The 72,089-nt window shown below is 36.2% G+C and overlaps 5 protein-coding genes and 1 pseudogene across 6 annotated transcripts; 1 reads left to right on the top strand and 5 right to left on the bottom strand.

The window, feature by feature from the left end:
• The first annotated feature begins 18,246 nt into the window (after positions 1-18,246).
• LOC145598024 (IRK-interacting protein-like) lies at positions 18,247-20,275 on the top strand. The gene is made up of 2 exons (XM_081654310.1): positions 18,247-18,522; positions 18,718-20,275. The coding sequence occupies exons 1-2, from the start codon at positions 18,457-18,459 to the stop codon at positions 20,188-20,190; spliced, it is 1,539 nt and encodes a 512-aa protein (XP_081510436.1). The 5' UTR covers positions 18,247-18,456; the 3' UTR covers positions 20,191-20,275.
• Positions 20,276-23,447: 3,172 nt separating this feature from the next.
• Positions 23,448-24,735, bottom strand: LOC145596756 (F-box/LRR-repeat protein At3g26922-like). The gene is made up of 2 exons (XM_081652959.1): positions 24,201-24,735; positions 23,448-24,091 (listed from the first exon to the last, which is right to left on the bottom strand). The coding sequence occupies exons 1-2, from the start codon at positions 24,733-24,735 to the stop codon at positions 23,448-23,450; spliced, it is 1,179 nt and encodes a 392-aa protein (XP_081509085.1).
• A 1,162-nt stretch (positions 24,736-25,897) lies between these two features.
• LOC145598017 (deoxyribodipyrimidine photo-lyase-like) lies at positions 25,898-30,036 on the bottom strand. The gene is made up of 9 exons (XM_081654304.1): positions 29,573-30,036; positions 28,632-28,972; positions 28,122-28,362; positions 27,782-27,939; positions 27,659-27,695; positions 27,442-27,500; positions 26,587-26,668; positions 26,424-26,495; positions 25,898-26,311 (listed from the first exon to the last, which is right to left on the bottom strand). The coding sequence occupies exons 1-9, from the start codon at positions 29,879-29,881 to the stop codon at positions 26,135-26,137; spliced, it is 1,476 nt and encodes a 491-aa protein (XP_081510430.1). The 5' UTR covers positions 29,882-30,036; the 3' UTR covers positions 25,898-26,134.
• Positions 30,037-37,214: 7,178 nt separating this feature from the next.
• Positions 37,215-38,916, bottom strand: LOC145596755 (protein FAR-RED IMPAIRED RESPONSE 1-like). The gene is made up of 2 exons (XM_081652958.1): positions 38,127-38,916; positions 37,215-37,999 (listed from the first exon to the last, which is right to left on the bottom strand). Exons 1-2 carry the CDS (start codon positions 38,914-38,916, stop codon positions 37,215-37,217), a joined length of 1,575 nt encoding a protein of 524 aa, XP_081509084.1.
• A 5,446-nt stretch (positions 38,917-44,362) lies between these two features.
• Positions 44,363-47,259, bottom strand: LOC145599289 (uncharacterized protein At4g22758-like). The gene is made up of 3 exons (XM_081655687.1): positions 46,818-47,259; positions 45,563-45,767; positions 44,363-45,247 (listed from the first exon to the last, which is right to left on the bottom strand). Exons 1-3 carry the CDS (start codon positions 47,154-47,156, stop codon positions 44,991-44,993), a joined length of 801 nt encoding a protein of 266 aa, XP_081511813.1. The 5' UTR covers positions 47,157-47,259; the 3' UTR covers positions 44,363-44,990.
• A 3,647-nt stretch (positions 47,260-50,906) lies between these two features.
• LOC145599288 (pentatricopeptide repeat-containing protein At4g22760-like) lies at positions 50,907-53,951 on the bottom strand (annotated as a pseudogene). Its single transcript, XR_014103722.1, has 2 exons — positions 53,905-53,951; positions 50,907-53,135 (listed from the first exon to the last, which is right to left on the bottom strand). The product of XR_014103722.1 is annotated as a pentatricopeptide repeat-containing protein At4g22760-like (transcript).
• Positions 53,952-72,089: the final 18,138 nt, after the last annotated feature.

Below are 72,089 nucleotides of genomic sequence, written 5' to 3'. Positions count from 1 at the left end.
AAGTTGCTTTCTGTTATCATATTTTGTTTCCCGTCTGAACCCAGACGGGTCACCTGTTTGTTTTTCTGAGTTTGACACTTGAAAATTGAATTAACGTCTGATTGACGAAGAGGCCAATGGCCAGATAAGTAAGCTAAGCATAGAAACGCTTAGTGGCTATACAGCCGGTCTATAACAAGACCAGAGGCCAATGACCGGATGGCTACTTCGACCTAAATTCGCCTGTCCCAACATGGACAAAGGCGTCCGGCGACACCCCTCCGGGTGCAATCGTCGCAGAGAGAAGCCAACCTGCTTACTCTACGTACCTATGCAGGCGGCCACAATTGGATGGCTGAATCAGCCATCCATAGCCGTCTGACCAGAGCAATCTAAGGAACGATCAAGTTTCGACAACCAGATGTCCAATGGACATCAGCCGGTGACCGACTGAGGTTCCTACTTAGATTACTTTCGAAAATTATACAAGTCCTCCCAATGGGGCAAAAGGACATTGAATGTATAATTGGATTGCAAACATCCCAGGCGGACATTTGCTTTCCTGCTCCATGAAGGGCCAGGCGGGCATTTGCCTTCCTGCTCCATGAAGGGCCAGGCGGCCATTTGCCTTCCTGCTCCATGAAGGGCCAGGCGGGCATTTGCCCTCCTGCTCCATGAAGGGCAGGCGGCATTTGCCTTCCTGCCCCATGAAGGGCCAGGCGGGCATTTGCCTTCCTGCTCCATGAAGGGCCAGGCGGCCATTTGCCTTCCTGCTCCATGAAGGGCCAGGCGGGCATTTGCCCTCCTGCTCCATGAAGGGCAGGCGGCATTTGCCTTCCTGCCCCATGAAGGACAGGCGGCATTTGCCTTCCTGCTCCATGAAGGGCAGGCGGCATTTGCCTTCCTGCCCCATGAAGGGTCAGGCGGCCTTTATGCCTCCTGGCCCCAGGTGGCTTTTGCCTTCCTGCTCTATCAATGCAGATGGCCACAATTGGACGGCTGAATCAGCCATCCATAGCCGTCTGACCTGAACTGTCTATGGAAAGAGCAAGTTCCGGAACCCGGATGTCTAAGGACATCAGACGGGGACCGGCTGCATTTCTTACTTAGCGTTTTTATTTTTAAATTGTACACATCCTCATTTGGGGCAAAAGAGTTGTGCAACGGCTATTTAAATTCTGCTCAGACGGGCAACACCGTCTAGCTAGAAGCTGAAACGCCTGTTAATGTACGGCTGTGTACTTGGTTTGGGGCAATCACTACTGTGATTGATTGACTTACAAACGTATCATGCTCTTTGCAGCATCAGACGTTCCCAAGACAATCAACCAGCTTCACTTGAAACCAACCACACAGCCGTCCAGGGGCAAGACCAGCCGCATACTTTTGATAAGTTAGGCGGAGAAAATTGCAGCCGCATACTTTTGATAAGTTAGGCGGAGAAATTTGAAATGCAAAAATTTGAAAGCTCAAACACAAGCGTAAAGTAATAAAACCGACTCAGTCGGTGCATTCATAAAAGATTTCCGTCCAACCAAACGGCTGGATGGATCAATTGTTATCAAATATTGTTTGCAAGACCCGGCTCCTCAGCCGGTAAAAATACAAATATACTCGGCACGCAGGCCGGAAAAACAAAGTGTTTGGCATACTGCCGCGGAAAAACTAAGGCTTGGCGCACAGCCGCTGAAGCTACTGCCCTGCAGGCGGCCCTTCCTGGTTCCTCTCGCCCTCCTCAAGGATTTCAACGTCTGGAGCTTCTGGAGTTTCAGGCTCCGGTTGTTCCGTCTCAGCCCAGGCGAGGAAGGACTCAGGCTCTGGCTCACCTCTCTCTCGCAAGTAGACGACTTCGTCAGCATACTTGTGAGCCAGGGCCCAGACGCCGTAATCCTTTCCAGGATTCAAGGCATCCCAGGCGATCTTCATCATGGCCTCATTATCGGCGGCCATCTCAGCAACCAGACGGTCTTGCTCCGCCTGGAGGGTTGCTCGGAAGTTCTCCTGAGCTTTAGCTGCCGCCTCCTCCATCTGGGATATCTTCCTCTTCAGATCAGCATTCTCTGAAGAAGCTCCTTGAAGAGCCTGGAGGTTCTCTTGGGCCTTCTGGAGGTCCTCCTTCAGCTTAGGGAGATCCACCTCCGCCTGCTTCTGGGCCGCCTCTGCAGCCTCGGCCCTCTGGTTGGCCGTCTGCAGTGCCGCCTCCAGCTCTTGAATTTTGGCCGCCTGCGTCATTTCGGTTGCTTTAGTTTCAAGGTCGTTAATTATGGTTGAATGGAAAGCAACATCATTGGCAATGGAGGCGGACTCCTTGGCCCGTCTTACCTCATCCCGTTTGCGGGTGTAAGGGCGCTTGAGACCGTCTACCCGCAGCAAGGCCTACAAAAAATAAAGGTTAAGGATGCAGACGGGAAAGAGTGTAGAAATAGCCATTGAAAAAATTGGTTGTGTACTACCTCAGCCAGAAGGGTGACGATGCGTTCAAGATTGAACGTCTCAATCCCTGGGATAGCATCCTTATCCCGTTTGCCTACAGCGCCCAGCATGGCCCTGGCATGCTTCTGGACGTCTGGCCAGCGAGGCGATTGATCTGCATCACAATCAGCATCAGATTGGGTTACTAAAGCAGCGCCTATCTGGTTCCGACCGTCTGAGGATGACGTTTGCTGGGAGTGTGATTTCACTCGCAGCGGCCATCCCAGCTCAGACGGGGATTCAAAGGGATTCTTACCTGCAGAGCCGGCCAGGCGGGAGCCGCTAGCAGCCGTTGAAAGCCCCCCGGTTGCAGGAAGAGGACGGGCCAAGTCTAGGCCAAGAGAGCCTGACACCTGCTCATTTCTCCCTCCTATTCTCATTTGCCTCCCAGGCGGGGCAGTAGGAGTAGCAGAGGAGGCGGCCTTTTTAGAGGACTTGCTTGGGTTAGAGACGGGGGTCTCCTCCCTAGCCCGTTTGAGATTCCTCTCAAACGTCTTGTCCACCTTGCCTCCCTGAAAATACAACAACTTAATGTCAGCAGACGACGTGAGGAAACTTTGAAAGTTAACTCAAAAAGCAGGTCAGGCGTTTACCTTGGCCCTGAGCTCACGCGCCTGGGCTTCCGCCAAATCTCGGCGGATCTGGGCAGAGGACCGTCTGGGTGTCTTCTCTTCGGGCAACATGTTTAATGCTTCTCCTGCAAGGTCAGACGGAAAACAGTTAGAACATTAACAAGAAATTCATTTCCGACACAAAAGTACCCCAGACGGAAATGATTCAGGCGCATACTTCTATCAAACATGTGCCCTAGCCCGCAGGCGGCTAGGAAGCACTCGTCCCTGAACCAGGCACTCTTTGGGATCCAGTTCTTTGGAACCTTTATTACTTCCCCGGTTGACAGGGTTGCGTCTGTGAGGCCGAAGAGATCAGCCTCGATTATTTTGTCGAAGTCCTCATCCGGAATTCGAGGAAGACAGCACTTCCGACCCATAAGGTCAGGCTTCTTATTGTACAGACGGAGCTCGTAGTTCTCCCGTCTGGTGGGAGCCGTGCACAGGTAGAACCTGTGTTTCCAGCCGTCGAATTTGGAAACCTTATCCAAGGTCATCATGTATTGGGGGAGTGTGGACAGAGTATACCACGCTCTGAACCCGCCTGGGTTGCGGCTGAGATAGTGCATCTTGGCAAACGCTTCCCAGCCGGGGTGAACCCCTTGGAATTCACAGGCGGCAACGTACCCCAGAATGTTTGCCCAAGAATTGGGGGAAAGTTGCCAGACTCCGAGGCCGTAGCCTCTCAAAATTGCCTTCACCGCCTGGTGAAGGGGGAAGCGAAGACCTGCCCTGAACGCCGCCTCGTAACAGCCGAAGTAGCCGTTTGCGTTGCGTTCAGTGTCCTCCCAAGAAATGGTGCCGTCTGGGGGAGGCACCCTTATACTCCACCCGTCTCCCATTGGGTGGGCTTTTAGGAAATTTGGAAGATTTTTCTCCATCAGGTCAATGTCTTTTGAGGAGACGTGGATTTTGAAGGGATCATCTTTCTCCTTCCACGTCTTCCTCTCTTCTTCTTCACTATCCTCAAGCGGGGGAAGATCGTCACTGCTTTCAGAGGAAGAGACGTCAACAACCCTTCTCGTCTCCTCCCCTGATAAAGAAAGGGAAACTGAGGCGGCCTCTTCCCCGCCTTGGTCATTGTCCTCTTCCCCGCTTTGGTCGCATTCCTCCAAAAAGGAATCAGGAGGAGTTGGGGGGCCACGCGGAGGGGACCTTTCTGGAGCCGTCTGGTGTCCAGAGCCAGACGCCTCCCCCTCAGACGCTTGTGCGCCTGAGTCGTCGCTCCTATAATTTGGATCTCGTGCCGTCTGCATAGTCCGAGCCATTGTGTCCTGCACAGACGCGCAGATGGTCGGAATCCAAGCATGAGGGTGGTCCCAACACCCTGAGACGGCACTACCAGTCCTAGACTCAGCCGTCCCTGGTGAACGGCTGGATCCTACCCTAGGTTGTGCCGTGTGTGTTGGTGATGAATCCATCTATTGAAAGGAATATATACAAACGGAAAAATGAAAAAAGAGCTGAAAGAGTCAGAGACGGTACCTTTAGATTTGATATCTGAAGGTAGACGGTTCCGCCTGTGTTGGTGCGTCTGGGTTTCTTCAAATATGCGCCTGACTCAGACGGATGACTTCTGTTCTCTCTTTCAAGATTCTAAGTTTACTCTGAAATTTTTGTGAAGTGTGGCAAGATTCTGAGGGTAAACGGCTATATATAGAGGGTGAAAGGAGGGGCAACTCCGTAATTTACCCAGAAGTTAAACAGTAATTTTTTGGCGGTAAATTTACCATCGTTCAGCGAGTGACATGTGTCACAGATGCCACGCGGATTGCCACGTCACATCTGTGAGGGGCAAATGTTTAGGGTATTTTTACCCCGCCATGTGGCCTAATCGGAGGGCGACACGTGTCAGCCCAAGGATAGTCCAAAGTGGACCATTCCCCGCTTGACACGTGTCATCCCAGATATTTGGGAAAATGTCGGCCTTCAGGCCCAAATCCCGAGAAAGCCGTAGATCGGCGCAGCCCACCAATGATTAGGGTTTGATACCCTAATCAGGGGCACAATTCCCAATGACCCTATAAATAGGGAGATTCCCCTCTCTTGGAGGGCAGGTTCACATTTTTGAAGGTATTCATTGAAAACCGTCCCTTTGATAGAGACAACTGAGCTTGGAATCCAAGCAGATCCCCACCTTAATTTCCGCACCTTTTACTCTACTTCAAGTTACTAACTTGAGCGTTGGAGGCGGAGCACCATCCAACCGGTGTCTCCGTTAATTTTGCAGGTACAGAGCCGGCAGGATCAGTCTTCGAGTTGTAACTCTCCCGAGGGACAAAAAACCCCAAAACACTAGGTACATATATAGTTATTGTATCTTGAAGAGAATATATAAGTTACTTCATGACTTAGCATACATGAATAACAGTGATCATGACTTGCAACCCAACCAATCGCGCGATTTATCTGCCACGATAGATTGATGTGGAGAATTTGGCAAGAATTATATACTTGACAAGCATTTATACCTTCTAAAGCTGAGTTCGGTGAAGGAAGTAGGATCTAATCAGTAAAATCAAATTATAGAATTATAAGATACTACAAAATTGATAAAAGGGGCAATTAAATGTTGCTACATAGCTAAAAATGTTGTTACATATCTAAATAACCCATCTATCAAGCAATAAAAAATGCCAAAATGTATCGTTTAAGTTGTTGGGTAGTCATTTTCTAGGCTTTGCTTTAGGCTCATTTTAATAAGTAAATAGTAGAATCATCTAATCCTAAATGATCCTACTCGATCTTGTACGATTCTGACCGATCCTACATGATCCTTTACGCTCCAACAATAATCCTAATGAAACAGTAGGATTGTTCAATCCTGTTATCTAGACCATGCAATCTTGTAGCATTTACCTGATTTACGATCATGCCCAATCTTGGCCTGATGCGATCTTACTGCCTCTATGATTCTGATTTTGAACCAGATTGTTAGACTGAATCAAATTTTTGTGACAACACAAGTGTCCATACTAGTCAAAATCTGAGTGAAATTTTGCCTGGGTCGGTTTTGGGTCAAGTTAGTTGAGTCGGTTTTTGACACCTCTATCCAAGTGGAAGCTCCATGGTTAAAGCAACATCAACCAATTATTTCATCTATTGACTAATGATGGAAGACTTGTTATATTGCAAGGATTTACATGAACCAAGTGAACTTGTTACAAAAAAAAATGACTATGTTTCTAAACGGCAAAACCTAGAAAATGGAAGAAGGAGCTGAGATTGGGTAAAGTTGTAGTGAAGATCAAACTCTTAGGAGTTGGCCTGAAATATTAGACAAAATTGATATTAACATTTTTTATTATGTGTCTCAAGAATCTAGCCATATGATTTGTGGAATAAATTGGAAGATCTTTTCGAAAGAAAAGCTGCACATAACAAATTGAAACTTCCATTAATCAAGAGAGTTAATAATTTGAAATTGAAATGCGAAAAGTTAGTGAATGAGCATCTTAGTGACTAATTAACAAGTTCACTAGTATGAAATTGCAAACTTTGTTCTTGTTGATTTCTTTTCCATGAAGTTGGAAAACATTAGTTGCAAATTTGCAATAATTAGTAACTTTGTTTCGAATGGAGTGGTTTCTTTGGATGTGACCAAAGATAGCCTGATCATTAAAGAGTTAAAAAGCTATGAGATGGGAGTTGACAATTCACAAGTTCTTATCATCGAGAATAAAGAAAAAGTAAGAGTAAGGGTCCCTAAGGTTGTGGACTTGTGGTAACTCAAAGGTGAGGAGTCTAAAGAAAGGTTTTAGACATAATTCTGCATGCAACAAGCCAAGCCACATCAAAAAAATTCACTATTGTTGGAAGAAATTAAAGAACAAGGTAAGAAGACACAGAAAAAGGGAAATGACAAAATACTAATTAGAATATGAAGTTAGTTGTATATTATTGTACACTTCTTGTATTTAACTAAATCAAACATGTTATTAGGATTATTCTTATTCACTAATGACGCCGCATTTTACCTATTTTCCCAAAAGATCTTCATAGTTATTTATTGTTTGCATTTAAATTGATTTTGTTGGAGAGAGTGTTGATGGGATGCGTGAGTAGGGAAAAAAATTGGGTAAAGTAAGTGGGACGATTTCTTACAATATTGTAGGAACAAAAATAGAGTACCCTCTTGTGCATTGATTTTAAAAATGATTCCTAAAATATTGTCCACATAGGATCGATATTGTGATATTTAAATATATTTTATATCTTCTTTGCTTTTTGTATAAAAAAATTTTGTCGTTTACTTAAAGAAGAAAAAGATTGGACATTACTAAAGTTCGGGCTCTTTGACTGTTTTGGCAATTCTAAGCTCATTTGAAGCAACCCTTCTTGCAAAAAACTTAATTACTTTGCAGTAGGAATGTCGTGTAAATTGTTTAGCAACTCATAACTCATAATAAATCATGCTGAATTAATCAAAATTCAAAACAAAAAATAATTTCAATCAGTAATTTCAATATTGTAAGTATTTTTCGAGTCTATAAGCATCCTCTTATTTGAACGTGTTTATAGCATAAATAGTTAAATATTAATATTTCGGTCCAAATTTGTGTCCATGCCCAAAACTAAGGGTCTGTTCATATTTACTTAATTTCAGTTCAGTTAAGTTCAGTTCAGCTCCAATCAGTTCAGTTCTGTTCTGTTCAGTTCAGCTCCAATCAGTTCAGTTTAGTTCAGCTCCTAATTTCCCTGTCTCATAAAATATTCATTTCAGTTTAGTTCAGTTCAGTTCAGCTCCAATCAGTTCAGTTCAGTTCAGCTCCAATCAGTTCAGTTCAGTTCAGCTCAGCTTAGTTCAATAAATATGAACAGACCCTAACACTATCATAAAATTTGTGAATTATAATTTGACTAAATGAATAATTGTTGTGTAATTGGGTAGTTGCTCAATGCTCACTCGGTGGATCTAATCGTTTATCCTTGAAAGGAGGCAAATTTTGGTGTCGAAATGACGCTTGTCCAGCATTACACAATTGCATTACCGTCCAGACCCCAATTTGTAGCCCACGTTATAAGACTTCAATGTTTAAAGCCTTATTTTTTGGTTTGGGCCACTTTTTTTATGTCTTGGTCTTCTCATGAAGTCATGACTTTGTTGTTGTTGATGACGATTTTATTTCCCTTAATTTGGCCTTGTTTTTTATTGCTTGACTGCTCATGTAGGTCAAGTCAGTGCATGCAAGTTGCAAAATGTTTCATTCCTTATTTGTTTTATTTTTGGTAACTGAAAGGTGAATGATATTACCGTTTTATAATTAGGGATGTCAAATAGCATGGTTGATAAGAGGAAGTACATAGCTTTTCATTTCCCGTTCTATAATTAGGGATGTCAAACATCCAAGTCGATCTGAGTATTAACATGTCCTAGCCATGATTGACAAGAGATGCATAGCTCTCCATTTCCTATTTGTGTATTATCCGTTTAGGTCTTTTTGTTGTTCGAGCTTAAGTTAGCTCATTCAAATTTGAGCTCAACTCAAGTTAAGCTAGATCAGAAAATAAATGAGCACTTAATTAGCTAGCCTTGATTAACGAGTTTGTGTAGAAATTCTATCTGTAATCTCATAAAATAACTTTAAAGAATGTAACTTAGGATTTTCAAAAAAGTAATGAAAAGTACGAGTAGTAAACATAAACTTTCATCGATATTTTTAACCTTAAATTTTTTTTTTTTTTTTTAGGCTGAGGTTTTAGGGATAGGAAGTATAGAGTCACCCATATCTTCTACAATGGACTGCAAGATTATGGGCCTCTTGTACTAATCCTCTATCCACTTTCACACAGCTAACAAAATCCCTCTTAGTAGCTACCTGGAGTATGTCTTTAATAACATACTTTTGCTCTTCTTCTTTAATAACATACTTTTACATTTAACCTTAAATTTAAAATGTGCTATATGCATCATGTACTCCATTCGTATATCCTTGTGATATTTATCATAAACAAAAATATTGTTCACTAGTCTTTCGACTCATTGACATTGACATTCCTAATATATTAATTAAAGAACTGATTTTGGTTATACGTGTGTATAGTACAATTGATTGTGCTATAGAAATTATCAACAGTGACGAATTTATATGCAAGCTAAATTTAAATGATCCAAATGAAATTCATTTTAAAGTTTGCGATATATAATACAAAGTATGTTTAACACAACCTTTGATTGGGAGCCAGTGTAACCTTCTAAGGTGTAATTAACAAGTGCTCGTGATCATACATGGGCGCTTGTTAGAAAATCCCTTACCACAATGCCACTAATTATTTTCCACTCTTTACCTGTCTTTTTTATTTATGTAAAAAGGAAAAATAAAGAATTGTCAAAGTACATACAAACAAAGAAAGAAAATACAAGTAGTAGAAGGGTCATTGACTTGAACGGAACAGAAAGTCAACTCTTCAAGTTGTCTAAGAATGATATCACAAATTTAAGTGAGTGAAGTTAAGGACAAAATAGAAAGACTTTAGTTTTGTCCATAAATGTTCTTCGTTGTCTTGATAACAAAGAAATTGACGAGAAATAAAGATTACAGAGCCAAATTGTTCTGTATTCGGTTTCACAAGATGTTAAAATTAGTGTATGGTCTTCTTTAAACTTTCCTACTCTTCAGAACTCTGCAGCCCTGCATTAATAAATGCATTTAAAAATAATAATAAATTAGTAATTTTTCATGATTGTATTTAAGAGCAAATCTAAGTTTGTTTAAAAATTAACAAGACCATCTTTCAAAAAAAATCAACAAGATCAATTTAAATAAGAGATCATTTATAAATATTGTAAAAGTTAAACTAATAAAATAAATTTATATGGCTATTAAGTGTAATTCATCACTTACGAGTTACGAATGAAACAGTTTTAAAAAAAAAATGATTTGTATACGTATTAAATAATGAATTGAGGTTTTGAAAATGACTTGTCATCAAATTTGTATTTTTAGGTGTCAAGAATGTGAATCCTTAGTTTGTGTATTACGTATTAGGGTATATTTATACAACCTAAGATCGGGCTAAAACATAAGCCCAATAGAAGCTAAAATACATAAGCCATAAGCCTAGCTCAACATTAGGCAATGATCAAGTTTGTCATAATTGTGGTTTTTGTTATATTCAGCTTATAAGAATGGATCTTGCTAACGAGCGCCCGGGGCATTAGATATAAAATAATTATATTGGTTGAAAGAGTATTAAGTTAAGAATGCATGACAAAATAACGCGTTGTTCGGTGTAATTAATGTTAGTTTTACTCTAATATTTCCACTTTTAATTCTCTTATCTAACGTTCCGGAGGCGCTCATTAGCTTTTGCCTATAAAAATTAGCGAAACAGTTCCTTTCAAAAAAAAAAAAAAAAAGAGAATTAGCGAAACAGTGAAAATAAATTTCATTGAGAACGAAGAAAAAATAATTAGAGATGGTACGAGCAATCAAAATCAATTTTGGTTAGTAAATGCATATTCTGATCAATCATCAATGATATAAAGGGAACAAAACTTCTAAAATACTCCATAACTTATTAACTTCTAGGACTACTTCTTAGCTACAAATTGCTTGAAGCTAAGTGTTAAAGGACCATCCCGTTGTCACGTTAGCTCCGATACCATGTTAAAAGACCATCTCAACCAAAATCTTGAATACCATCTCAAAGCTTAATTAAGTTGATGATTGAGGCTCATGAATATGTTTTATACTCTATCACTAAGCATTCTCCCAAATGACAACATGATTTTCGAATAATCAGTTGAAGAATAACAACCATAGTCATATACATTATTAGTAAAAGAACACTAACCACATGATTTTATGATTTTCAAATAATTAGTTAAAGTAAACAAGACCTAAAAATAAATCACGAGTTTCTAGCAATAAATCTTAGTTTAACACAAGTTGGAATCACATGAATCATTTTCACACGATAATAAGTGTACACAAGAATAGCTCCTATAAATACACATATGCATCATACTCGTGTAAGGCATAACTTCATTGAAGTTATTATATCAATTTTATGTAGTTAGCTAATTGACCAAACGAGAGAAGTTTCAAGTTTAAAGTATTGAACTATTAATACACCATATTATTATACCATTGCGTGGGGAGACTTAAAAGTGACACCTAAACAATGAAGATGATTTATCAAAAAAAGATGGAAAGTGATACGTGCAATTTCAAGTGCTGCATGCATATAAGAAATTTAAATAGGCAATATTAAGTTAGAGTTACACTGCAACTAATCTATATCTATCTATACTTCTATACTTAGTATTTAAAAACACAAATCATAATTTTTCATATGACACATGTGATCACAAGTCACTCAATACCACATATGACACATGTCACCCCATTTAATCTTTTTGTTTAAGTCTTAATGTATTCCATAACTTGCAAATTCAATTAAGAAAATGAAGTGTTTCATTTCCATCATAATAAAATAAAGTTGAACCAATTAATATACATCACATAAACATATGAATTGAATTATATAAAAATTGTCTTTTTAATTCCTAGACTTAAAACATAACTTAAACTAATATGTCATTTCATATCCTACAATCTTCATGTACATATACGTAACTAAATTTCATTATCTTTTTCCATTGTTCTACCCTCATTCTTTTTTTCCCTTTAAGTTTTAGCAATGAAACAATTACTTCGTATTTCATATCAAAAGTTTCTAACTATTGAAAAACATACCTACATATGAAATAACTTAGGTAAGAACACGTGCATCGAACGGGCCAAAAGTCTAATTAAGCATTGCAATGATATATATCACCAATCCACACGTAATTTTGTTTTAAATTCTCAAATTTATACATACAAATTGGATTGTATGGGTGTCAATTGAGCGATTCGATCAAAAGTAGAGAGTTGCTCGACTCGTGCTTGTTAGATTTCGAGTCGATCACACACAAGCGGCTAGTTTAAAGGTTTAGGTCTCTAGTGTATTAATGTAAATTAATTGTATCAAGGTAAAAGGTAGAAGAATAGAAAAACATTGAAGTTCTTGTACAGCTATACACTGATTTGAGCAAGCAAGAGCCAACTCAAGTCGAGTTTTGATGGAGTTGAGTTCGACTGTTCGAGCTACTCGATTCAGTTAGCACCCCTAGATTAGAGTAACATTATTTCAGAAGTGCATTATTCAAATCAATACTTGTACGCGGAGTGTAGCACTAAGGGCTTGTTCAATTTACCTTATTTTCACTTATTTTATGTCTGATAAATTCACATATGTTCACTTAAGTTAAGATAAGTTAAGATATGTTCACTTCATGAAAAATACGTTCAGTCTAGGAAAAAATAAGTTCTAATAAAAGTTACCTAAGTTCAAATTAAAACTAAGGGCTTGTTTGGCATCATTTTTAGTTTTCAGTTTTCTTTTTTTTTGAAAACTAAAAACCAAAAACAGGAAACAAGAAAAAGGTGTTTCCACTTTTCTGTTGTCAGTTTTAAAAATTATCATGATTTTAATAAGTCTAAATAATTTTTGATTCGTTATGTGACATATATAATATACTTTTAAAAACCAAAAAACAGAAAACCACAGCGATGCCAAACGAACCCTAAAATAAGTTTTAATAAGTTCATATAAATGAAAATAAGTGAAAATCAGATGAATATAAAACACACCCTAAGGAATGTATATAATATATATGTACTTCGTATATCATAATCGAAAAAACGATAGGTCTAGATGATGGCAATAAATGTGAACCCAACCTAGATGGCTTTCACATCATTTTCTCATTAATTGTATTCACATGTTTCTTTCATACACTATACCACTCAGACTCTCTTTCCTCCTACTCTTGGGCATGTATATATGTATGGTAGTTTTGAATGGTTTGGTATGGATGATAGGATTATTTAATATGAGGTAGTTGAGAATTTCAGAATAAGTTAATGAGGATAATATACTACACCATTAATGTTTATGACCTATTACTGCGTGCTATGACCCCCCCTTCCCCATCTTTGTGAGAGTGTACTCATTTAATGCCTTTGATTGTGATTCCAAATTTCTTTCACACTTCTTTTTTACTCTTATTTATTACATGTACTGAATTACTGAATTTACTACTTGAAAGCACCACATTCCTGATAATATTGTCTTACGTGTGTTAGCTTGCTAGTGGTGAAGTATGTTGTTGCAGTGAGTCAGTTCTACAAATATCTGGATTCAGTTGTCATGTATGTATGTACTTATATTAATTATGGATGAAGGGATAGATTAATTAGGGTTTGTTGATCGTAATTGTTAATTAGTGATTTAACAATAATACGGCCGGAGTACATACGTTTTAATTTTTTTAATTATATTGTTTTTTTGTACAATTTAACCTAATGTACATATTTGTATCTTTTAAAAAAAAAAAAAGCCTTAGACAATTAGACACATAGCAAAGAGACAATATAATGGCATTGAAAGGGAGAAGTTCCTTTGGTCCTAATTGATACTTTGGTAGTTAATGAAGAAAATCATGTATTAAGAGCATGCTCTGATTTACTGAATTGAGCTGAACTGAACTAAGGGTCAGTTCTCTTACGTTGAAATTCAGTTCAGTTCAGTTCAGCTTAGTTCAATTCAGTTCAGTTCAGCTCAGCTCAGTTCAGTTCAGTTCAGCTCCTAATTTCCTTCTCTTATAAAATATTCATTTCAGTTCAGTTTAGTTCAGTGCACTTCAGTTCAGTTAAGTTCAGCTCAGCTTAGCTTAGCTCAGTTCAGTTTTGTTAAGTTCAGTTCGGTTGAGTTCAGTCAATGATAACAGACCCTAAATTGATTGGAGCTGAATTGAACTGAACTGAATAGAGCTAAAATGAATTGTTTATGAGAAAAGGAAATTAAGAATTAAACTGAACATAACTGATTGAAGCTGAACTAAACTGAACTGAACTAAAATTAAAATGAAGAGAACAGGTCTTAATTTTGTAGTATTGTGAAGTCATGATCGGATGAAGAAAACTAGGCCTTCACACAATGTTACGGGGTACTAATTTAATAATAACCTTAAATGTTAAAAGTGGGACAAAAATTTACAATAATTTATCTTAAGAAGATATGCAATACAATTTTAAGAAAATGCGGAATAATAAGGATCAAAGTAACCCTATACAAAGTACAATATAAGAGAATTAAATATATTGATGCAAATTTGCAATCTAACAATACGAGTATCAAAGATTTTGCCAAAAACGTAGTTCTCCGACAAGTTCAACGAGTGTGTAAAGATCCTCCAAACACATTTGCAAAAGGTAAGAAATGTGTTCTTTTTCAGGGTAGAAAAAAGAAGCTGTCTAAATGATACAGTAGAATAGTTATGCAATTTTCTTTTATCTCCAAATTATCAAATTTCTTAATTATATATACTACCAAAAAGTTCTTTGAAGAGCTAGTTTAAACTAGTTTGAATTATTATTAAAGAAAATAATGGAGTACGAGTACTTTCTAAACCATTTAATAATAAGAGTACTTCGTAGAAGTATTTGTGTTGTATAGTAATTGCAAAAGATACTTCTCGATTAAAAAGGCAGACATCAGAAATGTACCCTTTGTCAACATGTGAATTGTCAATTTGTGTTTATGTACAAATAAATTTTGTTAGCAATTTTTAAATAATTGCTAGTTACATGCTAGCCATTGTGGAGGTACAACTTTTTGTAGCTTTACTCTATCTTATGCTACGGAGTATTATATTTATTGTTTAATATATTTTATGTCATCATGTGGGACATACTACCTCCGTTACACATTATTTGCAACGATTTGAGAAATTTTTTTTAATCATTGCAATTTATATGTAATGGAGGTAGTAATAAAACTACAAAGAAGTAGCTTGTCATTGTAGATGTTGTAGCTTAAATCATATATAACTTGAGGAATAATGATGTGGTAACCCTTAGCTACATGTACATGTAGGTAGTCACTGTGAATGCTCTAATACTCTACAATACTTCGTTACATTCCCAAAGTTTTATCTGATAATCAAAGTTTGTACGGAATTAAAAGAACCTACAATTGTTAGCAATTCTATAAAACGGAGTGCAAATTAGGCAATTTATTAATTAAAAGAACATCAAAAACGAAGATAATGAATCCAAGTCACGGAGTAATAAATTCATACTAAAATAATGGAGCCATGCATGCATGCATGCCTTCGCATAGAAATAAAGCCAATGACCAAATTTCTCTTTCATTAGTCATTACTTTACTTAAAGTCCATTTCTCTAGATTTTTCACTTGCCTTTCTAGGAAAGATTCGCCTAATCCTAATGTATATACGGAAAATGTTTGATTAATGTTGGATTGCAACAAATATTCAAGATACCGAGCAAGACTTGATCTAGTGAAAAAGTTTCAATTATATATTCAAGTTGGAGTGATCTTTGTATCTTACAATCATAATTAATGAGCTATTAATTACGATCAAATTCCACTACGGACAATTTGAGGCAAAGACTACTTTATCCTTTTCTCCCACTCTCAGAAAGATTAGCCCAATAAGTCCGACTAGGTTGATTTGTGAAAGTTTCCGACTTTATATATTTATATATTTATATCAAATGAATATACTATGTAGTCCCTATTACTCCGTACGAAAAAGGCTCGTATATAGGGAGTATATGTGTATTTCCGTTGGTTAAGTTGGTTGATGTAGGCATGTAGCTATTGGAATCCGGGACCAGCTAATTGTAAAATTCAGAGACTTTATTTGGATTTAGAACCTTAGGTACCGGTATTAATATTGGTCATTGGACCAATTCAAGTACGTTTCCATGCATTGGCAATCATCTGTAAATCATTTACAGTAAGATTTACGGAGTAATTCAGTAGTTTACGCAATTTTCAGGCAATAACTACTGCATACTAATAAGTTAATTACAATTATTGGATCTCATTCATGGTCTTAAATCAACATCAGTGTTTTTGCAATAATAGGGCAAATGAGTAATGGGCCAATACAGTACTATTGCTCCCTCAACTTTCTAAGGTGCATGATTTGCATTATACTCCCTCCGTTTTTAAATACTTGCTCAATTTCTCATATGCGTGGGGTTTTAGGAAAAATTGGAGAAAGTATTAAAATAGGGAGATAGTGGGGTTGGTGAAAGGTAAATTAAATGAGAGAGAATCTAAAAGTAATAAAATTGGGTCACTAGTTGAGAAAAATGATTTAAATATTATAAAAGCTTTCCAAATAAGAAAACGGAGCAAGTATTTACAAACGGCCGCAAAAGGAAAGTGGAGCAAGTATTTAAAAACAGAGGGAGTACTATATTTGAAAATTTGGATTAGCTATTTAAGCGAGGAACTCTTTGATTCAGAAATATGTAACAACTTAAAAAGATGAAAAAAAAGAACCACAAATTTATTTTTGCTTGTTTAATGAGTAAAACTATTGAATGAAAAATAAAAATATAGAAAAATCCTAATAAAATATTGTTACTCCATAGAATGTTAAGGCACAAGTCAAACCAGTCAAATAAAAGTGTGATCGGAGTAGTTAATACAAAAAATAGTTAATACAGAGTAGGATATTAGATGAGTTAAGGTCAAATACAATCCCTAAACTAACGTATTTGTAATATTTTAATTAGTCCCTAAACTGTTGAGTGAGGCAATTTGGTCCCTTAGTCATCACAGAGTACTATTTCCAGCTAAATAATTTAGGGTCCTTGCCTAGTCATCCATAGTTTAGGGACCTACAAATCTACAATGCATAATTAGGAATAATTTAGGGTCTTTGTTTGCTTAGTCATCAATAGTTTAGGGACTTCCAAAAAAAATGCTTATGAAGACATGAAAAAAAAAAATCCTGACAAACTAAATCAGTTAATAATCTAGGGACTTTGCATTTAATGTATCAACATATTTGTACATCAAATTATCCAAAATTCGTCTAATAAAAATTAAAATAATTGTTACACATTGAAATTGGCAATATATGGCAATATGTTCTTCATACTGTTGTTGATCATCCAAAAATATCATGTGCTAAAAAAATTATTATGGCCTTATGGGTGCATTAGGAATTCAAATATTAGGTACCTACACATATAACTATCTCAATTAGGGACTTTAATAGAACAAACTATTTTTGCAATTGTGACTGTTTAATTTGTTTTGTATTTTATTAAAAAGCATGAAAAGTAGTTGCATTTGCGGGTCAAATAATTTATCAACAATAAAACATTTTACATCAAAGTTCTAAAATATTCAAACCATACCTCACAAAAGTTCATATAATTGTCAAGAACATCATAGATAAGCATAATTTAAGTAAATCGACTATAAAATTTCACATCAAAACTCCTAAAAAATTCAAACCCTGACTCATTTTTTATAAATAAAAAAAGGACATAAACTGATAAAGATAAAGAAAAATAGGATCAGATGATTCACCAAATTCCCTCCCAAACATAACAGTACAAGGGAGCTCGTGTTTTTTTTTTTTTCTTTGAGTTTGAAGATTAACCGTTTTTGTAGTCCCTTAACTATTCTCTTTAATATATAAATTATTAATTTGACAAGTCCTTAAACTATTGTAATAAAATAATAATTAAAGTTTGCCATATAATTTTTAATGGTCCCTAAACTATTGATGACAAGACAAGGTCTGTAAACTATTTGGCCGGAAATAATACTCTTTGGTGGCTGAGAGACCAATTCGCCTTACTCAATATTTGAGATACTATAATGCTACAAATTCAATAGTTTAGAGACCATATTTGACCTTAACTTGAAATTAGACAAATGATACTCTAAAGTACATTGTTATTACGTTGGTAGCCAGTAAAGTATAAATTAAGGACATGTTCTCTTCAGCTTATTTTCAGTTCAGTTCAGCTCTAATCAGTTCAGTTCAATTCTTAATTTCGTTCTCTCATAAAATATTCAGTCTAATCAATTTAATGTAGTTCAGTTCAATTCAGTAAATAAGAATAAGCCCTAACATATGAATTAATATAGACAAATCACAAGTGCAAATAATGTGCAATAGTAATGGATTGATCCAATAATAAATATGTGAATCCTGTGAGCACTGCAGCAGTACTAAAAAGCGAAAACAACGCCATGTATAATTGCACAACCTCTCGTGCAACTATCCACAATATAAACCACACTCATAATTGATAATTCATACAGTAAAAACAAACCTTGTTTTAAATTTTTATCTCCACCATCATTACTTCCTGACAATAACTTTTACAGTAGTGCTTCCTCTTCTCCCTTCACAAAACAAATTTATTATTTTCATTTTTTAATTTTTGATTTTGGACCCTCCTTTCTTCCAAACCGTACTTAAACATATAAGAGAGAGGAAAAAAAAAATACATAAAAACAAATCTACCGTTCTTCTAGTCGAATACTCTGTACAACAATTATGGCTCCTCCTTCTTCTTCCTCTGTCAGCCCTTCTCTTCCTTCTCGCTCACACCTCTTCACTCCTGTAATTTTCCCATCTACTTTTCTTTCTTTTTTGTTGGTTTCAATAAATTTATCATGTTACGAATACTCGAGATACATTTTTGGTTCATGTACCCGACCCCATTTGATACAATAACCCTTTTACATTATTGTTATCATTAACATTTTTGAATTCAATTCTAATTTTTAAATTTTTTTGTTTTGGTTGGATTTGCAGATACAAGAAGGAAATGAGAGTGAAGAAACAGAAGAACGACACCGTTTTGGATCAGTTACAACACCGAGTAATAACAGTACAATCGCCACCTCATCAGCCGGAACAGACACCGTGTACCACCACAACCCGACCCCACTTCACGAACCCGGGAAAAAACCCGCCGGAAAAACCCGTAAAACATCGGGAAACTCAACTTCCTCCACTTATTCCGACCGTGCTGTATCCTGTAACAACTGCCGTCCGACAACCCGCGAGAAAACCTCCGTTGTTGTCGTCCCTGTCGACAACCACCTCAACAAACACCAACACTCTCTCTCCTCATCATCTGCAACGCCGAGTCCTAATGGTTTATTCAAGTCTCTCATCGCCGGAATCTCTCGCCGGAGTCCAAAACCGTCACCGTCGCCGGCGCCGGAATCTTCGTCGGCGGCGGAGAGGGAGGAGCACTGGAGGATTGCGGTTGCGGAACTCTCGCATAAACTCGTACAAGCTACTAGAAGACGAGACGAAGCGATTCTAGAAGCTTCGAAGCTTAAATATTCCATGGCTGAACTTGAGAAGAAGCTTAATCGGTTGGAAATCTACTGTCATAATCTTAAATCTGGGCTCGAGATTTGTAACCAAACCCAGGCCCATGTTCAGGCCCAAAGCCCGGCCCGGTTTCCAAGCACAAGCCCGGGTGGTTCTTGGAACTTCCCTAGCAATCATAACAACCATGATCTCATCGTCAAGAATTTCCTCGTTGCGGTTTCCGATGCGCGATCCTCGATCCGTTTTCTCAGTAAATCGCTCTCTTCTCAGCTGAAATTAATGGGGGTTAAGGTGTTCGAGAGGTTAAGTACAATCTTACGATCCTATGATTTCAAGCTATCGTCATCGTCTTCATCGAACTCGAATAGCAATCAGTATAAGAGTCTCCAGTTTTACCTGGAGGCTTTACTGAGTGCTTCTTTCTACGAGGATTTCGAGTGTTCCGGGTTCGGTAAGAGCTCCACGGATCGGATCCTGAACCCGATTGACCGTTGTGAGGCTAACTACTCGGCGTATAATGCGTTGAAGGGATTGGCGTGGGAGGAGGTTTTAAACAAAGGGACTAAGCATTTTAGTGAGGAGTTTAGTAGATTTTGTGATAGGAAAATGAGTGAGATTGTAAGTATGTTGGGGTGGAATAGGGCTTGGCCGGAACCGCTCTTGCAAGCGTTTTTCGGGGCGTCTAAGAGTGTTTGGCTGGTCCATTTGTTGGCGAATTCGGTTCACCCTACGTTAACGATATTCCGGGTCGAAAAGGGGGCTCGATTCGACCCGGTCTATATGGAGGATATGGGTGGTGATAAGGCTAAGAAGTTGATACCTACAATGGTTAGGATAATGGTTGCACCAGGGTTCTATGTTAATGATAATGTGGTCAAGTGCAAGGTGATTAGCAGGTATTATAATAGTAATTATAGTGTTTTTAATGGTAATGGTATGTGATTAGTTTATTATCTATGTATTGATTACCAAGAAAAATATTGAAAAAATTAAAAAGGTAGTGTAATAAAGTTTGGTTTTGTTGGTACGTTAGTATTTTATTTGGTTTAGGTAAAAGGGTATATTCTAATTGACCAAAGGTTTTGAAATAAAAAAAGGGAGTCAAAATGGATGATCCAATATTTTGCTGTTTAGCTTTTGGGTTTTAGTGGGGAGTCAAAGTAAGAATTTGGAGTCATTTTGTTGGGATTTTATAAAAATCTTTTGTGATGAAAAATGAAAATGAATTGTCCTTTTCAATATTTCACCCCTTTCTATGGTTAAGAAATTGAAGATGACTGTTCATACTTGTATAATTTTGAGGATCCTTTTGATAGAATAATTAGTTTCACCACATTGGTTTATCTTATCTACGTAGTATTTTAAAAGTTCTTGTGTCATTTTGTTAGGATATGGAATGAATTGCCTCTTATAAATATATAAATTGTTACAAAAATAAAGTTTCGACTTTTTCGGCTAGATATTATACCCTTCTCCACTACAAAAGCTTCAAGTTTTGAAATTAAAATATTTTGTGTAATTGTATTTTGAAATTTTAAAATTGTTTGAGTAGTTTCTATGTTTTATAGTATATTGATAAAACTATATTAGTATGTTGTGTTGTGAGATGCAATGCTTTGATGTTGTTCTCTCTTGAGTCTTGAGGTGTAGTCTTGAATTTAAGGCACACCTACTTCACCGTTTTGAAATAGAAAGTTGTTATGAAGAGGGCACTAAAGCAATTGAAATCAAACAAAAGATGATATAATTACACTGAACACACCCAACTATTTTTGTTGGTTGGCATTAATTGGGATCTTCCTCTGTTGCTCCTCCTTCCTTGATCCACATCATCTCAATTAGGTAATGCCCTTATTAGAATCTACAAGTACTCCTTATTAAATAAGATTTACCGAAAGTGAAATCAATTCGTGTCAAAATTAATAAAATCATATCAATAACGTTACATCGTGTTATTTTTTTTTATCTCCCAATTACTTCGGCTTGTTTGACAATAGTAGAAGTTATAATCGCTGTTAGCTAAGTGAGTAGATATTAGATGTAATGTTAGATGTCAACTAATAATCATTTTGTTAAATTAGCAAGTAACATGGTATATAATAGCTTGTAGAAAACTATTGGTATATCAAAAGTTAAATTGATAAAAGTACATCTACTAAGTCCACATGTCAAACATTTTTTTTTTCAAATTGAGTATTGTAAAATTGGCCATAACAGTATAGATTAAATTACTCTAAAAATTAATATATAAGCCCTAATAGAGATCACATATTCACATTCACTCTTTTCTTACCTGTTACAAAACATTGAATATTACTAGACTACTAGTAGATGCCAAGGTGATGCTACACATACAACACAATGGGAAAGTGGGCCCTAAAATACAAACTAATTAAATGCTGCCAATAATGGGTGTATGTCGGCCACCACATACAACCATTGTATATTTGTATGTGTAGCCGCCTTTTCCTAGATGCCAATATTAAAGTTCCATCATAGTTTGAATACAATGTTAAAACAAAGGAAATAATATAAATCGTAGAATTAAAAGTAAATTTTCTGTATTAAAACAACAAAAATAATAAATTATACGGAGTACTCCATAGTAGACTTCGACTAAGGTCTCAAACATCAAACGACCTGTAATAATCACCAAGAAAGTCATCGATTTGCCCCTTGGTAGAAGTAAACCAATTGAGACGATTAACAATTATATAAACCCATCATGCTATCGCATTATTTTGTTGGCTAGTATAAGTGATGACGAGAAATAGATATCGCCATATCGTAGGGAAGCATCCTTCGCAGTAAACCGTTAATAAACAATTGCTATCAAAGACACGTAACATTGATATAGATTGGTAATATCAGAAATTATAATTAATGGGTCCATTCACATAAAATTAGCTGGCTTATCAGTTATCAATTATCAATTTATCAATTTATCATACATACTTGGTCAACAGATTTGTCATTTGCGTAAATTTGAAAGCAAACAACAATTTTTACTTTAAATAGTCAAACTACATTATGATAATGTAACACCATAAACAAATGGACTCACGTGTATACTTTACTGTTGTATAAAGCCCAGTTTCTTTTAGTAGTGGGGCAAAATCATATCCAATTTATTAGAATGCCCCATCAACTTTCCTTATCCTTCCCTCTACTAAGTGTCTGATATGTAAATATTATACCAAAAAAATTGTAAGGGTTGAGGTTCGGTTTCTTCAGCTGCTAAATAAAGGCTACAAGTTTTGGCATAATGCCCAAAACAAACACAATTCTTGCATCGATTCTTCCTCTTTTTATTTCTTTCCCTCAGAATCCCTTTTCAAGCTTTCTCTTCTTTAATTTGGGTTTTCCTGGTTGCGCTTTACACTCTAAAGGCTGGTGGCATAAGCTCTTTAAGTTTATTCGAGTTTCTTTTATTTGACATCATACTTGACATATCCATGTTTGCATATTAGTGATTATATGATATGATGTTAATAGTACTTTTGAGCCCAGATGATACGTCGAGTTATTATTAAATATAAGGATAAGCTTTTTGACTAGTTATTAAAGTTCAACACATACCATTGATAATATAATCACTTTTGATGTGATATTTAAATAGGAACAATATTAGTGTTAGGTTAGAAATAGTAGAGACGAGGGTATGTAGAAAATAAAAGAGAATAATTTATCCAAACAAGAGAGAGTGGATCTCTCAACTTCTTCCAATCCACCCTTTTCTCTCCAAAATTAAACATTAGAAGACACCATAAGTATATAGGTTAAGTAGATATATACAAGATGTCGATTGTTTCATATACGAAATTGGTAGAAATAATGATGTGTGTGAGTCTATAACTATTAAAGTTCGTAAACTAAGCAGTAATCAACAAAAACAAATCATTGATAGCTAGCTTGAAAAAAATAGTTGCTATGAACTGACTTTATTTATAAGTAGAAGATAGACAATGAGCAAGATTTAGTTGGTTTATTGCCCTTTTTCCCAAACATAAGACCAGTAATAAAACAGGACAAAAATAGGCTTATATGACAATGAGCAAGATTTAGTTTATACTCACTTTGATGATAGACTACAAGTATGTATTCCCTAGATCATGTTATGCAAAAACAGCATCAATATGACAGGACTTAGAACATCCAGGGAGCTCGCACAAATACTCATATAAATCTGACTCGACTTGTCAAAGAGCCTCGAAATTACTTGTATAAGTAGGAACCTTAACAAGAAGTTTTTCCAAAGCACTAGTGTATCTCAACAAGTACATTACCAACTCCATTGTCTCATAATCTTCGACTTCCTTAAACACAATTTCCATCCTTTTTATATTTTGTAACGAACTTGGAGGTACAGCATACTCGTACATAGCAATCGCATTAAACTCTTCCTCCTCTTCGTTAAACTCCTCTTCCTCAAACCTCGTACTCATCTCAATGGATAGAAACTCTATCTTTGGTGTACAATTTAGCAGACATAGCAATGCTTTCCAACAACAAGGATTTGTTTCTGAAAATACGAGACATGATAGGTTACGAAACATGGGCAATTGACCATCATCATCCAGAGCACTATTAAGAGCGTTAATCACATTATAACATAGCTTAAGCGCCCTAACATTACGAATTGCTCGAAAGAGTTGTAAGTTAATTTGATCCCAACAAGAACTTAACTCGGCTTCAATTAACCCACTTATTTCATTGACAAACCTAAACTCCAAATCGGCCACATCAGTAGCACCAAAGAATTTCAAATTAGGAGCATCAACATCAATGAGGATGCTCTTGTTATAATCACATCCCGAGATCCAGGCAAGAATATAAAGCGACTCTAGATTTAGACGATATAACAATTGGTAACTTATCATCTCCGTAGCTGTGGATCAAACTCGCGGTCAATGACAACTCTTTAAGACGGGGACAAGACTTAAACAGGTTACCAAAAAGACATCTGTTAGCATCAGTCTCTAAACGCAAATGAAGTTTCTGTAAATTAGGGAGATTAATCTTTTCAGGTAAAGAAACGACGACGTTTATACTCAAAAAGAGATTTACTAACGATTGACATTGAAAGAGTTGAGGTGGTAACGTTGATGTAAGATGCTGTAAATGATTCAAGTATTTGACGTCGATTTCGTGCACTTTACGAGTGCAAAGAAAACGAACCCATGTACCAATACAAGATCCTAACGTAGTAAGGTAAGATCCAGTTTCATAGTAATGTCTAGGGTAGAGATGGAGTGAGAAGGTTTTGATTTCAGGGGATTTGAGTTGGAGTAATACATGGTTAATGATGGCAGATGCATCATCATCGCCGGTCTTTAATAATGACGCATCGACACGAAAGGCGGTGATGAAGGTCCAGAGATTGCACCATCGTCGGGATAATACACTGGTTATGACAGCGGATTTGATGGGAAGGAGTGAGAGAATTTCGATGAGGATTGCGTCTGGGAGTGAGCTCAATTGATCCATAGCTTGCAATTTTGATTTTCTTCTTAGGGTTTTGTTTTTTTGGGTGTTTATGTTCTTAGGATTTTGTGGGGTTGTGAATCTATCATTACATACTACGAGTATATATATATGCTAGGGTTCAGTTCATTTCACTTGAAATGATGTGTTTTTGGTTTGAATTTTGAAAATCTAACTGTCTAACTGACCTTTGACATTATTATTATTCAAATATTCAATTTTTATATTCCGTACATAGTATATACAATATTAAATATACATAAAAATAAGTAAAATGAATTTAATTGGAATACGGATTAATGGTTCAATAGACATAGCACAAAGTTTCAAAAAAAAAAAAAAAAAAAAAATGTTTCAACAAAATTATAAACTAAGACCAATGTATGAATTTTACGTACTCTAATATAAACGATAAGTTAGGTCTCGTGCAATGTATGGTATTTGCTAAGTTTTGTAATGAATAATTAAGACTATTAGTTTTACAGTAGTAATTTTTACAGAGGCAAAAGCTAACGAACACTTCAGGGGCGTTTGATAAACTAACTAAAAGTAAAAAGGTTACGGAGTAAATTAAAATTAACATTAATTACACCGATCGACGCGTGATTTTGTCATGCTTTCCCAAATAAATCCCACTTTAAGTGATATTTTAAATGCTTATCCAACGTCCTGCAGACGTTTGTTAGCAAGATCCTTTTATAAAAGTGCATTACTCTGAAATAAAGGAATTAATATAAATTGAATCATGACAAATAATTCTTCACTTGATCTATATCTAAGTTCATAAATAGTGAAATTTTAGCAACCGCTATGATGAGTGATAGATGTGTTACTATTTTTAATTTTATGTTACATACTACAGAGTAATAGCGATGAGCACCCGTCAAAAAAAAAAAAAAAAAAAAAAAAGCGATGAGCAGCATTTGAGGAACGAACTGAGGTTGTTACATCACTAGGAATACAGGCCAAGTATCCATGAGAGAGTTGAAGCATTCATTTGTTCCCTTAATAATAAGAAGTTAATTCTCGCAAATTGAAATTATTTATCCTATTGTGAATTGAAGCTACCTATTTGAGCTTAATAAACCCAGAAATTTGTTTTAAAATGGAAATAACACGACAATAATCTATGGCGAAATGCCTTTTTGGCCTATAATTTGGTGAATTTTTCTCACAAATTCTTGATTTCATCAGCTTTCTTACAAATTACTCAGTCAACAATCATAGAACAATAATTATATGGCAAACTATAGACAAAAGAGTTAGCCATTTGTAGCCAGGTGTATAGACTATCCTAAGCGAACAACGAACTAGCTAAAGAGTTATGGCTATGTCCTAATAAAGAAGAAAAACCACACCTGACCCTTGTCTCTCATCTTCACGCCCGAGTTCCACAGCAGTCTCAGCAACGAGGTTCCTTCTCCTTCCCTGATGATATCTCACCCTCGGCCTTTCGTTTTTTGGTCTCAACAACTAACTTCTTCACATATGCAATATATCCATCAACATTGAATTTTCTTTTGCAGCCAGCATAGTTCATATAACGGACTTTACCAAATACTGGACGTTCTCGCCACCCCTAGAAAAACCACATTAGCTTCAGTGTGAGAGCAAGCAGCACTTAATACTAGAGAAGATTAACAAATAAAAAACCATATGTATGTAGTAGTAATATAGGTAAGAAGCAAAACCTGGTCATGCACTCCACTAATAGACCACATGCAGCCTACGTATCCACTCGGGTCTCTACCATCCAACTCATACTGCATACACCCAACAAATAACTGAGAAACAAGTTTCAATGAAAATCTCTCATTTGACACTTTGAGAGTAAATACTAAATAGCAGAGTTACCTTGTCATTCAAGTAGATAGCTATTGCAAGGGCTTCTTCAGGTCCACTTGTCCATTCAAGAATTTTCTTTGCCCAATACATGCTGCATATCAATTCAGTCCCAATCAATCATATTACTAAGTGGAGCACACAGTATATAGGAAGAAAAGGTTACATACAAGAATTTTCCGTCTTCAACAAGATGAGCAATCAGAAACAAATCAGAACACAGCTAATGAGCATTCATAACTGAATCAGAAGGATTCAGAACACAACTGATGTTGGTCACTGGTGATGGGAGGTAATATAAACAGCTGAACTGTTACTGAAAATCCGAGTTTAGTTCCTAGATGTACAATGGAGGCCATACCAATCAAGCTATATGCTTTCTGTATGCATCAATCTCAATTTAACTATAACCCCCCACCACCCCTTCTAACAAAAAAAGGCACACATAAACACACAAAAGCAGGTGAAACCTGCATCAAAATAGTTCCATTGGAATCACACTGCTGAAAGGCTTGTGATATACCATCCTCTAATAAAGCTAAACTAGATTGCCAAATAACTGTGCAATTTCTATATTTAGGACAAAAAAGACATTACTTTTCAGCCACACTCAGGTGCAACAAAAAAGTCATAAGCCATTAACAGAAAGAAACACAACACTGTTTCATCACATTTAACCAGCATGAATAAGCCTGCAAGAGTCCAGCCCAGCTACAAGATAATTAGTAGAAAATCTATGACACGTGCTTTGTAATTCAAACATATAGACCAGCAATGAAACCATTTCTAACTCAAGCAAGGTGTGTTTGAAGTATAGAGTATAAACTGAACAGATAGTTGGAGTTCTACTAGTTCAGAGTTACTTGCCGCATAAATCCATGCATCTTGCCATGATGAACCATCTCCAACTGAGAAGCATTCCATAGCTGAAAATATAGCAATTAATGTCACACATCAAAAAATCAAAATGAGGAAGCAAATGAAGAAGTTAGCATCTTCTCTAATAAAAAGAGTAGAAGTATATAACAGGCAAGAAAGATGAAACTCTTGCATACTGCTTTTAGACAAATAAATGTTAGCTTACCAGATCAGCAGTTTGTGCCTTCTCCAATTGCTCTCTCCTGCAGTACTATCAATCAGTTTAAAACTGACCAAGTAACAAAATATATCAGCAAGCATTAACCTAAAACAGGTTTTCATTACTTACGTGTACAAGTGTTCCCTTTTATCAGAAGCATGATCCATCAATGTCTTACGTGCCCACTCCCATGCCCCCATGAGTGAGTCATAGTTAGGTTGATAATAGCAGAAGTTATCAGCAAGTTCTCTACGCACAATTAATTCTTCCAAAAATGCATCAACTGCCTTCAAAATCAGAAACAATTAGCGAACATATAATACTAAACTTCATAATTCCAAAAATAAGAAAAGCGAAACATTCTGACAAAATTCTAGACAACAGATGCCCTTTGAATCTCCCCTACTCCCTACTAAAACGAAGCTACTCATCCAGCTTAACTACTAAACTCAACATTCAAGGGACAAACCTCAGGAGCAACTTTCCGGACATTACGAGCCTCAAAAGCACAGCGTTGAGCTGATATTTGGCCAAAATGCAAGTATGGAGAGAGACCAGATAGGGCTTTTGGTTTTAACGGGATATTCCGTTCAGTTGCATAGTTCTTCAATCTCTTTGTTAAGAACCCATTCTGGCTTCCCTTCAAGACTTCAAGTGCAGCAGTCTCACCAGGTACACACCAATCAACTTCTGGCACTCCTGCTCCCTTCCTAACCACAACAATCAAAGTTTAAATTCTATCATACAGAATACAAGCTTGTGACAAAAATTATCAGCCAGAGGAACAACCATACCTTATAATCACACTGGTTGAGATTTAGTTACAAATTTCATAGCGTATACAATTTGACACATTAAACACGCTATGTTCATATTTAAGACACTCCCCCCACCTCCCCAAATCCCCAAAGACCCCAAATAGATATTAATGTATGAAATCAGTTACATAACTGCAAACTTATAATCAACAAATTCTTACTTGAGACGGTCTTCAATGAGCTGATCCCATTGTATGATAGGAGGTGAAGAACCCCAACTCCTATTTGGAGGTTGAAGAATTGGATAATCAATCAAATAAGTAGGTAACAACTTATTTATTTTAGTCCTAATAGTCCTAGCACCATACTCCAACTTGCTTGATGCTTCCCAAATCGGCACCACGTTGTGAGCATCAACTTCATGTATTGATACCGAATCATCCACTCTCTTACAAAGTTCTTCTTTGAATCCTCGAATTTCCCTCAAGGGTGTGAAGTCAGTAACTAGCAGAGAAGCCCCACATTCTACCAAAAACTTAGGAATAGTCTCTACAACTTCTCCCTGTATGTGAAGGAAACATATCAATCAATTTTTGGAAACATGATCAACCTAATAAAATTGTTAAAAATGTACTTTGTAAATGCTTATTGTCCCATGTAGGAAGTTCAGTTAAGCAACTATACCCACCTCTTTCGGTGCATAATGCTCATTATGCACTCGTGTCTATGATCTAATTTACGGAGAGCAAACCCATTTCTAATTATTACACAAACAAGCTACTTGTACAATTCTACACAATGTTACTTGACTTGTTGAACGAGATTAGTTCACGCAATGAAAATTGCTACCTTATTCAATTAAACTAGCCCAAAAGTGTACCACTAGCATGTACCAATTCTCTTTTATCAATCACAATTCACAACGATTAGCAAATTAAATAACATTGCATCTATGTATAAAATGTACCATAAAAAAGCCAAATTTTCAAATACATTCCCTAACCCTTAAAAAATAACAATGTCCCCTTTCTTATCTTTATTCTTGAATTCTTGTATTATCAGACCACGTATTAGTTACACAAAAACCATTAAAACTAAACCGAAACACGAACAACCCAAAAACAAAAAAAAAATAAGAGAAAGAGAGAGAAAAAGTGGTTACCTGGAAAAGGAAGAAAGGGATAGAAAGGGAATTAAGCAAAGAAGATTGCAAAAGCTTCAACCCTCTTAACATAAACCCTAATTGTCTAGCATTTGCACCCTTAAACCCATCAAATAGATTAAATGCAACTGCAATTGGAGCATTCCTCTTGTTTGCTTCATCAATGGCGTGGATTAATGCCCAGTTATCTCTGACCCTTTGATCCCTGAACATCCAGTATACAACTGCCCCATTCGGGTTTGAGCCCGGTTTTATGACCCGGATTCTTCCGGGTTGGACCGTTGCTGTTGGGCCTGGCATTGAGGTCATTGGGTTGATCTTTGGCCGGAGAATTGTGGGGTCAGAGGAAGGAGAAGAGAGAGAGAAAGAGGGTTGTGTGTGATTTTGGTGACGGTTGAGAAAAGGGAAGACGAAATGGAGGGAAATTTTTGGGGGGGATTTTTGTGGATTTGGAGTTGTGTACGTGGCCGTTGTTGGTCTTGACACGATATGCTTGTATATCAACGATATATACAATTATACACCATGACTACTTTATAATGACCTACTCATATATTATTCGGAGTTCTCCTCAGCGCATAGCTCCTATTTGCAAAGTTTGCATATAGGAGGGCAGGGTGGTAATTTATGGTGCATTAGTCAGCATATGAGTGTTTTTGTTTTTGTTTTTTTTACTTGATGACATGTCAATGCCGTTTTGAATTTGAAATGTAACGGGGTGTTGTTGAGTGAAATGAGAATTCATTTCATTTCTTCGAGGCAAAATTAAATTGCTTCTCTCTCTACTTTCCTTCTCTCCTTCTCTCTCTCAACTGCATTTGAGTATTCTTCTGTACTCTTCGTCTTCGTCTTCTTTCCTCGGTGTTTAAGCTTCTCTTCGTCTCCATCTGTCAACTGGTCGTTTGCTGACGGTAGTGGTGGTGCGGCTGCTTCGTTCGTTCGGTGTTTTTGAGTACAATTGAGTTTAAAGGTAAGGCTTAGTTGTTTAATCAATTTTATTTTGTGTTGTGATGATGAAATGGACTACGGATTCATGATTTGATGTTGCGATGCTGATTTGTTGTTGGTTTATTTCGTTTATTTGCATGCTTTAATTGTTAATTTTGCTAAATTTAGTGAAGTCGCGAATAGGTAACCTTCAAATTGAATTAGGGTTATCGCGTATGGAATTATGGGTTTGGTTTTATGATTTTGATTTGTTGTTTGCTATGTTGAAGGTAAATTTTGCGGAATTATTTGAAATTGGGTAATTAGGGTTTGTTTTGCGGGCAATTGCATAAACAATTCTTAGGAATTTAGATTGTTGTTTTGTTAAATTATGGGAAAAGAAACCAATAACTAATGAAATGTGGTCCTTTTGTGTGTAGTTATAGGAAATTGCTGGTTTATTCTGGTTCTTTGGTTGAATTGAATTTGCTGAGTTGTTGCTAGAGTAAGAAGGTTATTTGTGTATTTTGGTAGAACTGAATTTGGGGAGTTGCTGTGTAATGTGTGGTTACTAGGTTAGGGGTAATTGTAGTATGACTTAAACTTGCATAATAGACATCCATAGATAGTATTGAGCAGTACAATGATTTATTTGTGTTTTATGTATGATTTTTATTCTGTGTTTACGTGGGGGTTAATTTGTGATATGTGATTAAATCGTGATAAATAGGATTGAGTAGTGAAATAATTGGTTGTTCAGTTGTGATTTGTTATTTGGTGGTTTGTGAAGGGTTAGTTTATATCTATGTTCATTTATCCTACAGAGTAATGAAGAAGAAGAGTTCTGTTAGTGGTAGTGTGAAGAGGGATGTGGTGAATGATGGTGCTAAAAGCAAAGGGAAGAAGAAATTAAAACCTACTGATCCAGTGGTGTTTGAAAAAGAGGAGTTGGAGGACACTAGTCAGGAAACCACTAATGTTTCTGATGAAGACTGTTCAGAGTATGATGCAAGTGAAAATGGTGAGGAGGATGAGTCAGATCCTGATGATGATGATGAGGAGGAGGAGGAGGAGGAGGAGTATGATGAGGTAAAAGAAGGGTGGAAGGAACTAGCAATGAAGTTGATGCAGGATAAGATGACATCTGGGAAGAGGAAGGGAGGTAAACAAGTGAAGAGCAAAGCAAAAAGGGCAAAGGTAATAGTTTGGAATGGTATTTAGTTATGATTAAGTACTATATTAATTTGTGACTAGATGATTAACATGGTTTGTACTCTGCAGGTTGGGGTTAAGAAGACACAAGGTGATAGGGTTAGGGAGAGAGGGATTGTTGTAAAGACCCAGTCCAGAACAACTCAGAAGGTAAAGTTGTCAGTGTTGGTGTTATTGTATCTGATGATTAGCTATTACATTTCGATATTTCAATTAGAAGCTTGCCATGGTTAGATGCATGTGTTTTGGGATAATTTTTGATGTTTGATATTTTGGTGTTGTGCATGCACCAAACTTGAATGGTGTGAGGGCGTTTGGTACCTTGGTTCAGAAGTTCGATGATGGCAGGAGAAAGTTGGTAGAAGAAATGGGGTTTGGAGGGCTGCTTTTTTCACCACTGTCCTATCTTCCCCGGAAATTTGCTTACTGGATTATGTCTAGGGTGTTAGCAGATGGGTCCATGGTTTTTGGTGATGATTTTGTGCTACCGTTGACTGCTGTCCAGGTGGAGTATGTCCTCGGTATACCCAGGGGGTCGAAGGTAGTGCCATCATCAATACCAGAAAAGAAGCAAGCTGAGTTCAGCAGAATTAAGTCGTTGTTTGCAAAGAGTGATAACATTAATTTGGCAAATGCTGCTGGCTCATTGGTTCGAGCAGATCCAAAAGGGAAGGTGTTGCCTCTTACCACGAAGGCGGAGAAGACTGACTTCAAGATTGGGTTTTTAGTTGTTGCTTTGGGGTACATATTGTGTGCAACAATAAACTCAACTAATCTGGCAGTAGCTTTGAATGGAGCTCTTTTGACGTACGATGATGCTGCCAACTATGACTGGTGCACATTGGTGCACAACTGGATGTGTTCTGCATCAAGGAGGTTCCAAAAGAAATTAGACGATCAAGGGTATGCTGCAGGATCTGGTGGCTGTATTCTGTTTGCTTTGGTAAGTGTATATTTGTATTTTGTGTTGTTGTAAATTTTGGTTGAGGAGTTTGAACCTTTACACGATGCCTATTATTTTATATATGCAGATATTTTATCTTGATCATCTTCATCGTGTGCCTATGTCTTGGGGCTTGACACCGAGGCTGAAGGCATGGTCTCAGGATGTAATAAGCAAAGTTGTTGCAGATGATAAATTTGATTCGGGTGACTATGGGCGTACTCCGGTAAGATTAATTAGCGTTTTGTGTTGGGGATAAATGTGTGAATATATTTGGGTGTTGCTTCTTCTGATTATGTTATGTTGTTCTTTAGTCGTTGAATATCGCCTATGGTGAGGACCATCCGTTAGGTCCCCGTGATTTTGATCGAACAAGTGGATCAAAGAATGCTGTTGTAGATAAGGTTGTAACAGAAGTGCCTGTTTCAAGGTCTGAGTTTGTGATGGATGATGAAGAAATTATGGATAAGGTAGTGATTTTTTGTGTTAAAGTTATGGATTTATTTTGATGTATATCTCTGTCAAGGGTTATTTGATATATGTGAACGTTGTTGTTGGTAGGTGGTGGAGAAGGTGATGGAGCACGTGACTCCTCAGATTAGTCCTGCACCTGTAGTGGATATCGAGGGAATCATGGAAAAGGTCTGAACTTGACTCTATTTTACAAGTATGATGGTGAGTAGGCATTTGTGTGTCTTTGTCAATTGTTGTTGTAATTGTGTTTACATCTTGTGTAGGTTGTTGAGAAGGTGATGGATCGGGTGAATCCCCGTTTGAATTCCCAACCCGTTGTAGACGTGGAAGGAATGACTGGGAAGGTAGTACCCTTGTGAAATAGACTAGTCAGGAATTATTTAAACTTGTATAAATTTTGTCGAGGGTTGTGGTATTTATTTCATTTGTTGTTGTTGTAGGTGGTGGAGTCCGTACTGGATCGGATTACCCCGCAGTTGTTGACTGCTTTGGATAAAAGAACGAACTCTATTTATCTAGGGGTGACTGAATTATTCGCACAGGGCGTTGCTACAGCGACAAAAAATAGAGAGTTGGCTGGGAAATCTCTGCAGGATTCAGCTGTAGTTGATGCATCTGCAAGTCGGAGCCAGGGTTTAGGTGTGCCTACTCCAACTGAGTCTGAGTGTGAGAAGTTGGTTGTGGCTGATCCTACACCAAGTGAGTGTCTGAATCAGTGTGACACCTTGACTCCTGAAAACCCCATCCAAGCGGGGTCGTTGAACGAAGGCGATAGGTTGCAGGCTGGTTTAGATGCTGATGCTTTAGGTGAGAACCCATCAATGACAGTGACTGAATACACGGGGGGTATGGATGTACTAGGTGACTTGGAGAAGGAGGGTTTGGTTGGTTCTGGGGCTGAGAGGGAGGAAGCAGATGTGAATGCTGCTCAGGATTTAGGTGTTGTGGATGAAGTAGATCGGAGAGGTCCTCAGGAGTTAGGTGTCAGTGCGGATGAGTAGGAGGAAGAGGATGATGAAGCCAGTAGTGGCTTTCTGCTTGGTTGGGTAGGTACCAGGGGCACGACTGTGTACGATGATAAGGGAGTAAGTGATGATTCCTCTGATGGGGAACAAGAGGAAGTTGAAGAAGGGGCCGGTACCGCCGACAAACGTGTGGTAAAACCGACTGAGGCCGCGTGCTCCCAGAAAGCGTCTGACACAAGAAGGCATACTACGTTTGAGAGTCGTATGCTACGGTATGTCTGTTCGTGGAAGGAGCTTAATGATCCTTTGTGGTAGACTTCTTATTTTATTTCATGATTTGGTTTTTTCCATGACTGTGTTTTTAATGCTAATTGTGGGTTTTAATGCTCATTGGTGCAGTCCTGGTCTCGTGTTAATATCCTGTGGTGACATGACAGCAACTCAGAGGGATGCTTTTACAGTTGTGCACCCAAGAGCAAGGGTTGGAGATTAGTACGTAAGGATGGTTAGCAAGCTTTACACAAAGCTCTGGGCTACCACGGAGTTTTTGAACCGTAGCAAGCGCATTATGTTTGATCCGAGCTTTGCTGTGAGTATTGTATTTTCACCCTGTTTAATGTTGTCTGAATATGCAATGGTGCTTTATGAGTATGACAAGGTACTTTGATTCCACAGAACCGGCTGTTGTTGAAAGAGGACAATGAAGCGCATGTGGCTGAGAAGTATGGGCAGTTGTTTCTTAGTTACAGAATGCGTGTTGTGAAAACAGTAAGTGTGGCCTTGGAGTACTGATGATTTAATAAACTGTCTTTATTTCCTACGTAGCTGATGGTAATCTTTATGAACTTAATGCAAATCTTTGTCCCTGTGCTAATTGTTCCTCGGGAGTCTCTAGATGATGCACATTGGTTTTGCATTGCACTGGATCTGAAGGCCAGAAAGCTGTGGATGATTGACTCAGTATACCCTGATCCTTTCCAAAAGCATGCACAAGTACTTAGGACTATGGTATGTGAATTGAATTAGTCAGTACCTTAGAGTCTTTCTTTTTTAATGTTGTTTGATGTTTACCTATGTTAATCATTAACTTGGTGTCCAGCTCAAAGGGATTGATGTGCTCTTTACAATGAGTGATCAGTCCTGGAAGGATGGGGAGATACATGGCTGGGAAAAGTGTATCGTTGAGCCAAAAGGCCCTAGCAACGCGTGAGTTTATTTGTACAAATGTCTATCCTGTATGAGCCTTGCCATTTATCAACTTTGACTTATTGTGTCCCTCTTATTTGTCTTTAGGTTATACTGTGGGGTGTTCATGCTTGCTGCAATCAAGTTTTGTGCAAGAAGATTCACAACAAAGTTTGGTGTGGTAAGTGTTGCCTTATCTCTGAAGGAGTTTGTTTCTCTTAGTTTGGCCTTCAACCATTTATACATGCTGACCTAACTACTCTGCCTCGATGCAAATGTAGGGCAAGATACACATGGCTAGGGCCAACTTATTTCTGGATGATGCACAGTGCGATGCAAATGATTTGAAGGACAAGCTCGAGGAAATAGTGCCTGCCGGGAGGAAGACTCGACAACATCAATAGCTTTGACAAAAACATTAGTTGGGGGGAACAAAAAGACCCACCCAGGTTGCTAAGACTGCAGCGACAAACAGGGTGTCTCGGCGTGGTGGTGCAGCAGGCTGTGGAAGAGGTGCAGGCCGTGGAAGAGGTGATGCTGGTTCTGGACGAGGGGCAACGGTTGCTGGACAGGGACCCACAGAGGCTGGTGGTGCAAGTGGCAGAGGAGTGCAGCCACCGGTGGAGGACGTGCCACCAAACAGGCCGAGGCCGAGACAATGGCAAGTACGGCAGAGGAGCCCCGACAGCCCCAAAGACGTCCTACCCTATGCTCCGTATCATGTGCGTGATCGTTGGTCGCCAGAAGTATCTGCCCAAGGATCTGGTGATTACAGTCACTCAACTTCCACCATAGAAAAATTCGACTGATAACCTCTAATCATCTAGTGTATATGCCTTTTGATTTATGTTGCAAATAATATCATCTAGTGTTTGTTGTAAACAAGTTTGAACATTCTATTAGTTTCAGTATGGTACTGTTGAACAAGTTGTTTATGTTTTAACTCTGATGTATTATACTCAAATTAAGTTATATTTTGAATGTTGTGAATTAATCCCATTACTCATTCTTGTTTTCTTTTTTATTGGGTTTTAAATTAAATTGATACCATTCATATGGAATAGCAGAACTCGTTACTTCACACTTATACTTGGTACTATGCACCAAAAACAATTGTGCCATTTGAGGATGAATGGTACAATATTGATATACATAAAGTACCACTACATACCCCCCTTTTCTAGCAATCCCTTTAAACAACATATTAAGAAAGAGTAAATTACAAATCATCATTCCTTATATCAGGAAAAATACATATATCTAAATAACAGAAATCTGGGGTTCAATTACCCTGAAAAAATACGTAATCCAGTCATTATTTGAGACACAATTACAAGAGGGGATGGGAACTTGGGGTACCCATACTGTTGTAAGGAGGACTTACTCCAAGCAGACTAGCAAAAACCCCACCAGAGTTACCACTTCTACTAGTGAAGTACCCTAATGACCCATCAACATCCCTCATTTGAATTCCTCTGACCGATCTAATGTATTCATTTCGTGACAAAGACACAGGTGTTTGGGCAGCCGCAACAGCTGCCGCCTTCTTTGCTCTTGCCCTTGCTGTATTTTTTTTCTCTGGTGGCAGCCTTTTCTTTTCCCTTTTTCTCTGTGCAAGAGGGATACCTTACATTCGTGGTTCGATGTGACTTCTTTTTCGGCAAGGGTGGGTCTTTAATCACACCGGGGCTGAACCTTCACAACTGCCAACATAAGCACTACCAGGTGTGCTAGTGTTTGGCAATCCTGAACCTTGTACCCCAGGTGTGTGTGTGCCCTCACCTCTACTATTTTGTCCAACTGATGAGGGTGTGCGGTCAGTAGCAGCTGTTGTTTCAGTTTCAGCAGCATTAGCACTCTCCCTTGCTGCTTTTGCTGCTTCTTCACGCTTTTTGGCTACCATTGCTAAAACCTCATCAACGCTGACATCCATCAATTACAAAAGCTCTGCCACAGCCTCAACACCTTCCTTACAAGTGGAAGCCTTGGAGCAAATGGGTTCATAAGTACCCATAAGTTTGTGATACTGTCTCACTTCATCTGTCTTCAATGGATCGTGGTATGCCACTTTAACTCGTGTGTGCTTCCGTTGCACGTCCTTCCGCCAACGACGCAAAACGTACTTCTCAGGAACAATGGTCATTCCACTAAGGTCATACACTAGGATCATGTGCCTACAAATTATCCCACGACACTCAAAGTGTTTACAATCACATACAGCTTCATATGTGATCTTGTCAAAACACACCCTATAGCATCTCCGTGCTTTCGTCACTTCCTCTTTCCTTGCATACTTAGGCTTGATCCAAATACGATCCTCAATAACAAACTCAACCATAGTAGTCCCTATTTCGATTTGATCCAAGCAGCGCAAATACAAAATCTTAGTGCACTCCCGTTGCACTTCTTTGAATTTGGCGTCTGCATAACACTTTTGGAACAATAACTCCGCTGGGAAATCAGTGACTACTGGCCTGACATAACGCAGTGTGTTTGAGTCGGCTATTCTTTCAGCTTCCGCTCTAATCGACATAGCATCACAGTACCGAACAACAAACTCAGACAAGGTCGTGTGACTGTCAACATATCCTTTAAAAAAATGGTTGAAACTCTCGGATCGTTGCGTTGTTTTCATTCCCGCCCAAAAGAAATGCTTCAAGTATGCAGGGATCCACATGTGCCTCTCCTCATACAGCCCCGTTGTCACAAACAATAGTGTATCTGAGTATCAATCACATACAATCTCAACATGAATCTGACTGTAACTATGTGTGTGAGTGAGACTATGATAACGTATTATCACACAAGCTGAAACAATAACATGTAGCATACAATTTGCACCACATACCTTCAAGCCACTCATTGTCTTCCAACTCGTAGTACAAAATTGCTTCCTCCCAACGATCAACAAACTCATCAACTTCCAAACTCCCATAGATTATATTTTCCAACTCATCCTTTATTGCATCATAATCCTCAAGCTTCCCTAGGTACTTCCCAAACTTGTGAAGAATGTGCCATATGCACCACCTGTGGCACGTAACAGGCATTGTCGCGCGTAAAGCTTTTCGAATAGCAGGATCCTGATCGGTAAGGATAGCCAAAGGAGCTTTACCCCCCATGCAGTGCAACCATGTTCTGAAAACCCACGCATACGTCTCCGCAGTCTCCCGAGAGATTAAGGCACACCCAAACAATATACTTTGCCCATGGTGGTTGACCCTAAGGAATACCGCAAAAGGAAGATGAAATTTATTAGTCAAGTAGGTGTTATCAAAACACACTACATCGCAAAACTCCTCATATGCTGCCCTGCTACGCGCATCTACCCATACAACATCTTGCAACGCACCATCCTTCCCAAACCTACAAAGATGAAAAAAATTTTGATTGTCTGAACTCATTTTGTTAAAGTACTCAATCATCCCATTAGCATTGCCCTCCGTAACCTGAAGTTTCTTCTTCTCCGCCACTGCGTTCTCCAAGTCCTTCTGAGTAAAACCCATCTCTTCCACTCCATTGCGTTCACGTGCAAAAGAACTATACATCTGGGATGTTTTAACCCTAGACTTGTTCGCATTTTGAACCTGCTTCACCAAGTGATTGTTCTTCTCCAGCAACTCATGCTTCCGAAACATCGATACATCCTTCGCTTTTCTAGGTGTAACAATATGACCATCATGCTCCAAATTCTGCTTTCTAATTACCTAGTTCCCATCCTCATTCACACTAGCATATATCTCAACTGGACAACCACATTTTTTGGATTTCCGCTTCACAACTGTTTGTTCATCATGTGTCAAACCTTCCTTTAACATATCTACTTTACGCTTCCTTGAAGGTTTCCCGTAGCACTCACATGTCCACTTTGCATTCCTTTTCTGCTTACAACACCTTCCTTCTCCCAATTCCTTCTTCACCTTCCCCTACCCAGCTGCTGCCCTAACAATACCAAACCCCCTCTGTCTACTATATCTCCAAAAATAGGTGTCTACCTCTTCCCAAATTCCAAATACCATGCCCACCGCAGGGGGTGGTATTTCCTCCTCCTCCTCCTCCCCAAAAACAGTCTGAACTATCCCCGTCCTTTTGGGAGTTGTAAACCCTGATCCACTTGCACCTACATCCCCTACAACCTCTTCTGCTTCTTCAAACTCGTCGTGGTCAATCCCTGAGCATCTCCCTCGCTCTCAACCTCATCTACATACTCAAATACTCCTTCACCTTCTTCATCACTACTGCTCAATTCCCGCTCAACTCCTATACCAACAACACCTTCTTCTTCATAATCTTCAAAGTCAAGTCCAACACATACACCCTACATATCAATAAACCAAACTATACATAAATACACAACCGCAACATACACATTGACAAATCGACTACACTGATCACATATTATTGCACATACCACCATTAACAAACAGAATCACAAAATCAATTCTACTGTCTTTGATATTAAGCATATGAATCAGATTGTAACTATAACATACCAGATCATGAACCAATTCTACTGTGTTTGATATTTCAAGCCCCTATAAATACACAGAAGCAGCTCCCAAATCCAATATTTTTATCAAAACCAATAACTTTCAAATTACCATAATTATACAAATTCATCATATTAACAGCAATTCGTTACATTAATACAGCTACATTCAACACACAATGACCAGAATTATACACCCATTACTCTTTAACAACAGATCCACCAACAATATGAACACACGACAAACCCTAACGAAAAATTCGTTCATTCAATTGATAATTAACAGCGTATGACAAAGATAGTCAACAACAATTACAAATACTCACATTTTCAGTATCAAACCGTAGCTCCCTCGCGCAGCCCTGACCACCTTCCTCATGCATGGCTTCAGCTAAATCGACACCCAATATATCCACTAAACGATTTCGCATCTTCTCAATTAGAGTTAGGGGTGAGCAAACCGGGTACCCGGCCAAAATTTTAGGACCCGGACTTGGAATTGGTTGGAACCGGGTCCTGAAATTCAGAACCAGAATTGGAATTGGTTTAACCGGGTCCTAAAATTTAGGAATTGGAATTGGTACCACCGGGTACCGGTTTCGGTTTCGGGTACCCACTTATGTATGTAATTTTTAAAATATAATACAAAATTATCATTCTTATTTTAGCTAGTATCATTATTAGTGTTTAATACTTATATTTATATATGCATTAAGCTATTTGTATTCATGTTAGGTATTAATAATACTTTTTATTTTACAAATTAGATACATTTAACATATTTTTATTATCTAAAATTTATTTAGTTTAGGATATATTGGGTAACCGGGTACCCAACCGGTTCCGGTTCCAAAAAGTTGAGAATTGGAATTGGAATTGGTTATAACCGGGTCCTTAATTTATTACCCGGGATTGGAACCACCGGGTCCAATCTCGGTTCCGTACCCGCCGGTTCCTAACCAGTTCCGGTTCCAATTCCGGGTACCCGGAATTTTTGCTCACCCCTAATTAGAGTATAAAATTAATTATTCGCCGCCAAATCAACTTCAAGTTCATCAACGAGCGAATTCAATACTGGTTTCACCTTCCTCAATTGACTCCACCCCCTTTTCTGAATTATTCGAACAAAACCAGAAAAAATATAAAAAAAACAAACAACTCAGGAGATGATTTCTTGCCTATTGTTTTCCCGCTCAATATTTCGTTTCCCGTTCTAAGATTAGCTCCGTTATACATGTAAGCATACATGTTGGCAGTATTGGGCCCACTTCTTTACACCAACTTCACAATAATCACAGCATTGCCATCCTATGCTATGCGACAAGGGTTAATCATATTATTTGTAAGTTTTTGGGTATGGTCGTATGGTGCACTTGAGGTATGGAGTATGGACTATGGAGTATGGACCGTGCATAGGTCACACCTCACTGTCACACGAATCGAACTATCGAGTCGGTGGATCACGGGGTGCATGGTGCTTAGGCATATATCAATATATCATGTATAAGGTGCACATGTTAATGTTAATGTCAACGTATGATGTGCATATGTTAATATCGACGTATAAGCTGCATATGTTACCGCCTTTGTCGATACATTTTCTTGGCATACTCAAAATGACTAACTATTCTCAACTAACATGTAAGCACCTTTGGGTTTGCTTTTTGGCATTTCCATTGACCATTTCATGGCTTGGCACATTTAAATACTAAACATATCAAGAAATAAGGTATGTTTTATTCATATTATTTTCACTTATTTTAATTATCTTATTAGTATTTTACTTAAGTATGAACTTATTTTAATTTACCTAAACTTATTAATTAGACATTATTATAACTTATTTTAAATCTAATTTGAACTTGGATAACCTTTATTACTCATGCTTCAAAAGTAACAGTTTAACGTATGTAATCAACCCGACCATTAGTTTAAGAAGGTTTAAGCTAGGTTTCCTATTATAACCAATTATCAATAGGAGGAGTAGCCCACTTGGGTTATAAACTGCAAGTCCTGTGCTTTCTTTTTTTAATGTGGAACAAACAATAGTTACACTTACACCTAACATTCTCTACCTCGAGTGTGAGCTTATATACCCCCCGAACATAAACACACCAAGATCTTACAAAACTAGCTATAAGGCAAGGTGACGCTCATAGACGGGAATTATAGAGATAAGGCCTAACCGGTACAGACGATGCCTTTATTAGATAGTATAATCGAACCTAGCTCTGATGCCAGTTTTTTATAATAGATGGGTACGAAACAAGGTAGAAAAGTCCAAACCTCACAAACCAAAGCCTAAAAGAACAAGTTTCTATATTAAAATCAATTGGCAATAGGAGTAGTAGTCCTCTTCTTGTGTTATAAACCGAAAGCTCTTTACTTGGCTTTTGAATGTAGGATATATAAACAATATTCACAATTACACCTAACAACACATGTCATTAGATCGTACACAAGACTACATACATTTGATATGCATTGTGATCTCAACTAGGGGTGTGCAAAAAAGGACCGAGACCGGAAACCGAAATTGGACCGGACCGTTGAATTCCGGGTCAGTCTTCGGTCCTCACAAATTGCTGATTCCGGGGTTCCGATCCGGTTCGGGTAAAACCCAGAATATTTTGGTCAAGACTGGGAAATGTATTTTTTTCTATATAATTGGGTGAAAATTTTAAATTTTATGTTTGAATTTCTAAAAAATTTAGGTATAAAACTTGTAATTTATAAATTCTATGTGAAAAATAGGAAAGCACATATAAAAAACAAGACTTTTAAAAATGATATATACATAAAGATATTAAATTGCAAAAAAAAAAAAAAAAGAAAAGAATATAAATGGTCCATTCTGGTCCAAAATCGGTCCGGGCCAGAATAAACAGGTCCAGACCAGAACCCGAACCAGTTGATTACGGTTTGATCCTCAAAAATAGAAGATTCTGGGTTTCAATCTCGGTCCGGTGCACAACCCTAATCTCAGCATTGAATCTATCCCATCATCAAATGAAAATAAGACAATCTATATATGTACAACAAATATTCTAATTATATGAACACATGTTTAAATAGAAGTTGAGGTATGTTTTTGTCAAACTTTCTATTATTAATTTATGACCATAAGTTTTAAGTTTGATTAGGTTGGACCAAAACCATATGAAGGATATGGACATGAACCCCAAAAAGTATCTAGATTTTTAGTTACTCAGATTTCAAAATTCTATTCTATTTTAATTACTAATACTACCAGTATTTGTGAAATTTGACATCTTTCTCCATTACAATTATTGTTAGAAATTGTAAGATTGAGAAGGTATATATAGATCAACTCTATTTAATTAGGTTGTTTTTGGCATGCTCATGTTGTGTAAATCGTTATGATAATTAAATAGGGATCATTAAAGACTTTAATTTTTGTTTTCTTTTCCTTGTCCAACCACATTTACCAAAATTCTTAATAAAATCCAAAATTTTCATAATGAACACTCCATAATTCATCATGTACAAATGTTTGTTCCATTTATAAAACAAAGAGAGTAATATACTTGTATATTGTCAAGTATCTAAAAACAATTAATCAATGTGAAGAATAAAAACAAAAATTATATGACATCTATTTAAAGTGTTCGAGATATATTAGGGTAATAAACTATAAAATAGACATATAATGATGTCCGATATATGCCAAGGACAAAATATGACTCATAAACATAAGAATTGTGTGTTCAACATAAATCAAGAGAACCATTTACTTGTCATTTATTAATTTAGTTCAACTTAGATAATCAATATAGCTATACGTAATTAGCTCAAATGTCCATGAAAGGTCATCTACTCATTTCTGATATTTTGTTACATACGTTTATGTGTCTACTGGAGGCTGGTAGAACCAAGCAACTCTCTTCTAAATGATCACTGACTTTATTTATCATTTTTTTTAATAAAATAGATGATGAATATTATGTTGTTGTATCGAAATAGGTTGTGACAAATCATACGTCACAAGAAAGAAAACGGATGAATAGAAGGAATGAAAATGATATCCTTTTTGTTTTGGCAATTGGTAAATTTGATTAAATCTTGTTTTCTTGGATTTGAATCAATTGTCCGATTAAATCTTGGTTTTTTTGGATCTTTCTACTTGAGTGTCATGCTACGTATGGTGCAACTTTTACTTTTACGAGTATGAACAAAACATTTCATTGAAAGGGGTGGGGGTGTTGACACTGTTCACTACACTATTAACCACTTTGAAAAAATTTGAGGCCATGAACTTGTAAGTTGTAATATATTCTTTGGCCGACATTAAAAGACAATGTTTAGAAAAAAAGTTTTCACATTCTTTATATGTTTAAAGGTATATAATAATCCATTATCATTTACGGTTGAGTTTCTTATGATGATACATTTATCATTTGTGGTGGTGGTGTGACAGTGTGACACAATTCATATAGGTATACGACTTAGGGCTTATTCTGATTAACTGAATTGAATTGAACTGAAGTTATTAGAGCTGAGCTCTTTGAGTAATATTATGTCTTATCCTTGATTTCATGAGGTTAGACATTTTACAGAATAACAACAGAGTAATATCAAAATGTAAATTCCAGGCACGCAGATTGATGTTATACACTATGTTTTATAAAGTACAAAGCATATAAAATACAAGTAGTACTTCTAATCTCAATATATGCTTACATTGAAGGAAGGAAAAAAAAAAAGTACAAACAAATTACACAATTTTTTTTTCCTATTTTTTTTCGTATTTATTATATTATGTACAGAGATTTGTCCATAACAGTTTCATCAGTATGAATGTAATGCAAATTACACTACTCATTTTCATATGTAAATCATCAAATGAGCTGCATTACATACTCCAATACTCTTCTAGCACTCCAACTTTTACAAAGTACATCTGCAACTATCCACAATTCTTGTATTCACAGTTTCTCTTTTTTTGCTGCATCCAGACAGTTTTTCCTCGGATACAATTGAATGACCAAGCCAATTAACTTTGCGCGATTAAAAATAATCTGATCAATAGAAGCAGTAATCTGTGATGACTGTTGCCAATGCGCCATAAGCTATATATTCCCTTACTAAAATGCGGGAGAATCAAAAGCATATATACATATATTTTCACCGTACCCTCTAGGCACTTAGCTTTACTTATACCGTGCTTCGTATGATTTTCATGACTTGTTTCAGGTATTTAGATTATTTCGAATCAAGGCAGCCCAATACCTTGAGCAACCTAAGCAATCTTCGCTCAAATTTGTTCATTCCTTGTGCAATAAAGGGTGGGAAACCCCCTAAAGGCGGTTCTAGCTGTTTAGTCAGTGAAAGCATGCTTCTGTTGACATTATCATACTGCATTTCTGAATCACTAGGATTTTCGAGGCACTTCTTGTCATTCTTCCGAAGATAAAAGGTTCTGCTTCCTGCATCTCCAATTGCATCTGATCTGTCCAAACCTATAACCACCACATTATCAGATTACTTTAAATTTATCTAGTTTAAGCCTTGTGCACAAGTTTACAGTTCTGATACTGCTGAATTCAACGTTCGATTTATTTTGTCAGACTAATACGCAGCACAACATATGTTTTACAGCAAACTAAGTATGTGAGTGACAGAGTTCTACACAGTTTATCTTTTTAATAAAATCCAGCAACCATCAAACAAGGATCTTCGGTTATGGTAAGCGTATGGAGTAGCAGAGCGTTATAAGCAGTAACAAGTTTTGCAAACCACATAAAAAGAATCCAAGAATTCAAAAGGGAACTTACTTTGGAGGCTGAAGTAGGAAACATGCAAATCAAAGGAAACAGAATCCTTATCAAGGCGAGGAGTTCGGCCTTCTTCTCCATATTTTTGGACAACCAGCTTGATAGTATCCTCCACACTAGTCCCCAATTTAACCAGGGTCCTTATCGGTCCTGGACTCCCTTCCACGGTCACTGTAATCAACACCTTCGCATCTTTCTCATACCCCTACACAGCCATAATACCCAAATTCGATTTCTCTTAATAATAATGCATAAGGCAAAGATGATTACATATTGAAACTGTAACATTTAAGACAAACTAACAAGATTGGTTTCAATTTCAGTCTTTATCAACTGTTACAGTGTTACGCACGCTCATCAGTCACCCATCATCCATCTAAATTATCTATTCACTAAACTAACAACTTGTATTTAGAATCTGTATATTTGTTACTTGAAATGTCAATACACTACTACTTGTCAGTCTAATATACTAACGCAATACAATTTGTCATTAGTATGTACTTCAAGTACTTCTATAGTTGCTTAATTAACAAGAATACAACTTACATTAACTGATCATTAAGAGAATCGAATATGGTGTCAGTTTATGTGTCATTGAGCCCCATGTTAATTAAAAGATTGAGGTGAAGTGCTCTAGTACACAATGTTAAAGAACCAAAAAAAAAAGAAAAAAAAAAGACAGATTCTTCAACCAAAAAGAAATGAGAATTCTTCATCACTAAGAAAACATGTTAGCCTACCTAAGTGCTCCAACAATTGCAAAAATGAAATCAAAACTTGGTAATTTCACAAGTATCCTTCACGGGTACGTCTCCTAAAAAACGTGCATGTCAACTACTGAGTAGCTACCATAATTTGGTAAAGACTCGAGACAGAATTCAATTAAAATCAAATTCCGTCTATATCACTAAATCATAACCATTGGAAAGTTAGTTCTAAATTCCAGTGGTATAAATTTCATAAATATTGGTAGGTTACAAAATTTTCTGTAAAAAACACACAATTTCAAGAAATGGAAAGTCAAAGCAACCCCATTCCTCTTTCTTTTTGATCAAACTTCATTTTTTTCCATATAAAGATTGTTCCCTAACTCAAATTCTAAACCAAAAAAATGAACATTCTTTTTTTATTTAATTTGCATAATAATTACTCTTATAATTTAACAGTTTTTTTTTTTTTTTTTTAAGAATGCATTAAATTCCAAAGGATAAAAAAATTTGAAAAACAGAGAAAACAAGACAAGTATACATACCGCATTAATTCGGTACATAGGAGAGTCGATTACGTCGGAAGTACCAGACAATACATCATCCAAGGTATGAAACCGTGTCAACCACCCACTTTCGCCGGAATCAAAACTCCGGCAATCATCAACAACACTATCACCATCACCAACACCCTGAAATATCAGAGGCTCCGAATAACATTTACTCATTACTTTCGTAGGCTTAGGGGATTGCCTGGACTGTTTCGGCTTCTTCGGCGACGACGAAGATGACTGAGACGAGAGTACCCTTTGATGGATACGGAGATCACGGCCCGATGGAGGGCCGCGATGACGGAGATCATTGGTGGTTGTATCGGGTGACATGATGATAATGAAAAGAAAGATTAAGGGGTAACAAAGTTGGACTTTGGAGAAGAAAGAAGGAAGAAGTTGCTTAAGTTGACAGTTTAGTTGGTTTTTTTGGGTTTTGATTTATATTGGGGATTGAGGAGAGAGAAAATGGTGTGAAAAATGGTGGGTAAAAAGGGAAAAATTTAATGGTTTGGGATTGCTTGAAAATGGGGTGATGTTTCCACAAAAATAAGGTGTGTTTTTCCTACAAGGCATAAAAGGTTTAATTTCCTTTTATTACGCTTCTCAAGTTAATGCTTTACTCAACTTATAAACATGGATAAGAATACTGTACATTAATTGTGGTGTCTTCCCTTGAATTAAAGGGCGGTGTGTGCAATTTCTGTTCTATCTCACCGTAATTTTACACGGTGTATAGCCGTGTATATATATATTGAAATCTATGAAAATAAGTTGATCAATTGTGTGAATCTTTCCTTGAGCATAGAGGTAGAGTGTGTGATTTTATTTTAAATCATTTATGGTTTTACACTTTCTAACTTTTAGAATTTTAGGGTCTATTCTCTTTAGCTTAATTTTAATTCACTTTAAGTCAATTTCTAATTTTCCTCTCTCATAAACAATTCATTTCAGCTCTATTCAGTTCAATTCAGCTCCAATCAGTTCATTTCAGTAAATCAGAACAAGCCCTTAGGACATGTTTGATTATTTGGTAAGAGTATTTTTTAGATTAGAAACGTATTTGATAGAACTATTACCGTTACCAAGTATATGTTAGAGGGCTTGGGTAGCAATTTCCATTATCTAAGAGTAATGGTTTCCACCCATTTGTTACCTCTCTAAAAGGTTTACTTTCCTCAAACAAAAACAAAGAGAGCTAGGTTTAATTTAAGTTATTCCTTTTTATATTTAAACCAACCAAATGAAAAGGTAAGAGTTAAGTGATTCATTTCCTCAAACTTATTTATATCCTGTTCCCTTCATTTCCAATATTCATATCAAACACCGTCTTAATTGCATTCAATTTGACTAAAACAATAGAATATTAATATAGATTAAGCATGGACATAAATAATTGATTATATAGACAAATATTTAATTTTATCCTATGGAGTGTATGTGGCAAAGTATGGGGGTTGCATGTTAAAGAAAATAGAAAATTGGTATGAACAACGCAACTTTCAAGGGAGGAAATTCCGTGGAGAATAAGAACAGAAATATATTTTAGTCGCACGATGTGCTAATACTAAGAATATGGTGACAAATTGTTGGGCAACCGAAATATTTAGAGTTGAAACGATGATCCCAAAAGAAACTTGGGATGTTACGACTTGTAAATAATGTATAGATTAGTTTGAAAAATCAATTTGCCCCCCTAAAAGCAACAATTATTCTAACCCCAAAGATTGCACCAAGCCCATGAATTTGTGTACCATAACAATAACATAAGAATTGGCTTGATGGTAGCACTCCCACCTCGTAACCTCGAGGTTACGTGAAAAATAAACACAGTAACACTGAACTTTTCATGTTTTTGTACAACTTATCCCATACAAAAAACCACTACTCGTACAACAAGTCAACAATATTGCCTTACTTTGTAAAAGGTTGGAGACTTGGAGTCATTTGGATGAATTATGAGTCTAAGAAGTGTGCATAAATTAAAATAATCTTACGGAGTATTTCTTTTTTAATTCTATCTAGTGCTACTCGTTCTTGCATATTCACTATTTAACCTCCTATATCCAAATTATCTTTACCCTACTAACGCAATCGGTTCTCTTTTATTTTTGACTTCACTAATCAACAATTCCGACTTTCCTTCAAATAATAGAATTATTGATTTATCTCTAAAAGTAATTAAACACATTCATCTCAACAAATGCATCCTTATTCTTTATTGCCTATATTAATCTTTTATCAAATGCCCAACAAGACCACAATAGTATATGATATTTAGGATATGAAAGTGCGCATTTTTTTTTTTTTTGACAAAATTAGGCAAAAAAAATAAATAAAAAAAAAAAAAATTATTTAACCATACTTACCAACATAAAACATTTTTAATTATTTTAATTTTAACTGTGTGAATAATAAAATCCGTCCAAATCCACTTGGTGGATGAAGACATCAGCTAACTCAACTCACTCTGAGTCACCCTCCAATCATCCAATAACCCTCCACTCATAACACCTTTGAATTATAGATATTTGTACCAATTGCAAGCAAGGACTTCATGATCATTATTCCTGTGATTGTAATTTATAAAGTTTAATATGTAGCAGACAATTAATAAAACATGGCATAACGCCAATTTCTGCAGTGCCGTAAAAGACAGTTTAACTAAGCCATACAAACTACTTCTGCATGTGACAAGAACATACAACCAGGTGCTGGATTTGTGTAACTTCTGCGTAATTTCCTCAGCCAACTCTTTAGTTTAAAACTAGTTTTTAGAGAATTTGGTGCAACGTTGCGTAGATTCTCACCATTTTTTTTTTTTTTTAATAATAGTAAGGAAAACAACTCTAACCACACTTCAGCCCTCACGGTTTTTTTGATGCACTATTACGGGCCAGGTACTTGAGAGTTGGGAGGAAAAGTAAATATCCACCTCAAGCATTCTCATGTTAATATGACACTTCATAGATATTACAGAGTAGAAAATTTCAAGAGTTGTTTAGTTGATAGAAAGAGGAAGTGCATCCTTTGTTAGAGTAGCTAGTATTGTACTAACTTGTGTTCTAGTCCAACCAGTTCACAACCTTCGACCTTCAGCCTCAACATGTAATAGGCCACAATTGATTTCTGTAATCAAAGAAGCATATCTACTTCAGTAAGGAGTATTTTTCTCCCTATTTCACCTCAAAACATTTCATCGATCACAAAGCTATGGTCAAAGTTGGTATATTTTGACATTTATGTATGCTTGCATAAATGTATAGTCTAATGAAGGATACAAAGTACTTCGTATTACATAGAAACAAAGGGGTTATTAAGGTTATCTAAACCAACCTAGGACTATTTTAAAAGTTCCACCATCCAAATCCGATTTCCCCAAACCTTAAAGAAGGATCAAGATGTAGACAACTCCAGAGATCTCATGAGTCATTATAATATAGGCCAAATGACAAGTCTCTCTCAAAGCTTATCACCGAAAGCAACATTAGACATCAGCATAGTGGTATGGGGGAGAAATTAATCCTTGAGTAATCTTTCAATGATATCACCACCTCATACCAAAGACACATAATTGGTTACTTGCATTTAAGTATTTATAACCTTTCACACCAGAAGCTGTGATGTGAGCAAGTATATAGTATATACATGTTTATAAGTTCTATTTTCAAGGCCATTTTAGTGAAGACTGTACCAGGAAAACAAAATCAGTGGCCAAGTGTCAAACACTATTTCTGTTTTCTTTTAATATAAAACAGACTGTTAATCACGATGCAGTTAGGTATACTAATCACTGTCTAATGACAGATATCTACCACTTACTAAGACTCTCAGACAGTAATGAATTCGGCAGGTCATGTAACAAATGAATGCCTTATCAATTTTGCAAAATAGTGTTCATATGGTAATGTAAAATGTTCAAGAACATTTTTAAAAGGGGTATGGGGCCTCTAGGCGCCATAAAGAAGGACTAATTGCATCACTAATCTGACCAATTGAGGTTCCGTATCCATTCCAATACCAATTTGGCAATGGCAGGAGTAATCATTTAGGCTTAAAGGTGCTTAATTTTTTTGTCTCCTCTCCAAATTACAAAAGTAATTAACACAAAGATGGGGGTCAACACTAATCAATATGGCATCATGAAATAATAGTATAGTTTTAACACATTATGCTAGGGATACTATAATCAAGCCTCAAGTTGTGCTTTAAGATGTTACATACCTGAAGAATACTCCACTGTTAGGAAAAACTGCATAACAATGTTCCATTGTTCCTCATTGCGAAAATTAGATAACATTTTCATACTTTGAAGGAAGATGCTAATTTATAGCCAACTAGAACCAGGAATTCTTGCTGACACCCTATATGCTTCAAATTCTTCTTCATTTTATTAACATCGTCCCACCTATCATTCAATGCATAAACATTGGCAAGAAGCGAGTTATAGCCAGCTTTATCGGATTCTAGATTGAAGCAGTGTTGTGCAGCAATCTCTGCAAGCTCAACATTGTTGTGTAATCTGCAAGCAAGAAGCAAGGCCCCCCCCAAACTCCAGAATGAGGTGGAATTGGCATGCTCTTGATTAGTTCATATGCTTCTTTTAACCTTCCAGCCCTTCCCAGGAGGTCAACCATGATTCCATAATGATCAGCCGAAGGCATCACACCGAACTTACTCATCAAATTAAAGCACTGATAGCCTTCTTCAATTAGACCAGCGTGGTTATAAGCAGTCAAAATCCCTGTAAACGTGACTGAATTTGGTGAAATATTGACATCTAACATCTCTTCAAATAAACTAATAGCATCACGAGACTTGCCATTTATCCCACATCCTACTATCATAGCAGTATAAGCAACTAAGTCTTTCTTAGCAAGGCCATGGAAAAACTCATAAGCTTTGTCAATACTTCCGCACTTGGCATACAAGTCTACTAGTGCTGTAGCCAGATGATCATCCACTTCAATGCCGATTCTTCTCATATATGACTCTATCCAAGAGCCATAATCCAAATCTCCTAACTGAGAACAAGCAGATATCACACTAGCCAAAGTCATTTTGTCAGGTTGATCAATCAACTTTCTCTCCAAGATGTCATTGAACAAATGGATTGCTTCCTTTGGTCGGTTATTTTGAGCATAGCAAGCAATCATGGAATTGAATGAAATCACATCTTTCTTTGGCATATTGTTAAAAAGGTCCTGAGCAGCATCAACATCCCCACATTTCGAGTAACCAGAAATGATGCTTATCCAAGAGATATTGTTTCTTTGAGGCATATTATCAAAAAACCTCCGTGCCATAGCCATCTTCCCATATTCCACATACCCACTTATCATTGCATTCCAGGAGGCGAAATTTCTATCAGGCATCAGCTGGAATAAGAGATATGCTTTATCCATCTCCCCAGCCCTTGCATAACCTGAAAGCATTGAGTTCCAGGAAACAATATCTTTAAAAGGCATTTTATCAAACAACTGTTTTGCCATCGACAGGTCCGATTTCAAATACCCTGCTAACAGCGAATTCCAAGAAACCACATTCTTCTGGTCTATCTCATCAAAGACCTTCTTGGCGGCCTTCATATCACCCAATTTAGCATAAAAGTCCAGAAGAGCTGATTGCACATAGACACTATGAAGGATTTCATATTTGTGGACCTGTGCGTGAATGGACACACCTCCAACCTTATAAGGAATCCGAGCACATGATCTTAAGGAAGATGAGAGTGAATATGTGGTAGGATGCATTCCCAATCTTTGCATTTAAACATGAAGCGAGAATGCCTCTTTAAATTGCCCATGTTGAGCCAAAGAACGTATAACGCAAGACCAAGAAAAGCAATCAGGATGTTGCAGCTGGTAGAGGATGGTTTGGACATAACGAATTATAGCTGGAGTGTAACTGAGGAGAGATGTAGCTAGCCTGCAGACCAATTCATTCTCAAGATCACAAAGACTGTTGACAACAAGCTGAGCGTGGACTTGCTTTGTGTGATTCACTGTCAAACACTTGCTCAATAATGTACTGACTTGGGAGAGAGGCATACAGACAGTTTCCGAAAACTACAATTTCTCAATAATGAATCCAACCTCTCAATTTACATCATCAAAAATTTAGGCCGAAGCAATTCCATTCCCATCTAAAACCAAACATTTATGCCTATATTCCGCATGTAAAAAGGGAACCTTGCACGGTCCTGCACTAGGGCGTTTCTTAAACTTGCTGATTCCATTTTCCCCTATCTGGTGACATTGAGACTACCGGAAGATACACAACCCGACTTAAACCCTCCAACAGATCACAAGACTGAAAAGAAAGAAACAACACAAATCAACAAGCTGGAAGAAAGCAATATTTTCAGAGTAAGTGACAATTTCATGTCTTCAATGATAATAATCACAATACACTTGCACTGTTGCACAGAACCCATCCAACTTAACTTAGTATTTACTAATCAACCTAAAACAAAAAAGAGCCTTGCAAAAACAAAGTCATCAGAAATTCGAATAATCGAAATTCTCTTCCAATAACAGAAATCTATCTATAGCCATGATTTCTCTCAACCATCTTGCATCAGAATTACATGGACCAATAAATATCACACATTACAATAAAGTCATGAAAGTAGCCAAATTCAGAACCAAAATAGAACATTTAAAAAAATAAATATGAAGTTGAACAAGGCTTATACGGGGAATATAGGGTTCCCAAAACAGACATTTGGAAGTTGAACTTGAAATTCATACAAACCCAAATTTAACATACAAAATATAATTTTAGCAGCAATAAATCATGAAAAATGAAATAATCTCACAAAAACATAATTAACTCTTCATTAATCGACAAAATGCTAAATTTAAATTACAACTCAAAGATTGTAGATTGCATATTTCAATTCCTAAACTATTTTTCCAATGATTATCAATCGGACAACATATTATCTAAACATTAATTCACCAAAATCAAACATTGTTAACTACAAATACAATCATAGTAAAGTTTCAAACTTTCACAAAAAAACATTAAAAAAAGTAAACTTTCGAGTTAAATTAAAGTAATAAAATGAAAAAATTACCAGAAATGAGCATGATAAACCTCTGATATGGCTGTTGCTGGAGGTTGTAACGGCGAAGACAACACTCTGTCATGGTTTTTCTTGATATACAACAGAGTTTCGGAAAATAATGGGCTTCATGAATTTGGGCCGAGGCCCATTACTTACATATGAGATTTATGGCCCAATCTTTAGCCCATCATTTTTTATCCTAAGCCCATTTCTTTTTCTTTTTAGGTAGTTTCACTAGTTTGGCTTGCCACATTAAAAGATGATTTTTTTTTTTTTTTTTTTTTTTTTTTTTTTTTTTTTTGGTGTTTCACTCGATTCACCCTTTGGGCTAATTCGGATCCGGGGATCAGTTTTGGGTGGTTAGGTTCTAATCCCCTTGCGATTGCTGTTGTGGGGGATCGAACACGGATCCACCCTACCAAGTGTAGTTCCAATTACTATTACACCAACAACCATTAGTAGAGTAGTGAGAAGATGAATGAGAAGCATAAAATTAAAATATTAATTGAGCTCAAATCAAGGGAGGAACCAAAATATTTTTTTCGTGGGACGAATATTTAGAGAGAAACAAGAATTTTGTGGGGCAATAGGGTATTGTGGTTGGATTTACTATCATGTCACTTGTTCATATGAATAATGAAAAAAGGTTAGCAAGGACCACTTATATAAAATTTTGGTAAAATATTAGCGGATTTCTAGACCATGATTTATTGAATGAAAGTATGTAGGAGAAAAAATAAAGTTATCTTGACCTAGTGTAAAAGTTATCAAGTGAGACCTTTAGGAAATTAAAGACAAGGTTTCAAATGGAGTTTTGAAGCAATCTTTAGGTGTTAGGGTTCTTAAGTATGAAGATCTTGTAAAAGAAAAGGGTCCCTCACTTTTGAGAAACTACTCAACTAGTAGTCTTTTCAATAGGCATGTAGCAATATCATTGATTTAAGATCGGAAGAATCATGTATGCTTTGAATTGGATTTGCGCTTAACATAAAAAAAAATAGGAAGATGAAATTTTCTAAGAAGTGGTAGATTTTGGATTTAAGTTTGTGATAGAGTATAAACCCATTGTGAATTTCAACCATTAAGTTTTGGTTGAGTTGTTTTTGACATGATACATCTATATCAATAGTCAATGTGACAAGAAGATCACAAATCCAAATATTACTCATCCCTCCTTTCAAGCACCGATGAGTAGAGCTGTCAATTCGGGTAAATGGGTCGGGTTTGAGTCGGGTTTGTGTGGGTCGGGTCATCTCGGGTCGGGTCAATACGGGTTAATGTCAGGACATATGTGGGTCGGGTTTGGGTTGTGTCATGCTTGAGTCGGGTCACGTCGGGTCATACATCTTTTCGGGTTCGGGTCGGGTTTAGGTCGGGTCAATAAAAGGTCGAGTTACATTCAGGTCGGGTGAAAAACAAGTCGGGTTAAATTCGGGTTTTTACGGGTTTAAATGAGTTAGGGTCATGTTCGGGTTCGGTTCAAGTCAATTATTTTCGGGTTATAATCAGGTCGGGTCATTATCGGGTTTGAGTCGAGTTCGGTTCAAGTCAATAATTTGCGGGTCATAATCAAGTCGGGTCATCCTCGGGTTCGGGTCGGGTTCGGTTCAAGTAAAAAACTTGTGGGTTATAATCGGGTCATTTCCAAGTCGGGTCATTCTTGGGTTCAAGTCGGGTTTAGTTAATAATTTGCGGGTTACAATCAAGTTGGGTCATTTAAACTTGTCTGGTCATTCTCGAGTTCAAATTGGCAAGTCAATAATTTGCGGGTTATAATCATGTCGGGTCATTTCCAAGTCGGTCTCGGGTGAGGTTCAAGTCAAAAATTTGAATTCCCTTAAAAAAAATAATAATAAAAAAAAAGAAAAAAAGATAAGTCAAGTAAGATGAGAAAGACCTGCTATTGTCTGGGTCCGGTGTATTTTTTATTTTTATGTTTTTTTTTTTTTTTTTTTTTTTTTTGCTGTTGTCCAGTTCAGTTTTTCTTTGACGAGGATTATGTAAGAGATAAGTCAAGTAAGATGAGAAAGACCACTTTTGTTTTATAATTGGAATCCATGTTAATAAATTGAAAAAAAGCCTGAAACTCAATAGTCAATACGGAGTACTCTTTTTATCCTAAAAATTCCTAAATCCTAAAATTCGGGTTAGTAATAGGTCGAGTTTAAATTCGGGTCGGGTCAATAACAAGTCGGGTTGAATTTGGGTCGGGTCAATAACAAGTCAGGTTTATTTCAGGTCGGGTTTAAATTCAAGTCGGGTTAGGAACGGGTCGGGTTGAACTCGGGTCGGGTTAGTAACAGGTCGGGTTGAATTCGGGTTTTGACGGGTTAAATCGGGTTTGGGTCATTCTCGGGTCCGAGTCGGGTTCGGTTGAGGTCAATAATTTACGGGTCACATTCGGGTCGGGTCCTCTCTAGGTCGGTTCATGGTCGGGTTCGGGTCTCAAATACTCGGGTCAACTCGGGTCTAGAGTTGGTTTCAGGTCGGGTTATTTCGGGTTCGGGTCACCATTTTTTTCAGGTTCAGACGGGTTAGGGTTAGGGTCGGGTTAGGGTCGGTATTTCGGGTCGGGTCAACTTTTGACAGCTCTACCGATGAGTATGGGAAGACTCATATTGAATCCACATTTCAAGTTTTTTACGGCCGGCTCTCATGTAAGAGGGCGTAATAGAATATAAAATTTAATCATGCATTGAAACTATCAACTTATGCCGCTCTAGTTCATGGGAAACATTATTATTTTAACTTAAGTCAAATGTTGGGCCTAAACCCTACATAAAACGAGGGGATGCAAGACTAAAAATTATGTATATATTATATTGTTACTAGAAGAGATCACATAATATGAATCCTAGCATTCCATACATTTAACCAAATTCATCCTTTTCTATGTTACAAATCAATTAAGTAATTGCGACGAAATCTTTCAGGTTATAAAGTAGGTTAAGGATTAAACTCCATATAAACCCCACAAGGCACATACATACTTGAAAGCATGCATTTCCTTTACTTTCCAAAAGTATTAAACTTGAATTTAGGGTTATCTTATACTTATATTGAGTCATTGACTTGAACCAAAATCAAGCTAACTTGAATCAACCTACAAATTAATGTGATTAAGCAACCACTTACCACTTTTAATTAAAAACATTATATAGTAATTCAACTGCAGCTAATTTATGAGACCCAACAACATTATTATAATTATTATTAGACAACAATTAGCCAATACAACAAATAATGTGCATGTGTAGCTAATAAGACAACTTGGAGCTTATTAAAACAATTGTTTGTAGCCTGTTTCATGGAGTGGCTAGTTTTGTATCCAAAGCTACGTGCTACCGGTTACATAATTCAATATTCATACATGAGCCTTTACCATTGGATCATTACAATAGTCGTTGCATGATGTACCATGTTAAGTTTATATGTAGTTAGACTCTCTTATAATATAGGTTAGTGTTAACCATTAATATTACATCAGTTACATGCTCGCGGACGGACAGTTACTCCGTATTAAAGAACACAAACGTAAAATGAATCCATTGGATATGCAGCAGCTTGTTTTGACCTTGTTTCTAAGGAAGGGGGTCAAATAATTACAATAACTTTTTTTTTTTATAGCATCTTTACATTTGATTGGCATTCTTAGAAACAGTAAATCCCCCCTTTATCCGGAGCATGCATTAGTAAAATAAAGCCAATTTGGCTAATGAAAAAAGGTTTTTAAAGCAGTCAATCTCATCATAAGGAAATCTAAGTGACACTTCAACCACTAAGTAGTACTATTGCTAAGCTAAGTAAGGCATGAAAATGATGGATATGTTTATGCTATAAAAAGTCTACATTCCAAATCATTTATAGGCATATTCCGTCATGGTAGCAACAGTTCCATGTTTATCCGTATTCAAAAAAGTGAAGAAGTCACTTAGATGTATGGGGTGTTAGTTGTGCCCTATGCGACACAATGATACTCATTTAAAATAGAAATTCTAATACGGAGTGATTTTTTTTTTTTTCCTTTTTCAGAGATATATGTATACTGTACTTATAACATGGAGTAATTTACTCTAGCTTATTAAGACTATAATATTGATACCCTGTCTTTAAAATTTTGGCTTGATAGAGATTCGCTAAGATTATTATCTTGCATGGGCCAAAGTAAGAGTAACGGTGATCACTCTTGCATAGAAAGTGAGAAGATAGATACACAAGAAAATAACGGCCCACCTATCATTACATATAGATTCGTATCTTTTCATCACTTTTACCCTTGCACTTACATTACCTCAGTTTTGTTTAGTTTTTCGTTCTTGTAGATCCATCCAAAGATATGCATGATCCATGTTTTTGTATATATTTTTGTCGTTACTTAAATTACACTAGTAAGAGGAGTGAGTCAAATAATTAATTAAATTGTTGATAAGTTGTACCAGTACATGTGTCTATTTGATACGGAGTATTATAAAGTATACATTAAAATGCACGAACTTAACAAGATTTCACTTCATTATCTGTTACCTTATATATCAATCACTATAGATGGTCAAACGATAAAATGTGAAACAATATGTCATATTTTTGCAAGTAAAATGGAGTAAATGAAATATCTTCAAACATACAACTACGTAGTATATATACAAGTATCATTATATATATATTATATATACAACCATTATTATAGAAATGTGTAGGGTACAATATTGTACCATTGTAACACTTATTGACTTATGTATTGTGGGGGTAAATAAACGGCAAAAAGTTTACCAAGTATTATTAGAGCTAATAAAAAGTGTAACAGATAATGCTTTTTTCAAAGATTTGCGAAGCTCATGCGCTCCAGCCTTCTCCACTTAAAATAAGGTGGGGGTCAATTGTCGAAGTAAAAATGTGCTATACAAATTGTTCACTCTTCATCATGCCTTGAAGTTTTTATGGATACATATGATCATTAGCCCCTTAAAATGAAGTTTTGAAACATATATCGCCCACATTATATATGTGGCGAATGGAGCTATGATGATTTTGAAGATGGGGTATCAGTCGTGTAGATTATTATGACCATGAATTGATTGACAAGTAAATAATGTACTTCATATAATTTATTCTATATACTACCTCTATTACATATTATTTGCAACGAAATAATATGTAACGGAGGTAGTAAGTATTTTTTAAGAGAAAGAACAACAAAATTGTATAAGGGTGTCGATCGGTTGATACTTCATGCAACTTTAATGTTGCCTCTTACATTGAATTGGTCACACACCTCCAAACACGGCTCGGTAGTTAAATCATTTTTTTCTTATCTGATCTATCCTCTTGTTCTCTCATATAATTTGTTAGAGTTACGCTTAGCAAATTAAATTTTGTGACGATAAGCTCATTTTTTATGTTTTTTAGTTGATTTTCGTTAAAACAAAATTCAGTCATTAACCAGTTGAATAGTTGATTAATCAATTAAATTTTTCATCTCATTCCATGTAGAATAGAGTTACTCTTCCTTCTTTCAATATGAGACACTTCCTCTATCCATTACTCTATTTTCGTCTATATTTTTAGTATCATATATATATTTATTTATGGTTGTTGTTTGTCAATTTGATAAGGATTCAAAAATGGTTTAAGTATCTATGCGATAAGTAGAATTATTTTTATTTGGATAATTATATGACATAAAATGTATATATATTCTTCATGAAATATAACAACTTAATTATTACAAAATTCATATAAGGATTTAGATGGGAGATGGATATCTACTTGATATTGTTCTTCTGTTATAACTTTTTTTTTTTAAAAAAAAAATTAAAAAGTGGTTTGACTCATAAAAACTATATTTAGCTGAATCCCCAAAGTTAAAAGTGCAATGTTTTGGTCAACTGAGTGCATGCTTTGGCCTTTTTATAGATCTCTAAACACTTTCTGTTATACGAAGTACTAACTTAGATAATTATCATTCAAATCTCGATCTTATAAGATTGCTTATATTATCAAGTTTGGCATGAGATATGAATGTCTCAAAATAACATAACACACAAAATATATACAGATGATTTTCTATAATTCATTATATATTTTTTATTTGCAATTCTTGGTTTGCTTAGTAGTCTCACTTAATACTAGTTCAATAAATATTACATACTGGCTAGCGTACTTAGTTGATAAAGTGATGGTAATAAGGTATATCTATGACCATACATGTTTCAAAAAAAAATAAAAAAATAAAAAAATAAAAAAAAATGAAAGAAAAGAGTACATCTATGACCAAGATCAAATTAATCCGCCTTACATTAGTGTCATATGCAACTATTATCCACATATATAAAATGATTAAAGTATTACGCAAACCTTAATTTTCAATTTCTCAGGAACTAATCATTCTTGAGTAATTTAGATCGAGCTAATTAATAAGACATTATAATCTAGTATGTTGTATTAATTATGCCGTCATATATGAATAGTTGGTTCGTAGAGGCGGATGCACGATCCACATGGTGCATCCGCTCCAAAATACAAAAACGCGGAAAGAACATTCAGATATATACTAATGAACATGGTCATATAAAAGAACATAGTAGTCATTTATAATGTACATGGACATATACATAAAAGAACATAGTGTTCATTTATAATGTACATCGGTTTTTTATGCAACAATTTTGTATATTTTTTTTTTAAAATGAAATTTTGTATAATGAAATAGATAAATAGTACTATATTTATTATTTTTTACCATACATTAATTACAAATCATTTTAATTTTTTTTTTACCAAAATTTCACTTTCTCTCTCCAAACAAAACTTCAAACCAATTTAAATTCCTCAAACCTCAAACAAGATTTCAAGAAATTCGAAATTTTGAGCCCAAAATTGTTCAAGATGACAAATAAAAACCAAAGGTAAGACCAAATTCGACATTTATACTTGTTTATTTGACATTCATACTTGTTTATTTTGAGTTTGAGTGTTTGTTTTTTATAAATTTGATTGAAAATTGTAATATTTGATTTTATTGAAAATTAATTGCGATTTTGATATAATTTTGTTGTTGCAATGAGAAGTAAAATGAAATTCTTGAAGAAGATCAACCAATTAATATATTTTGGAAGAAGAAAACAAGCAAATAGACAAATTTAGAAAAGGTTGTAGATCCAAATAATACAATGTACATTAAAATACAGTAAAATGTTCTTTTTCATATACTTATATGATGCAAATAATACAATGTATATAAAACATGTAACCAACATTATAACATATATGTTCATTAGAATATAATACAATGTACATTATAATACAGTAAAATGTACATTTTTCATATACATACATGATCATTTATACCAAATGTACATTTACTATATGAATAATGTTCTTTAATATTATCATGTTCTTTACTAAAATTACAAATGTTCTTTAGATTTACAAAAAAACATATAAAACTGGATGTTCTTTATAAAATAGCTATATGTTCTTTACAAAACAACTATATGTTCTTTACTGAATAGCTAAATGTTCATTCCGCTTTTTTTTAAAGAACATTGGATGCACCAAGCATGGTGCATCCGCCTCCATAGAAAAATTTCAGTCATATATATATATTAATGCGTTGTTTCGATTCCTTTATTTTTCATGATAATTAAAAATTTAAAAGACAACACCATCTTATGAAAATTAGATGTGTTGCTTAAAACTAGCACATAATACATAGGGAGAACCATTTTCATCATAACTCATGAGGTTTAAATTGAGGGATCCAAATCAAAGTCCCTAACATATACTCGATCCATTAGACCATTACTAGGGCTTACTTAATAAATTTCAGGACCTAGTCATCATCGTCACTCTTTAATAGTGATTGTAATCATCAATGATTAATAATAATGATAATGATATTTCACAATGTTAGTCAAAACAAAATGCGTTATATATAATTAGCACTGTAAAGATTTTCATGACTTCAATTTTTTGGATCAATCCAAAATGCATGTCTTACCGTTTTGCCTTGCACATCATATTTTTTGTGTGGCCAACTGGCCATGCTGCCATGCAATATTCTAGTGGATTCATAGTCAATAACTCAATGGGTCCCCTTTTTCTAAGCCTTCTTCTACCGTTTTCTTAGCATTTGGCATTGCAGCTAACAAAGTGGTAGGGCTGGAAGCTACGGCCTACCTTTTAAATAGATATGAGATTAAGTCCTCGTCCAGAAAAAGAGCGAGAATGATATAGGGAGAAAAAACGTTATTTGATTTGTGGATAGATCACGAGATATACCATTAGAAATTAATTTCAAATTAGATTAAAAGTAGATCTTATTAAGTTAGACCTTGTATGTGGATTGGGCTAAGGGGTTTGAGAAATAGCAAAAAAAAAAAAAAAAAAGATGCTTACAGTACTCACAAAACTGATCTTATAATGGTCTTACACAAATATTTTTTAAGTTTTTTTTTTTTTTTTTTTTTTTTTTTTTTTTTTTTTTTTTTTTTAATGCATAACTAAGCATGTCTTCAAAATTTTACACGTATTGCAAACCAATCCCAAGTAATTGGAGGAAATAAAGTTTTGATTTTTGCCTTTCCACATATTCTCCCGTCTCTTATCTCTCCTTAAAAGCAGGAAAGTAGGCGTGCCTCTTAGATTTTACTTGTAATTGTTTTTTAGGCATCTAATTAAAGATGATTGGAAGCTGACTTGAGAAAAATGAGATGTTGGATAATCATCATATAATATACAAACAAACAAACACACAAATTATCCAATGATTTTAGGCCTGATTTCGTTGGATACTCTTTATTTTTATTTTTTTTGGCTTTTTATAAATTGGATCCCAATGTTAATGCAACTTTATGTAAGCACTCTCCTCTAATAAAAGTGTAATTGAGTGAATTATCAAGTTTACTTTTATTATTATTTGTGAAAGCATTCCAAAATTATGTGGACAATGATGTAAAAAGCAATAACTAGGAATACTACTTGTACTACTCTAAGCACGATTATGCCCTAATGAGGCAAATCAAGAAACTCCTCGCGCATGCTTATAAAATCTACTGTTGTACGGTTTTTGTAAGGCCCTTTGATAATTATTAAGTTTGTGCAACATCATGGCTTGTGTATAGTTGTGTAATCCATTTAGGTTTAAAGAATAGATGTATGTGGATGATAAATTTTCAGTGCACTTATACATAAGCATGTGTTATGTACTGGTCCATGTTACCCCTGTCAGTAAGAGCTAGAGAGAGTCCACTTCATAAGGTAAAGGAGATTTCCATGCCAAAACCATGTAACAACAATACGAGGACTAGCCTCTTACTTAGGGTCTATTCTCATACGATTACTTTCAGTTCAGTTCAGTTTAGCTCTTAATTTCCTTCTCTTATAAAATATTCATTTCAGTTTAGTTCAATTCAGCTCTATCTAATAAGTTCAGTACAGTTCAGCTCATTTCAGTCAATAAGAACAGACCCTTAGCCTTATTAATTGCTTTCTCTTCCTTTCTCAATAGTGCGACATTGTATTGTTTGGGACGTTAAATACTTCAACAATATATGTTGGAGGAGAGTTTGACAACATACTAACTACTTTATACGTGCGTGTGTTATTCCCTTAATACTCCTCATACATATGACATATGAGTCTATCTTTTTCGTGCAATATAGAAAGTTCACAACATCCTCGTTGAGCCTTCTTTTGGACTCCCTACATGAAGTCACATGATTCCTGCTTGGGGGTTGTGGCAATTGATCATGTCAAGCTTCTTGCTCAAAATATATATTCAATTTGAATTATTTCCATCTCGCATTCCCCAAATTAAAGGGTCATCCATCCCTACTTACATTGATATACTACTCCATATGATCATAATCTACTTTGTTCAATAATTTGCTTAGTACATTAGACTAGCTAATTGTTTCCATCATAAAACCAATTAAACCTTTAATTTACTCATTATTACTGTGTTGAATCTGTATGTTGTCCTAGTTTCTTTTGAAGTTGACGTTTGCTAAATCCATTGCAGTTTATAATACAATTAACCATGCTTATTATAATTTGAGGAAACCAAATACGAAAATGAAACTTATTGGTACAATAATAGGTAAGCGTGTATATACTTTTTTACATTAGCATGGATAATTACGAACACCAACACATACATGCTTTATAAACTGATCACATGCTTCTAGAGCTGTCAAAAACCGACCCGAACTGGTGAATCCGAACCGTTTCGAACTGTTCCGAAAAGGAACCGAACCGCTATGAACCTGTTATTTTAAAACCGTAAACCGACCCGACCCGATTTTTTAAAACCTGAAACTGAACCGATCCGAATGTTTGAGAACTGTTAATGAACCGTACCCATTATCAAGCCGAACTGATACAACCCGAAACCGAGAACAACCCGAACCGAGTACTTCCGAACCCGATAGCAACCCGACCCATTGTAAATCGAAACCGATTAAACCTGACAAAAACCCGATAAACCCAAATCGTTTACAACCTGTAACTTAAAGCCGAACACTATATTGTATTAAAAAAATCTGAATCAAAAGCTAACTCTAGATTTGTTATTATTTTTGATCCTGAAAATCTTTATACAGAAAAGGGACTTAATTAAAGCTAAACAACTAATTAATACTTCATATGATCTATTGGAATAACTAATTATAGAATGTTGAGGATATACTAGGATATATACGTTAACGTAACCCGTTTAAAACTGGCAAAACCAGTTGTCAAACCGACTAAGTTCAACTCGAGCCAATTATGACCTGAACCGATTACAACCCGACCCGATTAGGACCCGATATGTTTTAACCCAAAACCCGCTTTAAACTGACAAACACCGTTTTTAAACCGGCCGACTTTAACCCGAACCGATTATGACCCGAACCAATAATAACCCGACCCGATTAGAATCCGACCCGAAAAGAAACTGTAATAAAAACAAACCTAACCGAACCGACCCGAAATTATTTAAAACCGATCCGAACTAACCCGATAATAATTCCAAACCGTTAAAAACCGATCCGTTGTAAACCGAAAACCGATAAACCGAACCGCAAACCCGATTGACACCCCTACATGCTTCAAATAATAAAACATACTTGAATGAAATCAATCCTTTTAATAACGGAGAGATTTAGAAGGAAAACTCACCATTCTTCCCTCCTCTCGCTTTCCCTCCCCTTCTCTTCTCCTCCCTCCCCTTCTTTTCCCTCCTCTTTCTTTATCCAAACACACTATTAATGAAATGTAAATACACAATATCATGTAAGTGAATGCATTTTTATTCTCATATACTTCGTATATCATAACTAACTATGTAGAATTTTATTTAATTTATTTTTTTAGATAAGCAATAGTAGATACATAGTAGAGTGTTGTTAGGGCCTGTTCACATTTACTGAACTGAGTTAAACTGAACTGAACTGAACTGATTGGAGCTGAACTGAACTAAACTGATTGGAGCTGAAGTGAACTGAATTGAGCTGAAATGAATATTTTATGAGAGAGATATTAGGAACTGAACTGAACTGAACTGATTGGAGCTGAACTGGACTGAACTGAACTATTTAGAGCTGAATTGAATTGAACTGAACTGAACTGAAATTAAGTAAATGTGAACAGGCCCTTAATTAGGGTTTTCCTTTTTTTTCTGATAAATATAATGTTCTTAATTAGTTAAAAGTTAAGAACTTTTATGATGAGAATTATCAAAATCAAGAAGTACAAGACTCTTTCCGCACCCTGGACCCCAAATTTGGTTCAAGTGCAATATGAAACTCTTGAAATGATGAATCTCAACTACTACAAAACCACGAGCGTGAAGGCTTTCCATTTATGAAGATGATTAATGGTTTGAAGCCAAGGTGATGCGGCAATCAATTAGCATGGTTAACCCTTGACTAATTTGAACTGTTAATTACATAATTAGTGGCAAATTTAGACAATATAGTACAACTCAAGCTTGGCTAGACTTACAAAAGAATTCTTATTTTAGTTCAATTATCATACTACTCTTAATATTATATGTACATAAACTAATCTATATCTAGATGTGGCTCAACCTACAAAGTAACAGACATTTGGAGTTTGGATTGGAATTTTATATTCTTACGCGAAAAGATTAAGGGACATTTTGGCTAAAAGCCTTTTAGACTATGCACAAATAAAGCAGTATAGGTGTCACGTGTGATCGTCACGTGATGGTAAGTGACAACATACAAAATTTAGGTGCATTTGTCTAAATAACCATAATGTTTGAGTTTGATAAAAACAATGCGAGTACGTAGTGGTGAACCAAGCCGATCAATAAATTACTCGGGTTTTAGCTTGATTGAAGCTCGTTCATGTTCGTTTATTTGATAAATGAGCCGAGCTTGAACAAATTTTGAAGCTCGTTTAATAAATGAGCTTGAGCTCGAATATAGATATGCTCGTTCAGATAAGTTCGTGAACAACTCGTTTATTTATGTTTGCGAACTACTCGTTTATTTATATATATTCATGAATTAATGATTTATTCACAATTGTTAATTTAATTCTTAAGTTTTTTAATAATTGTGATTTAATTCTTAGGTTTATAATTAGGATTTAATTATTATGCTATTTTTTGAGATTTTTAAATGTCAAAGTACAAAGCTCGTTTGTCAGAGAAGCTCATTTATTACTAAAATCATGCATGAAATGCTCGTTTATAAACTCGTTTAATAAACGAGCTGTTCACGAACAGTTCGCGAACATATTGTGTGCTAAATGAAGCGAGCTTTATACAGATTTTTGAGCTCGCTTGAAAGCTCGAGATCATGCTCAGACTCGCCTAAATTAATTGAACTTGAACATGAACAAGGTAGTACTTGACTCGGTTCGGCTCGGCTCATTTACACCCCTACGATTACGTAATATTTTTCATTTGATAAATTAAATATTCGATAATGGACTTGATTATAAGGCCCTGTTTTTTAGAGATGTTCTGCTCTTTCCTGTTCTGTTCTGCTCTGCTAAAATCTATTCTGCTGACTCAATATGCTATGCTATGCTCTGTGACACTTGTTGTGCTCCATTGAAATCTACTCAGCTTTACCCTGCTCTGCTCTGCTAGAAGCTCAAAGGGACAGGGTCTTACTCTGTATATTTAAAGGTGAAAATAGATTGGATAAAGCTATATTAATTAGGTTCATGTAGAAATGTTAATTTAGGTAATTGGGTTGGGTGCATTTCAAATTTGAGTATGTTTAATCACCGTGTTCATACCAGTCGAAATCTGAATTTGAATACTTTTGGTTCGAGTCAAATTGATCAGATTACTTTTTTTACACCTCTAGATCAAATATTTAGGAAACTTGTACCACCCTTTAAAACAACACTTTTTGATTTAAGCACCCTTTTTGTTTATTTTAAAATTCACCCGACTAATCGTCCATGCTTACACGCAGGAGCGCTCACAAACTCTCGCCATGGCTCCTCACTTAGAGCACCCCAACCCCATTTCCGTTCGGGTGATAAACTAATAGAATATTCACCGGAGAATTGATAGCGAATGAAAGGAGACACTCATTTATGGATTTGATTGACCTTTAATAAAAAAAATATTAAAAAGACGTTAAATTTCAACACCATTGCCTGAGTTTGGCCATTTTTCCGACTTGAGGGGGCAATCCATTTTAATTTTGTTGGACCATATATTATGTATATAGCTAATGGGCCGGTGTAATGTTCCGCCCTACTCACTTAGGTTGTATATATATTGTGTATACGTTAATACAAAACACAACACTCTATTCACTCTATTCTCTCTACATTGACATGGTATCGGAGCCTCTATTCCTCTAAACCCTAACTCTCTATTTTCTCTCTTCTCTGCCAATCACTAAAACACTAAATCTCTACAAAAAAAATTTTTTTACTCTGTTAATTACTCTGCTACTCGATTATGGGGGACGACAAAATTGATCCTGCTTCTCCTTTTTATCTTGGTTCGGGTGATCAACCCGGAAATTTGATCTCTCATGTCATCTTGAAGGGTGATAATTACTTGGTGTGGTCTCGCGCAATTACACTATCTCTGAAATCTAGGCGAAAATTTGGTTTTGTTGATGGCACCATTAACAAACCTGCTGAGAAAAAGAAACTACTCGACTGGGAAACAGTCAATTCCATGTTGGTGTCGTGGGTCTTGCGGGCTATTGACCCTAGAATCGCTGCATCAATTCCTTACTTTAAAGAAGTCAAGAACTCTGGGATTATCTCGAGAAAAGTTTTGTGAATCAAGTGGACCTAGGCTTCAACAATTATGGGCTGCTATAACAAATTGCAAGCAAACGAAGGCGATGTCGATTGAGGAGTATTACACCACACTTATGGGATATTATGATGATCTTATTCGCTTGAAGCCCCCTCATGGTTGTGAATGTGGTAAATGTGAATGTAATGTGTCTGCCAAAATTAAATTGGATAGGGAGGAGGAAAAATTGCATCAATTTCGGGTTGGCATCGAGACTACGTCGCACATACTATTTCTCTTGACAGTCCATCTATCTCCCCTTGTTCACCATCTACTCCAAGCTCCTCAGGTACTTCTTATCCCTTAGCACATTTTGTGAATTGTAACAACTTTTCTGTGCCACATCGTGTATTTATTGCAGCTGTGGATTCGATTGTTGAGCCTCGTAATTTTAATGAGGCTATGAAGCACGAGGGTTGGAGGGAGGCAATGCAAAAGGAGATTTCGGCTCTTGAAAATAATAAAACATAGGGTGATGGAAGAGTTGCCTCCGGGAAAGAAAGTATTAGGGTGTCGTTGGGTATACAAGGTCAAGCTTAATTCCGATGGCACAATTGAAAGATTGAAGGCTCGTCTCGTTATATTTGGTAATCATCAGGTTGAGGGTATCGATTATAACGAGACGTTTGCTCCTGTGGCAAAAATGGTTACTGTTCGTGCTTTTCTTGCAGTGGCTTCTGCGAAAAATTGGGAATTACACCAAATGGATGTTCATAATGCCTTTCTACACGGTGACCTTGATGAGGAAGTTTATATGAAGCTTCCACCTGGTTTTCATGGTTCTCAGTCTGGGTTAGTTTTTCGTCTTCTCAAGTCCTTATATGGGTTACGGCAAGCGCCTCGCTGTTGGTTTTCTAAGTTGGCCTCCTCTCTGAAAAGGTACGGTTTCATACAATCGTACTCTGATTACTCTGTTTTTACTCTGCAATCTGGGGCTATTCAACTTAGTGTTCTGGTGTATGTTGATGATTTAATTATTTCTAGAAATGATTCTTCTGCAATTTCCTCATTCAAATCTTATTTGAGTGACTGTTTTCATATGAAAGATTTGGGTGTGTTGAAATATTTTCTTGGTATTGAGGTTGCGCATAGTCCGGAGGGCATATTTTTATGTCAACGGAAATATACTCTTGATATTATTGCAGAGACTGGTTTGCTAGGGGCACGACCTGCAGGTACACCTATTGAGCGAAATCATACTCTGGCCAAATCAGAGTCTTCTTTCTTTTCTGATCCTGAAATGTATCGTCGTCTTGTGGGTCGCTTGATCTATTTATCTTTCACGAGGCCTGATTTGGCTTATGCGGTTCATATCCTGTCTCAATTTATACAACAACCGCGTCAGGATCACTGGGAGGCCGCTCTTCGTACAGTGCGTTACTTGAAAGGATGTCCGGGCTAGGGAATCCTTTTGAGCTCTGATTGTGATCTACATATTACAGGTTGGTGTGACTTGGATTGGGCTAGTTGTCCTCTCACGAGATGATCTATCTCTGGTTGGTTGGTGTTTCTTGGTGCTTCCCCTATATATGGCTAAGTCTTCTGCTGAGGCCGAATTTCGTTCAATGTCTAAAACCACTGATGAGTTGAAGTGGTTGAAGGCTCTCCTTCTGAGTTTAGGAGTTACGCATCCCCGTGCAATGAGTTTATTTTGTGAAAGTCAATCCGCATTGTATATTGCGCGGAATCCGGTCTTCCATAAGCGTACTAAACACATTGAGGTTGATTGCTATTATCTCTGTGATGCGATTTAGGATGGAATTATTAGTCCGTCGTATGTGAAGACGACGAAACAACTTGCGGATATTTTTACTAAGGCATTGAACAAGCAACAATTCATGTATTTACTAGGCAAGTTGGGCATTTGTGATTTGCATGCTCCAACTTGAGGGTGGGTGTTGGACCATATATTATGTATATAGCTAATGGGCCGGTGTAATGTTCCGCCCTACTCACTTAGGTTGTATATATATTCGTGTATACGTTAATACGAAACACAATACTCTATTCACTCTATTCTCTCTACATTGACAAATTTCAACTTGGGGGCCAAGCAACCGTTTCTGACATCGGTTGGGCCAATTTTGGCCACCAGTTGGATAGGTCGCCGATAATAATGAAAAAAAAAACACCACTTTACCGTCAGCGAGGGGGAGCTAGTAGGGCATCGGTGAGGGAGAGGTGGTTGGTCAGAGGGAGTGGGTCACCAGTGACTCAATGAGGGATAGGTGGTGGTGAAGTAGTTAGGGTATATGACCGTCTATTCACACTAGATGTTGGTGCCTTGGCGATGGTGATAAATATTGTTGGCGGTGTACTATTTAGCAATTTATTTTTCTGGTTTTTGCTAATACGAACGAAATTGAAGTTATTAATGATAATTAAAAATTACACAAAGTCATGTAAAATAAAATGGAAAAATCTTTACTAAGTAAACAATAAAACAAAATATTTATGTCTTCAATTATACTTTTTACCATTGATCTACGGAGTAAAACTACCAAGTACTCCCTTCGTTTTCATTTGCTTTTGTTTGGAATATCTTCAATTTCAGAGCAAAGATTAAATAATTTATCATAATTTTCATCATTCCACAAGATCGAAATAAAATCTCATCATTTGATGTCTTAATAAATTCATCTTTATATTTATTATGAATAAATACTATGGAATACATACAACTAATTTTAAATTCTTTTCACCATTATTATTTTGTTCACTAATTAAGATGATTAGAGAGTGAATGTTGATGTGTTGAGAGACTGAGAGAGTGTAAAAAGATGAATAAGGTAAAAGAGAATGATGTAAAGCTAAGGTATGTGTATGTGAGAAAATAAAAATAAGTAGAAAAGTGTAAATATTACAAAGTATGGGATAAGAGGAGTAAAATAGTATTAAAAAATAAAAGTTATCGCACTAATGATATACAAGTAGTCAAGTACTAGTAAACGAAATTTTTAAGACCATTAGAAATAGAAGAAAGCGATGAAAATTGTGAAGACCCTTTAGAAATAAAAATAGTACTATTAATGCAGTTTTATAATTTTTGTTTTAACTTCCTTTAATAAGTATCCTTACTAAAAAGCAAACATGAAGAAATTTTGATGGCAAAGTGAGTACCTAATAGTACAAGTAGTGGAGTACAAAAACACATAATCGATTTTTTGATCAAACAACATATTAAATGCTAAACAAAACCGTGTAATCAAATCAAGATCTTAAGAACCACGTGGATCACTACTTAAACAATCCAATCTCGATGTCATTAAAATTGATCTATTGCTAACTACATTAATTAATTTTATTTTATATTTATATTAAAAGGGAGGACAACTTTTAATAAAGTCCTACAAACATCACGTATGCTCAATAACTACTAAAACCACCAATGCCATGATCCATCATCCTATTGCAACAACCCTAAAAAATTAGAGCACCCAACTTAAGATATTCAAGGTTTTTGGGCATTGCCCCCCATTTCAACATTAGATAGGGTCCACATATTTTGCTTTTGGGAGCTTTGGTCCCACTCTCACTTTGCCATACTCACTAAGGCACTACCACCACAATTATATAGGAGTACTTCTCCATAATATTTACTTAACTCGCTTATATATAAAACTTTCTGATTTACAACTTTGACCTTTATGTAATTAATCATTAATCTCTTAGAGTATATGAAAATAAATAAATGAAAATTTAAAATTATATACTAAAACGAAATTAATCGAATCCAAAATGATAATTTCTTTACCTTTTTTTTATATCGGATAAATTATTTACATATTAATCATGGAAAAAGTGATAAAGAAAAGTGTATGAATAAGGTAACATGAACAATGAGAAATTGCTAATTAAGCATCGATAAATATTGGTTGATGAAAAAGTATTGTATGAGTCCAAACTC

This window comes from Chenopodium album, chromosome 20 (assembly GCF_948465745.1).
Source record: "Chenopodium album chromosome 20, dcCheAlbu1.1, whole genome shotgun sequence".
Lineage (NCBI taxonomy): Eukaryota > Viridiplantae > Streptophyta > Magnoliopsida > Caryophyllales > Amaranthaceae > Chenopodium > Chenopodium album.
Note: the sequence above shows the minus strand (reverse complement) of the source record. Positions and strands in the feature narration are given on the sequence as shown.

Coding starts and splice junctions, on each gene's coding strand:
- LOC145596756 (XM_081652959.1), bottom strand. CDS start 24,735: ATGGATCAATTGAGCTCACTCCCAGACGCAATCCTCATCGAAATTCTC. Junction 24,092..24,200: donor TGCTAACAGATGTCTTTTTG/GTAACCTGTTTA, acceptor GTCTAAATCTAG/AGTCGCTTTATATTCTTGCC.
- LOC145598017 (XM_081654304.1), bottom strand. CDS start 29,881: ATGACCTCAATGCCAGGCCCAACAGCAACGGTCCAACCCGGAAGAATC. Junction 27,940..28,121: donor TCCGGAAAGTTGCTCCTGAG/GTTTGTCCCTTG, acceptor CTGATTTTGAAG/GCAGTTGATGCATTTTTGGA. Junction 27,501..27,658: donor AGGCACAAACTGCTGATCTG/GTAAGCTAACAT, acceptor CTATATTTTCAG/CTATGGAATGCTTCTCAGTT.
- LOC145599289 (XM_081655687.1), bottom strand. CDS start 47,156: ATGTCACCCGATACAACCACCAATGATCTCCGTCATCGCGGCCCTCCA. Junction 45,768..46,817: donor CTATGTACCGAATTAATGCG/GTATGTATACTT, acceptor ATGGCTGTGTAG/GGGTATGAGAAAGATGCGAA. Junction 45,248..45,562: donor TTCCTACTTCAGCCTCCAAA/GTAAGTTCCCTT, acceptor TGGTGGTTATAG/GTTTGGACAGATCAGATGCA.
- LOC145598024 (XM_081654310.1), top strand. CDS start 18,457: ATGGCTCCTCCTTCTTCTTCCTCTGTCAGCCCTTCTCTTCCTTCTCGC. Junction 18,523..18,717: donor GCTCACACCTCTTCACTCCT/GTAATTTTCCCA, acceptor TTGGATTTGCAG/ATACAAGAAGGAAATGAGAG.
- LOC145596755 (XM_081652958.1), bottom strand. CDS start 38,916: ATGTTTCGGAAGCATGAGTTGCTGGAGAAGAACAATCACTTGGTGAAG. Junction 38,000..38,126: donor AGACAATGAGTGGCTTGAAG/GTATGTGGTGCA, acceptor ATTGATACTCAG/ATACACTATTGTTTGTGACA.